This window comes from Haliotis cracherodii, unplaced genomic scaffold (assembly GCF_022045235.1).
Source record: "Haliotis cracherodii isolate W230 unplaced genomic scaffold, xgHalCrac1.p SCAF_5, whole genome shotgun sequence".
In the NCBI taxonomy this organism is placed as follows: domain Eukaryota; kingdom Metazoa; phylum Mollusca; class Gastropoda; order Lepetellida; family Haliotidae; genus Haliotis; species Haliotis cracherodii.
Window position 1 is genome coordinate 48,815,507 of NW_027266308.1, and position 60,948 is coordinate 48,876,454.

Here is a 60,948-nt window from a genome sequence, read left to right on the forward strand (position 1 = left end):
ATAACAGTTTCACCGCTACTTTGCCATTTACACCCAATGGAATCTGTTTCGCTGGATAATCAAGACTGGATATTCTCTGGTGTTGACATTTCATATTTAAGCTTTTAACCGAGGCAAATGTAATTTGTATTATCAAGACAAAGAAATCGAATACAAACATGAATATTATGTAATTGTCATAATTAATTTTAAAAGTCATTTAATAGTCTTTCATTTAAACTACGTAAACGGCATCCTTTTGTCTAAAAGCATTATTGTCAAAACAAAAGACTATTATTTTTATGATCAGACTACAAGGACACCCAACCTGAGAACTATATCATATCGAACGCGTAAACACCGTTGTCACAGTAGAACAAACCCAGACATATCATTTATACCTTTTCTAGATTACTACACTTGTTAATTTCTCCTTTCTACGGGGCAGTACATCATTAAGACGGCTCATTTAGTTGTCATTACTAAAATAGCATAATCAATGGCCAAGCGTCGATTTCGTCTGTCTCGTTCATTGTAATTACCGTTACCTTCATCAACGTACTGCGATGATCCCACAGTGACTGTTGTGTAACTGTTAATGAACAGTAAATCTAATGTGTTCATGGGTGTCAATATGGAAGGCGACAGATGCGCCCCTGGTTAACGTATATGGATATATGTAATGTGTTTACTATTGATTAAGTGTAATTAATGCTTTGTATGCTTACGTTTAGAGTGCATAAACTATGAGATGCATTTCGGTAATGGCGCGCCGTTGCATATATATTTCACATTATTGAATCTTTTCATTTGTCTCCATCAGGCTGTTTTGGCGAACAATGTCGCCGTATTTGCCTCCGTGCTATTCCTTTGTTATGAACGTGATCAATACTGGGAAGATGTCTTTCAGAGAAGAGATGGATACTTAGCTTGAAAGGAATATGCATTATATAGGTGTCGATGGGTTTAAGTGAAAAGGTATTTATTTCAACGGATTGCAGATATAGATCCAATTATAAACATTTTGTTACATAATCCATTTCAGTGTTACGGTGATATAGAAAGTGTACTTTCTTAAATTGATCCTTTAAGTGCTCAGAGACTAAGGGCTCATCTCGATCTGATTATTGATGTCGGGACGTTGCAAGTAACATTAATGTTCCGACATGCACGGGTTAACTTGAACTCTGATCGTTTAATAACAGGACAAGGTTCGATGGCAGTTGGTCATGAAATGAATCCCGTTTGTGTTTAGTATCAAAGAATTGGGTCATGACGACCGCGTTTGACATGACTCAAAACTGACCATTCGTCTTGTTATTCGTCCATCATGACGAAATAAATTTTCAGTTATAGATTCTGTAAACCGACACACAGCTGCTTTGGTCACGTTGTAATCGCGTGGCACAGTGGTCTAAAGTGACGAAATTTTGCTGTACCGAGTTGCGTCCCTTTGGCGTGCGAAAACCCGCTGATCACAGGTTCGTATTCATAATGTGCTACGATTTCGATATTTGAACCACACACGTGCGTGTGGGTTTACAAAGTGGTACACGTCCACGATCTGCATAGGGTTTTCCTCCTATATCAAGCAGAAACTCACTCATTCATACACCGTGTAATATGTTGCTCTTTCCGAGTGTTCTTGTTCTTCAGTATTCTTCTGGTGCTATGAAAATATTACTGTGGGTTTTCGTTCTATGCCGTTGTGTGCAATATTACAGTCATGCCATGCTTTAGACGCCGTAACCGTATGGGGAATCGAACCTGGTGTTCCGCGTAAGGCGACAACGCTTTAACCTCTTGGCTATCCCGTCGCCCGATGACACGTGGGTGGCTGTGAGAGTTGGGGTATTAAATTTAGACAGGAAGGGTGTCCCAATTTAACACAGCGTTAGTGATGCTGATGGTGTGTGAGTCGGTGATTCCTGTTGTGTTTCAGTCATACCAGACGTCTCGTTTAAAAGGGAGATGATCAACTTAGATGTGGTGCTGACAAACGAAGATATATGAAGCTGAGGTTCGAACCCACAACCAAGGAATCCTGCAGCTGAGGATCAACACATGTAAACCTTGTCCACCTTGATTTATAAGCCGTTTTATCCTTCTTCGCGCGATCATTTTATCAACATTGAAGAGGAACTTAAAAGTGGTTTAACGTCGCCTTCAAGACTATTGCACTTGTGTAGCGAAGTGCATGCACGTGTGTGTGGTTGCTTGATTTATGCCGGTTTTATAATACTAGACCACTGAAACATCATGCCTCACTTCAACATGGATACCCAACTCAGACATATTACTGACTCCGAGCCGAGACATTGTTTGTTACCCTCAATGCCGAGCGCCAAGCAGAGTAATAGTAAGAACCATCCTTCAGCATATTTTGATATGATGTGGACAGTGGATCGAACCAACGACCTTCTGCTCTCTGGGTGGACGCCTTATCCATTAGAGCGGTCCAAAAATATACTGTAAAATATACACGATAGTTTATAAACCATTCACCTTATCAATAAACTACATAGGGTTCATTATGTGTCATGTTCAAACGGAACGCTAATAAGCTGTTCATCGATTCAATGTTGTGTTGTAAAATATAATTAAAAACACATAAAAAGTTGAAATGTTCATGAGAGGTCAATAGCGTAAATTGAAATTGAAATCAACAAGTTGCACATAAAAACAACAATGTAGAAACAGCTGGCATTGTTTTCTACAGAAACGTTTTGACTATTTGAACCAGGCGGCCAAGCTGTTTTAAGTAGTGAGTGAGTGAGTCTGGTTTAACGCCACTTTTAACAGTATTCCAGTCATATCGCGGCGTGTCAGCTTAGTGTGGGAGAAAAGCCCGAAGTGATGCAGGTCGCAGACGTTTAACCACTACGGTGAAACCCACGAGCACGGGTATGGTGCTGACAAACCTAGAAACATAATCGGGGCGAACCGGGATTCGAACCCACAATCATAGGTTTCTGGCGTGCCCAAGACGACTGGGCCACCCGTGCCCCCCTGTTTTAAGTACACTTACCACATATACATCTAGAAAAGGTCGTGCACCATCTATACTTTTCATGTTTCCCGAACTTGGGAATGTCCACATGTGATATTGATCTCGTTTTTTAAATGTTTACTATACCACCAATACAGGTTGAGAACTTGGTACAAGATCAATGTAGGTTTCTCAGGATGGTCGCAAGTTCTGAACCAGAGTTTATGAAGAAGAGCTGTAAAATAAGTGTTGCCACGGAGACTGTTACAAAACCGTTGATGTTATCAAATAATGGATTCCGGTTTCTCTATTTCAAAATGTGTATGTCAAACACAAATGTGTCTGGTCAGGATGCAAGTTCCAATAATTGGTATTTTATGAGATATATACTCCTCAAAAGAAACACCCAATTCGTTCAGTATACTGCCATGACAGGTAAACTATAGCAAAATGAAACAATTGGGTGTGTATTAACTTCTTTTGAGTAGCATATATAGTAAGTAGTGCTTAACCTTTTCCCCAGTATATAAGTATGCACATATATGGGCACCTTTACAACATCCCTTACGCGCGTGTAGTTTTACATTGACAATTCAAGTCATGTAAAAGATTTCTGATAAAGGCGACTATATTTGTTTTCTTTACACACATATCCAGCCCACCCTTACTTACCTATCAGCTCAAATATTTTGAAATGTACTTTTACAGACACCCCTTCTCCAGATCGAGTCTATATCAGCCCGCCACGGAGAAATATAACGAGCATAGCTTTTAGTTAGAAATATACGGGCTATATGTAATCCCTTGGGTATTCGGAAAAGAGTAAGTTTTAAATAAATAACTTAACTGTTACACCAGATTTTAACTCTAGAGGCCAAGGTTTCACTTTATGAAATAAGCTTGAACATTATTTATGTATTTATTTATTTATTTATCTAGAAAATATAATTAAAATAAAAAACTTTAAATTTATAAGTCTTTTGTGTCATGTTACACCAGATTTTAACTCTGGAAGCCATGGTTTCACTTTATGGAATAAGCTTGAACATTTATTATTAATTAATTAATTTATTTATTTATTTATTTATTTATTTATTTATTTATTTATTTATTTATTTATTTATTTATTTATTTATTTATTTATTAAATATAATTAAAAACTTTAAAAGTAACTACGAATCTATGTCTTTTGTGTCATTGAAATATGTATTGGTGTCTGTATATATCTGTGTGCAACTACTTCCACTACTAACACCACCACCACAACCACCACTACTCCTACCAAACGGGTTTCGAAGGATGTTTGTTACTCCACAACTTCAACGGCGGAAAGCTCACTTATGAGGGTCGTCTTGTCCACGATCTCCCAGCAACACCTGCACCCCGTGTCTCCAGCCAGGCAATGCATTTGAGTTGTTTATACCTTTCCGCTCAGATAATAAATAATCATTCTTTTCAGCAAAAATAGTAACACGATGCAGGTAATGAATAATTATAATCATGTGTGACATGTTCATGGGATTATCTTTTATTCATTTTAGATAATTATTCTCTCCTCTTGAAACCATTTGTTATTCAATCGTGTCATAACGTGGTTGAAATAATAATTATTAATTCTAAACGTGCTCTTAGGTATCTTGTGTCAGACGAGGGTCGACTGTAAGGGTATTACTTTTGTCTTATGTAGAAAAAAAGCATCAATACTTTCACGCGGCATACTTTCACACGTTCAGGTTATTTCAACGACGAAGTGATACAAAATATAAGCTATCCTTGGAACTTTAAAAGGTACGCTGTGTCAAGCTAAACAAAGTATGCTTGGAGTTCTGTTTTGTTCGGGTTATTGTCAATTTAAAAGTTGCGTCCTATACATTTTTATTCCAACAGAGGTGATCTAAAGAATCAATAGTTTGCAACACTACTTGAACTTAGACTGACGATTTTCATCTAAACTTGCTCAATATGAAATAAGATAAGCAAATACGCCTTGTATGTATGTGAAGTGTTATTGTACACGCGAAACACGCCCTAAGTTTATTACTAAATTCAAAATTAAAATATTGAATCACATGCAAAGGTGAAACTCTTTTCAGATTACAATGTAAATGATTGGATTTCTTAAATTCACAGTTTATCTAAATATACACCTGGGGTCGAGAACTATACAAAGTTTACGACAATTTCTATGTGTGCCTCTGTTAACAATAACATACGAAAGTTTAAGCGCGATATCTTAACTAATATCTTAAGGACACTTTAAACGTGCGGTGCACTTCATATGAAGACTAAGCTAACACGTCATATATAAACTGTCAAAGTTACACAGCGAGATTTAAGTGTATCACCCATTGATGCAAAGCCGGTCTGACACTGAGTATGACCTTCCACGGTTCAATCTAAGTTTCTTCACACGTTTATTGAAACTGTGAAATTGATGTAGATATTCCTTTTGAGCAAATCTCCGTGATCCTTTCAGGTGTCAGTGTAATGCTATATTTATATTAGTGGAGTCGGTTCCTCGTTATTTACGCGATAAAATGAAAAGAAAACAAGCTCACAATGATACGGCCACAGAACTGGTGAAATGTATAGGAGCGTAATTTGGAAGCGTTTAGCAACTCGTGTATGGTCGATGTTCGCCGAATCACACCTGGTCGAGATTCCATTGTCATCTGGTTAAGGGCAAGCCCACTTACCATACTCTCCTTAATTTCTCTTTATCCTCCTTCTATACATCGTTTGAAAACATCGCATAAAATAGTTTGTTTTGTGAAAGGGAAGCCAAATATTTGTGCGATGGCATACAGCACTGTCGGGTTATCGGTGTTCAACAAGGGTGCTCTCTCTACCCCTTCCTTTTATGCGTTTTTCTAAATAGTGTTGGAAATCTCTCAATGCATTTGTGTAGAACATTTGCAAGGAACCGGAGAATCTATTTGTTTGAGATCTAGCTCCGAGCTTACCTCCAGGCGAAATCTGCCTGTGTTCTCTCATAACGGGGAAACATTTATCGCTTTCTAAGCTTGCGAAATGCACCGATGGATATTTGTACCGCACACGGAGAAATGTATATAGGGTGCTGTTTAGATTAAATCCTGCCAGAGGCCTTATAAACGTCTGTATCGAAACATACCGAAACCAGAAAACAGGGATGACTGAAGTGGCTCTGGAAACCCCATTGTTCAGAAGAGATGACACTAACCACAACAAGGTCAACTGTTATTCAGCAGTATCACAATTCCATCATATAAACGTCGCCTGACTCCTGCGGAACTGGTCGCTGGTCACCCGACCCCTCTACACCCCTCAGGGCCTGAGACAGTTGTGGTGGTCTAGACAGTCTGTTATATTCCTTAGAAGCATATGTCTCTCGGCAGTTGTAAAGGCACTGAACAATGTTTATCCTTAATCACAATAGTGAGTCTGGTTTTACGCCGTTTTAGCAACATTCCATCAATATCACGTTGGGGGACACCAGAAAATGGGTCGGATCGAATCCGGGTCTTCTGCGTGATGACTGATGAACGCTTTAGCCACACTGCCACCCCACCGCCGCTTAATCTGAGAATCTAATAATTTGGATCATCTTTAGAAACATTTTTAGAGGCGACTTTATCAAACCAATATCACAAACTGTACCACGTATGCGATGACCAAACCTATTCTCAATTACACTAAAGTCGAACTGTTTGATTGCAGCTCGCGAAAGTTGACATATTTTATATCTCGGGGCCGGTGAGATAAGCGACAGGTTAAAACGTTGACACGGGTCCAGGTTTGATGCCCCGCATGGGTATGAAGCATGTATGAAGCTCATCTCCCGCTGTGATAATGTTGACATAGTGCTAAAAGTGGCGTAAAACCAATCTCACCCATTGTTACAATTTCACAGCCTATATTTCAAGGAGATACATTTTGAATATCTTTATTAATCATTCAGACGGGAAACAATTTTTAGAATTCAAGTTCAAAGAGTACATTATCAGTCAAATAAAATATATAGTATGATACACGATTAAAGAGGAAATAACGTCTAATGTTATCACGCATAATGATCATATTGTTTGCTTGGTCACCTGGTTCAAATATTACGGAAAGACACTAGCATAAGCCGCAACAAAGAACTTATTGATAAGAAAAGGCTATCCTGATTGTAGTCATTTATTTTGATCAAGATAGTGTCATGCCCTTAAGGATAGATATATTAAATGTCAATAATAATAATCCTTAAAACTAACATAAAAAAATAACGACAACTTGATGCAAACAAGAAACACTATCACCTGAGGAAAATCAACTAATTAGCCTTTGCATAGTGTACAGTGAAGGCCAAAATCGTCATTAATGCCACGACTTCTGTATACATTGTTCAGGGGGAGATAAAAGGAGACCAAAACAATGGTGCCACAGGGACAATGCCATTCGAGATTCTCAGTTTCCGGGCAGAAGGGATAATGTTAGCGCAAGACGAAATAATTTTCCATGCATTCCTAAGCAAACAACACATTGTACTATTTGTAACAAGCACATAATGAATAATTGAAGCCCTTGGTAAACCATCTTCTGTCATATTATGTTAGTCGTATTATTGGGACTGCAAGTGCCTTTAATATTGCATCAGGAAGAAAGATTGCACGGTAGGAAATGGCATTTAGCTCCATGCGCAATGATATGGTTCTGAAGGTGGATCTCTTATCAACTTTTATTTAATCATTTTTCTTATAAAAACACGATCGAAAAAACGTGTGATTGTTATGATTGATTCTAATGAGCAAATGTTGTGGTAGGAACTTATTGAGTTTTGGTGACACGAGACGCATTGCATGAATTGCACCAGGAAATCTCGTAGTGACGTAAGTCGTGAACATTCACCCTACTTGATGAAACTCAAGAGTTTGGCGATTCGAACCCATGATGAGCGGATCCTTACGTGACTAAGGGACGCAAATGTGCATAGTGTGGACGACTGAGCCAACCGTACCCATCCTAGTAGTGGTGGAAGTACGGAAGTAAGAGCAAGTGCAATTAGTAACAGCAGCAGAGGTAGTAGTAGTAGTAGTGGTAGTGGTAGTTGTAGTTGTAGTTGTAGTTGTAGTAGTAGTAGTAGTAGTAGTAGTAGTAGAAGAAGTAGTAGTAATAGAAGTAGTATTAGTAGAAGTAGTAGTAGTAGAAGTAGTAGTAGTAGTTAGAGGAGGAGGAGGAGGAAGAGGAGAAGTCGAAGTGGGAGTAGTGGTAGTTGGAACGGGTGTAATAGAAGTAGTAGTATCAGTAGGACTAGGAGTAGGGATAATATGATCTGTTAGGAGTTGTCTGAGTTGGAGAAGTTTGAGTGGAAGTAGTAGGAGTAGAAGTAATAGGAGTAGAAGAGGTAGAAGTAGTAGAAATAAGAGTAGGAGGATGCGAATGAGTAGTAGTAGATGTTGTGGTGGTAGGTTTAGGAACGGCAGTCGGAATAGGAGTGGTGGAAGTAGTAGTAGTAGTAGCAGCAATAACAGTAGTAGTTGGAGCAGAAGCAGACGGTAAGATGAGGTGAAATGGGGTTTAATAGTCGCGTACAGGGTACACATATATTTCGACGTGCATGCACGTGTGTGTGTGGCTACTTGTGCTAATGTCGGTTTTATGGTCCTGGCCCACTGAGATATAATGCGCAGTTTAACATGGATACCTATTCAGACACATTATACTGACTTAGGGCAGACCAGTCCTGGCTGGACGCTGGGTTAGAAGAGAGGTGCCAAGTTCTTGGAAACCATGTCCACGTACACCAACCGAGCATTGGCCGACTCTGACACGTTATCGGCAAACAGGTAGCGTCCGTGACAGGCAACGTCACGTAACAGCGCCCAGTCAAAGACGCTTCGGCTAGCAATAAGAACAGCAGAAAATAAATCCTGTTTAGTTTTGTCATCAGTATGGCCGTACATAGATAGATAAATAGTAGATAAATGCAATTTCTTTCGAATTACTGTCTTTTGTGATGAGACCGGCTTCTGAGTAACCTCTGTTGATTGAATGACCCTTAGTTTCCCTGATATGAACCCGATTGATCCCATGTGGGATGAACTCGGTGGACATATGGGCTGACGTCACCCACCACCCAATGACGTCCCGTCCTTGACCCTTAGCCTTGCAGGAGCAATGGAGGAACATCCGCATACCCCATCTTTGTGACTCGATGCCACGCTATTTACACGCATGCCTTTGCGCAAATGATGTCTACATCATACATTGACCTCTTTATCTTGGGGCGGTGCTGTGACACCGCATCCCCCCCCCCCCCCCCCCCCCCCCCTCTGGCACCAGGATCTCCTGTGTACACATGTTGTCATACAGTAATCATTCTTTCTCATGAGTAAATATTTACTGCTAAAAGCGTTTTCTTGTTGAGTTTACTGTTTAATACGTGTTTTCATTGTGTCAATGTATCAGGGGTATTCTGGGTAGGGGAGTAGGAGTAGTAGGCGTAGTTAGATTAGGAGTAGAAGACGTAGTAAGATTAGGAGTAGTAGTAGTAGTAGTAGCAGCAGCAGCAGCAGTAGTAGTAGTAGAAGTAGTAGTAGTAGTAGTAGTAGTAGTAGTAGTAGTGGCAGACGTAGTAAGATAAGGGGAAAAGCAGCAGTAGTAGTTGTGAGAGCAGGGCCAACTTGCACAAAGCGATCTTAGCATTAAGATGATCTTAACTCCCATACTTTAACATAGGCTTACAATAGTCTTAGCGCTAAGATCGTTTTGTGCAAGTGGGCCCAGGAGTAGTAGTAGGAGTAGTAGTAATAGTGAGAGCAGGAGTGTTAGTAGGAGGAGTAGAGCAGTAAGATAAGGATAGTAGTAGAAGGAGGAGTAGCAGTAGCAGCAGCAGCAGTAGGAGGAGGAGGAGTGGTGGTAGTGGTGGTTGTGGTATTGGGAGTGAGGGTAGGAGAAGGATAGTAGGAGAGGGAGAAGTAACGGGTGGATCTGTCACACTTCTTATCTCTGAAAGAAGGAGTAGAACCAAAAATATTGTCCACGTCACATTCAGAACATCTAGCAACTCCAGCTGACAAGTCTTTCTTTTCTTCGCAAAACCTTGTTTCCAGCATTTAAAGAGTGGGAGACGGGAGAGTTTCAGGGGACAAGGAGAAGGCGTGGAGAAAGTACGGTTCGGGACCGAAGAAGAAATAGCGGGAGTCGTGGAGCCGTAACAGTTCGGGACCGGAGAAGAAATAGCAGGGGAGTCGTGGAGCCGTAACAGTTCGGGAAAAGGTGAAGAAATAGCAGGGGAGTCGTGGAGCCGTAACAGTTCGGGAAAAGGTGAAGAAATGGAAAGGGAACGGTTCGGGAGAAGGAGAATGGTGTAGGTAGCAACTGTTTCGAAGTAAAAGGAATGGAAAGGGCGCGGTTTGGGAGAAAGAGCAAATTGATTGCCCAATGCTCATTCACAGCTGTTAACAAAAGATAGAAGTAACTCTAATATTTCAATTATTATAACAGTGATCAATAATAAATTAGCAATAACAAATTACATCTTTGACCTTGTCCTTTATCAATAAATAAAAAAACAAAGATATTTTAAAACTAACAAGCATCAATATTTTAGCATAATTTTTATGTCAATTACCAATGTTAAGATATTATTTTAAATCACTGTACTGTGTTCGTCACGCATGTGTTGATGTCGCGACAAATATTGACAGTCATGGGTTTGTTTATGTCCTTGAAAACCACTGTTATATTGAAACACACATACAAGTCGTTAATATTGGGGACATGTGTCCCACATTGTTATCAGCATTATATGCAATATTGAATATTTATTGAATCGTTTCCTATTATTTCTATGCATGACGTAATGTATAGAATACGGTTGCCGAGACTTTCCGTCGATTCGACCAGTTCGTGTAATCAGCTGAATTTAAAAAAAACACATGATAATACGAGGCAGAGTCATGGATTTTAGAATGTTGAAACATGAATAATATTATTTGTTTTGTTCTTTTTCTTGGTTTAACCCTGCGATAAGGAAAGGTCATCCATATCAAGGTAGTCGGTAAGTCATCGATTTTGGGGGTCGAACACATATGATATTTGGGAGAAGGGGTATGGGTCGGAAGGAGATTGCGTGTATGTGCGCTCAGATACTAGTAGTTCTTTCAAAACTCAGACCCCCCAAACACACACACACACACACACACACACACACACACACACACACACACACACACACACACACACACAAACACACACACACACACAAACACACACACACACACACACACACACACACACACACACCAAAGAAAATAGAAAAATAGAAACATGGGTTTTCACTCTTTAAATCGCTCTTTCACTCTTTAATTTCACTCAGATATTTCAACACAAGTCGATGAAAGTTCACAACACCAAAATCATTCTTCCAATTTTTTCAGTTTGTAAACAGTAATAACCAGTGTCCTTGGTGTAAACCGTACCGCTAACCAGCTTCAGCAGCAGGTTTCAGTGATATCATTTGATTGTGAAGTCATGGTAATTGATGACATCACAATGGTCTGCAAAGCATTGTGATGTAATCTCTTTGCTGCGATATCTCCCGTGGAGACCAGTTCGAGATAATAAATGTCATATCATGTCTTCTCATTTACATTACAATGTCCTTGCGGGTAAGTGATGGGTGTGATGAAGTGAGTGAGTGGTTCATTCGTTTTTCGTACTAGATCCCAAAGCTCCATAAAAATATGTACAAAGAGAGAGATATTGCTGGGTCCCGCAAATGTACCACCCAATCGTTTAACCAATTTCCTTCATACAGCCACATAAAGACTTTCTTTACATTCACAGAAAGCATTTGAGACAATTAGACTTAATAATGAGTAGATTCCTCAGAACTCAAAGGATTTGCTTGCCTTTTTACAATCCCAGAGTAGTACCAGTTTCAATTCTTTCAAAACATTTGATTTTTCAACTTTGTACACCACTATCCTACATGACAAACTTAAGGGAAAATTTAATTCCTTAATATATGGGGCTTTGTTACAAAAGGTGGTGACCATTGATAACGTTACATACGAGCATCAGGTCAATTTGTCAAAAATGAAAGCAAATGCTATCTGAAGTACACTGAGAAACGATATGTGAAATGCTGGACTTCCTCATTGATAATATCTATGTAACATTGGACGTAAGACATTTATGCAAGAAGTAGGCATCCTCATGGGCACCAATTGTGCTCCCCTTCTTGCTGATCTGTTTCTTTATGCCGCATATGAATCAAAATTTCTGCTCGTATTGCAAAGTCAAAACAAGGTAATTTGGCCAAGAAGTGTAACTAAAACTTCAAGTATATCGATGACCTGATATCGTTCAAATAGCCATCACATAGCCAATTCCCTTCCACTGATTTACTCATCTCAACTAAAAATAAAGACCAGTGAGACGGCCTCATCTCTTTCATATTTGGATATAGGCATAAGGATTCATAGTGACAATAAAGCGACAAAAAAACTTTCCAAATCAAATAGAAATCTCTGTATGAAGCAGAGTCGATTGTACGATTCCGACTATATCATGTGCATGTGTTTATGAATCACTATCAAATAGTAATAATTACCATTTGACGCATCAATGACAAGAATGAATTTCCTATTTTGACTTCTTCCATTGTTCCCGTATTTTTTCAGGTGAACATTTGACTTGCCTTTGCGTGTGTTTGTGACGGGTGCCATCGGTCGGGCAGGATACGCTCACCTTTTCGCGAACAACTGCTTTCATCTTTGATAACTATTAATCAACATGACATACGTTCTTTATAATCATACTTATAAAAAAGTTGCATGTGTATCATATTAGTAGCGTATTTTAGAACTGATGACGTATGTAAGAGTTGTACACAAACTATATGCAACAGTGAAAGCAATACGACATGAAGTAAAGTGCACAATTAATGTGTCAAGAACAATATTGACCATAGTCTTCAAGTTTACCAAGAGGGTAGATAACCGTCGCTTGTTTCATGAACAAACTCATTATGTAAATTAATGTTTTCTTACCTAAAGGAAATTGACAAATATAGTTGATTATTTGACACCATATGTGTTGATGAAACTTGGGTGAACAAGAACCATGCGACAGATTACATGTGGCTTCCAAATGATCAATCTGATGCTCCAAAGATACCGTCAGGCAAAGGCAAACATCTCATAATTGTACATGCTGGCACTTCTGACAAGGGTTTAATAAACCAATGTGATTTAGCTTTTGAGGCATAGTCTAATGATGGTGACTATCGTCGTCAAATGAATGGAACAACTTGTATACAGTGGTTCGAACATCAACTACTGCCACATCTAGATGACTCAAGTCTGATTCTTCTGGACAATGCTTGTTACCATAATCTGAAGATTCCTGAAAGTATTGTTCCCAATATGAGAGAAGAAAAGCTGTCTAGCAAAACTGGCAGGATGTGCGAGCTATCGTCTATGCACCCAAGGATACAAAACCAGTTGCCTATGAGAAGATCAAACGCCACCTGTTTATCAGACAGACAAGATGTCGGCTTGTCACGGGCACGCTATACTTAGAAACACCAGTGTGACATTGCGACCTCAGTCCAATAGAACCTGGGTAAACTGTAAAAACCTTTTGTCATAAACAATACCTTATTAAAATGTCTGACGTTAAATTGTCGGTACCAGTTTCATTTGGACTGAGTGAGTTGGGTTTAACGCCGCTTTTAATATTATTCCAGTCCTATCACGGCGTGTCAGCTTAATGTGGGAGGAAAGCTCGAAGTGATGCAGGTTTACCACTTCGGTGAAACCCACGAGCAGGGGTATGGTGCTGACAAACCTAGAAACCTAGTTTGGGCGAATCGGGATTCGAACCCACAATCACAGGTTTCTGGCGTGCCCAAGGGACGCAACTCTGCACAGCGAATCGCAGAGCCTTAAACGACTGGGCCACCCGTCCCCCCCCCCCCCCCCCCCCCCCCCCCCCCGTTTCATTTGGACGAATAGGTCATCATGTATGGCAAAATGCTGAAAGACATGTAATTGAGATTAAGCAACAGCATCGCTGATCAGAGGGTTTAAACATTAACAAAATCGATCCTGTAATTGTGAATCTTTCTGACAGTTCAGTCTGATTCAGAAAATGCTGCATAAAGTGTCATAGGAAATTTAAGACAATCCCCGCGCGACATGCACTGGTCACACATGATGTTCTTGTGCTGACCACGTGCACGTGCTATGAGTGTCGTGAAATCTATAATCCATGTAGGTATGTTCCTCGTTACTTACACTTTGTCAACAAACATCACTAAATGTGTCGTTTTGCTCCTGTACAAATTCATTTTGGTAAATGTTAAGAATCTATTTTGGTTAACTTATATAAAGTTTGTTTGTTATTCTACCATGTATTTGGAATTTACTCGATTATGATTGGTCAACCAGAGGCTATTAAATCACAATTAACCCCCTCTGATTGAAACAGCTGGAGTGACGGCCGCATCACCGCGGAAGCTGATATTCATAGAATAGTACTATTTTCAGTCATTGTCGGTAGGCATATTTAAATAATTATATCTACAATTACTGGTTACATAATTCACAGATGCGGTTACTACAATATTCAAAGGATGTGTGGCAATACATTTCGTGCAGAAAACACGATAGAAATCTACAAAGGGAATGTATTTACGTTTTGGAGACAACAGAGAGCTTAGAATTTTGGCGTTTTCTATATACGAATGTGACGTCATATCTTTTGCGTCACAATAAGCAATATGGCGTCATAATGGTGACGTGCGATGTAGAGCGAAAGCCTTGCAAAGTTTGTTTTCTCTAGGGATGCCCACCTCATGTTAGCTTACTAAGTTGCCGTGCTTATATGCTTTCAATGCCTGTCATATGTTCGAGTGAAGTATTACGGTGTAAACAAACTGCTTGAGAAAATACAGCGCCATATTTTGTTCGGTGATTCCTTAATTCAGATCAATAACCCACTCAAAACACTGGACCCATGCGCTTCACTCAGTATATTTGCTAACACCAAAGAGTTTGCGTTTTATTTAGTCATGGTAGAATGGGGATAAACATACTGTGTTTTCAATGTAGAGCTAGGTTACCTGTAGATTTAACCGCGCTAAATTTAACATTTGAAACCTCACGCTACGCGTCAGGTTCCAAATTCAATTCGCGCGGTTAAATCTTCAGGTAACCTTGCTCTACACTGAAAACACAGTACGTTTATCTCCTAATTACTTGCTATTTATATTTGTTGGACATGATTTATATGATATCTTAGTGATATCTCGAAGAAGCTAATTTATGACGTTTCAAGTTATACATTAATAGTTATGACATTTATATTTGTCGTATACCAACATATGAAATGAAATTTGAAAACAAACATGAACCTACATATGTTTTTGTCAATGCAAATGAAATCATATTTCATCATGATATTTTGTTCAATAATTATTAAATAACACATATGTCGCGAGTGCTTAGTTTTTAAGTAACAACATCCATGAAATTGATCATAATCAGAATAACGGGTAATTAAACTGCGCTCAAGGTTAGTTATATATTTCATGCCAATTTAGTTCTTCATACATATACATGGAGAAAACCAAAAAAGGCACAATACATAAATGATTATAAAACTACATTACTATGTTTTTCAGTTCTGTATTAAAGTCTCACTTTTATAAGTACGTAGCTAACACTAACAGGATCCACGGGAGGTTATGAGGGACTATTAAAATGAATGAAAACCGTTTGGTATAATCATCCTTAAAATGCAGACAACGACACAATACATTACGATACAAAAACATACACATGCATTCATATGCACAAATGCACTCATACTACACACACGCACACACACTGGGCACATACGCCGCATAAACTCACATTCACCAACATACAATTTTAGATATCAACATGATATTACCGGTTCATGATAAACGTGATGGTGTGTCAGATGTCATTTGTTTTTGTTTGATCACAATTCACTCTCCTCCCTTTGTTATGTGATGAGTACAATAATTCATCAACAAACAATAAGGAATACCACACGTGTTACCACAATAAGTGACCTGCAAATACGATCCATTGATGTGAATATGTGACCGACTTTCTACCTGATTACGCAATACCTGACAAAACAATTGTGACGAAACGGATGTGACAAAACCATTAATAAGATTATTGATATTCGTTTACATATAGAAATATAACACACGGTTCAACCAAGCTAAATTTCCGTCACAATGTTAAATGTACCTAAACACTCAATGAAAATGAATGATATTTGTCAGGAACACGCTTTCTAGACCATAGCTAACTTGTCCATGCGTTGCCTCTTGACTTATTATTCTTGGTTCTTCCGACTGAAAGGTACAATAATAATTCTTGGCTCGACCCACTAACAGGTACAATGTGTAGATCTTGCGTATGCAAAATCTTATGTGATAAATCGTACCTATAAAAATCTCGTTTAATCGATTCTTAATCATATAAGTATTTGTATGCTACCATTTTAAGTTTATTCTACTTTCCGGGTATTGGTTTATAAAAATCCACCGCACCGTACAACCGACTAATCCATTTTTTTCTTACTCTTAATTTTCAACCGTAGAAACAAGCCACGCCCAAAACAGCTGTTGTTCCATACTGATAACGAGTTATGTAAAACACAACCGCTTAATGCGTATGTGCTTTTCAAATGCTAGATATACAAAGGACTTAACTAAATGAGGAGGTTCATATACGTAACAGATGTTTGTCATGAAAAGTTGCTGCAATATTAAACATAGATTATAAATATAATTTGACACTGCTATTTTAACTTGAGGCGAAAGCCATAGACCAATCTGTGACGGCTGTTTGTCAAATCACGGACATATATAGGTCCGTTAAGGTCTTGTAAAGTGTGGTCTTATGATGTAGTCAAATACAGATTGAAGTATAAGAAAATGGTCCGGGTTTAAAACCTAAAGACAAAATCTACCTAAACTGCCGAGCAAAATAACGTATTCACTTGAAAATTGGATTTCACCATGGATTTACAAACATTATCAAAACGTTTCTTGCCTTACACCAGTCGCGAAATAACTGCAAACTTATTATCCCGAACATAACTGTGATACCCGCATCAAGACATCACTATCGAATAACTATTTCTTGTATCATGTACCCACCAATCATGGGTATATACTTTCTTATATGAGAAAGTACGTGACCCAAAATGATTTTTTGACCTCATGCCAGTTTGTCATTACTAGTTATACCTTCTTAAAATATCGGATTGGATCAAAAATTTCTCGTGCTCAAATATTCCTATTCACAAAATGTCCAAAAAGAAGCAAGTGGCTGAAAACTTTCATAACAATTTCTGAAGTTTTTTCTCAATTCTTTAATTATTCTTATGGTCCTTAATTATCAAATGTTACCCCTTTGTCTGATAGTTCCCAGTGAGTGTGCAAGGTACTTAAATGATGTTTAACTCTAAAAAAATGCTCCTCTTCGTTCGTGTTCGAATATACTTTATAAAAACATGTTTCTGCATATTTCAGATCTCGTTTAAAAGAAAACACTTTTTAAAATGAAACATTCTTTCAAATGTGGTTCTTCGTTTACTACATGTGCAACACGTTATCTCTATATCATTAAAACAAGATTTATTATTCTTAATTTGTCATGTGTTTAAGCAAGATAGCGCAAGCACTGAAACCATACCATTAATGTATGTTTTATTTTGTATGTTTCCAAAGAAAAGAATAATAGAATTATGATAACCACTTCTTGTCTTTATATAAAATGAAAAAAAATATTTAATCGAGATATTTGATGAGAAACAATAAGTCCCGAGATTCTGGGGTCCTGACAGATTTCATTTCAAATTTCAAATTTAGAATATTCCAATACTGTTTCACATACATGTATTTACAAATAATAACCGACAATGAAGTGTAAATATTTCAAATTAACTGGTGTATCATTTGCAGTAACAAACGTTCAAATATGGACGTTCGTGTTACGATATTTAAATTTTATCACAAATTTGATTCATTTATTTTCAGAAACAGAATAAAACATTTTGGGGGTAAACGGGCACTTATTATTAAATTTCTAGACCTTGGCGCTATGTAATTAAACAAAATACAAAATTCAGATGATTTATTTGTACAAAGTATGTTAATAAAAGCGGGACATTTTTAGAATTAAATCTGAAATTCTCGCTGAGATTATTCATACTTGAAATCATTCATCGGAGTTCAAAGAGTATGTTGTATTGAAAAGAATTAATGGACTCCGAAATGGCGCGATGTGGTATGAATACAACGCAAAAGCAAAGGATTCGTGGAAAGAAAAAGAAAAACGAGTTCTAGTCGAAATGTGTATAAATCTTGTCTCAGAAGTTGAAAAGGTTCTTTAATCACTGAATGTTATTGGCGTTATTGATGGAAAATAGGGAATTGTATTTGACAGGAAATAGCATAGAACTGAAAACACTCCAAGATGGATCTATGCTGCTGGTTAAAAATCAAAATGTTGTTGGTCCCATAGGCAGCTTATGATTTCTAAACGACCACGGCAGAGATTAGACATTGAATGGCATCGAAACACAATGGTCACCTCACTGTCGGTAACCACTACAAAATATATTAATAAGCCTAATTGGTAGGGGGTAGATTATTGTAAAATTATCAAAAATAATGAGACAGCGGAAGGACAAGAATAACCCTTGGGTGGTCACAATAGAGCAACATGGGGTCGAAGAGAAAAAACGTACGAATCCTGAGATTCGAACCTCGTGACTCGTGAGGCGAAGCGCTCGGGAGGCGTCCTCTTTGTTCTGATGACAGCTTTGGAACTCTCGAGTCTCGGAGGCGAATCAACACGTTAAAGATGGCTGCCGGATTCATGGCGATCGTTCATGGCATGAAAGATTTGCACTGGTTTAACCGTGGTCTGAGTGGGCAGTATCCGAAGGAGTCCATGGCTAGCGCTGTGTCTAAGTTCGATATCCCCGGGAATCAATCAACCCTATTGATCTCTCAATCTCACCCAAATATGTCACTCTGAAATGTGACTTGGCACCATAATGATTTCCAGTGCTCTCCCCTTGTTATCGGATGTGATGTATCACGTGACACTCCCGTGACAATGATTGACGTTAATTGACGGGGTTTTCCTTTATATACCTAATTCTTCCTCTAAAAATGATTTTATGCCCAACTTCCACCCTTCAGTTTCAAGTAGGAAGTAAATTAAGACAACTTTGGGTTGTATTTCTGTGGGACTTTGGAAAATGTGTTACAATATTTCCAGGATTTTATTTTAAACAGGTTGCTGGCGTTATTCAGATTGAGTTGATACTTGATATATTCCATTGAGTGTAACGTAGTTTTAATAATCGGTATAATTTCATCGTTTTGTGTAATTTCCAATAATCCCAACCGCCATAGATTAGACAAACCTTTTTAGTTGAGGGTTCATTGACAGATAGAATTCGAATCAGCACAATAGGTAAAAAAGTGATAACGATTTGTTTGAATAGAGCTCTATGCATGTAAATCAACTCTCGAAATATGTTTACAACCAAAGAGATCACAACAGAGAAATACGTTCTTTCCAATATATTCAGTTTCATCTATCTGGTGCTTTTAGTAAACATATCTGTTAACATGATTTTTCAATAATATAACAAAATTACATTTGGCAAATAATTTCAACATGAACGTGGTTTCAATCTTGTTCACAAAGTGGCAGGTTTTGTAGTTGCCCTCCAATTATAGATAGTCCCCAAACGAAATGATTATAAAATACATTGAATCTGTGAATACATTGAAAACTGTGTTTTGTGCCGAAAAAAATGTTGTTATCGAACCGAAATCCTGTCATTTCACCTTAGTGCGTTTTCCAAACATTTTGATTTACATAGTCGAAACAGTCGTCGCCAGGATTTGACGAAAGAAATGTTTAATGATTATTTGAGTAACACTGAGGTTCAGACTATTAAACTCCTTTTAACAATTATTAAATACCGATTTCTTCTTCAAAATAAGCAAGTCATAGAATTGGCGCACATTACCATTCTTTAAACCTTTATCATAAAATTCATTCCTTAATTACCTCGAACTGGTAGCCTTCACACTTAATAAGCTACAACTCCTAACACGTCTTTGTCTAATATTTTCAGTGCATCTTATACCAACGGCTCCATACAGGCGTCCGTGCAAGGAGTTTAACATAGACACGAGTGTTTATTCATAAGTGTTTGCTCAAAGTCACGCCGGCATTGACTTCACTTAGCCATGTCAACGTTGTAAGGACTTCTTACATATAGGCCCCAGTACCTGGCATTGAGCCGCAGAAAATAAAGTGTTGTTTGGAGCTTTGGATTAGATTGAAGAGCCTACACACAATCCCCCGTGCGATATTTCGATATCTTTTCTGCAGGTGGCGTTTGAAAAGAATGAATGCCATCTTCGAGCGCATCTTCGAGAGTATAATCGTTATAAACTTGAAAACTGTTTCCAACCTTCAAGAGTCTCTTGTCATGTGTCTGAAGAATATTTCTTTATTGGTGGAGATTTGATTTGAATTTCGTCACGGTCATCTCATAGTACGTCAGAAAACGTGAATTTAACATTTTTAGTTTGTAAAAAACATTTTGTAACTTTGTATTGAGTTTTCGTTAATATCCGAATTTTACCTTCATGGTAAGTAAGAAATGCTTCCACGTTGATTTTACTTGAAACGGTTTTAGCATTGTATACATTCGCGTAGGCAAAGGTCCATTTTCCAAATTCTTTCGCGGTAGAGAACGCAATAAATTGGCGTATAGATATGATAAGACGATGAGTCCCAGCTTGAACAAAACAAAATCAGTATTTTTCAGTCATGTCACGGTGCGTGGGAGGAAAGCCCGAAGTGATGCTGGTCTTTGAAACTTACACTTTGGTGTATCAATGGCTCATCTGTGAACGTCGAATTATAAAAATTATCTTATTAACGAAAATGTTTGCTTTAGATAAATCCAAGACAAAATGATAGAATCTCATAAAATACCTAACGTATAAATAATCTATGTTCGAAACAACTTGTGTTTGATGAGTCATGTGAATCGATATTTAGTTTTCATCCATACAGATCAATAATCTTTGAGTCAGAAATCATGTTCAATAACCCTTTGTATATTACCAGTGGTTGTATCGGTACCATGCCGTTCTATCAGTAGAGGCTACGTTCCATTTACATTCACAATTTAAACTCCTTCATAAAAGTCATTTCCTTCGACTTGGTTATTTAAATACAAAAATGATTAAAAGAGTCCACGCACGCGGACCAGGTACATTGTTGGTCGGCTTCTTTGTGTTGGTTCTTTTAAGCGAGTTGAAACCATTGACAGATGCATATGACCAGTCAGTCGCTGGCTTGTGTTGTGGCTTGCCTTTGCATGGTCAGTCGCACGTGGACAAGCCTTTGTTTTGTCCAAAGCGCGACAAAGAACAAAATGTTGTAATTTCGCTTTCAGGAAACAAATCGGAGTACTTCCGCTTCAAAATGGCCGCCATTTAGCAACCGCCACTCAATCTCGAAGGGAAACCGTGACTTATTACAAGTGACCCTGACGTCATATTAATCATGTAATGGTTGGTCTGCAGACCACTCAAGTCGCCATTAACAACAGTTTCCCATAATTCCCGACACACGTGACTGCATGGAAGAGATCTCTGAATAGTGAAGATTCTATCAACTATCCTCTCAGTGTAGAAAAAAGACTGCTATTAGAGACGGAAGTGCCTCCAAGCTTAGTGTATATCACTCTCAGAACGAGGCTCCAGTGTCATTCATACTGAAAAATATTAGTAAGCGTTGTAAGGGAGATCCTTCTAGAACATTAATGATACTTTTAAGTGGCTTGAAGCCGCTTAGGTCTCTGAACGACGTCTTTCAAGAAAATACCGACAAAGTCATCAAGAAAACGTTTATATCTTCCATTGTTGTGAATTGTCCATTGATTGCATCCTTCCATGTAACTCCGCTCTGCTGATTAGCACAGTACTTCCTGGTTAGGCGTCAGTAACCTTGATTGACATAGGCAGGCGTTGCGAAACTATTGCCAAGGTTATTGAAGCACTGTTTTCTGAAAATGTTTCTCAATTTCAATAAACTGACTATAAAAAAGTAAACTGAAAATTGTGTTTAGAAATATAAATAGTTTACGTTTATGAAGGTCAGGTAGGGGGTAATATTGTTCGACAGAACGTAAGAAATAAAGTTGAAACTCCTTCACAAACGTCACAGTAAAATGTTCTTTTTTAATTTGAAGTTCACACGATATACGGACTGGACGTGAGGTCGGTCACCTGACCACGAAACTGACTTTCATTAGTGTATGAACGATGCAATTTGACGTTCATACAGTTTGGCCTTCACTCTATGAAGGTTCATACTCCAATGAACTCACACAAAATGTAAGTCAATTCTTAAATAACCGCGAACATGGCAAGGCTATCTGCTGAACAACATGAGAGTGAGTGAGTTTGGTTTTACGGCGGGGTACACCAGAAATGGGCTTCACACATTGTACCCATGTCGGGAATCGAACCCGGGTCTTCGGCGTGACGAGCGAACGCTTTAACCACTAGGCTACCCGACCGCCCAACAACATGAGAGGTGACGCCAAGTAGATGCAGGATAAGTGGTAGAAATGTAGACAGGCCGCGGAGTGGAAGACCTCGCGTCACAATCTCCCACAATCTCCGAACCTTGCACCAACGTAACAGATTCCTCGCTGCTACGTCATCAGCAATGACTGCGTCAGGTCGTGTCGTCAGTCGTCACACTATACGTCGCCGACTTCCAGGGCATGGTGTCAGAGCACATCAACCATTAAGAAGAATGACGTTGACGAGGCAAACATCGTCTTCGGCGAGTTCAACGTTCGCTATCACGTAATCGGCAACGTGTGTTGTTTTGTGACGAGATTAGGTTCCACCTGTTCAGGGCCGGTTGGAGAACACGAGTCTATCGACGTATGGTGGTAAGAACAGCTCATTGTTGTATACAGGAGACTGTGCCATGGGGTGGCTATGTGATGGTTTGAGGTGGTATATGTAGCCGACAGAGGACAGAACTGGTTGTCATAGATGGACATTTTAATGCCAAACGTTACATTTGCCATGTATTACGTCCTGTTGTGTTACCGTTCTTGCACACCCGACGCCATCCCAATACCACAAGGAATGAGATGGTACAAGCACTGAGAGAAGAATAGAGGGAATTCCTGAAGATTTCATTAGACTCCAAACGACATTTGTCCGACGTCGTGTGCACGCCTGCATGTTTGCACATTTTGACGCATTGACGTTCATTTAGTGACAGTAATGGTCACTTTAACTCACACGTCGGCCTGGGTGTAATCTGGGAGACCACCCATTTAACCCCTTATGCTGAGTGGGATCTGTGATTAATGATCAATAGTTTATTTGTCAGAGTTTACATCTCGCCAAATGATTAATTTATTATTCTTTCAAAATATAACATTTGCATCAACATGTGTTAGTGTTGTTTTATCATTACATATTTTTATAAAATGATCGTCAATTTAGATCCAATATGCTGAAATACCTGTGTATCAATACTAGAATTATGCAACCAACATTGTCATATAACTTTCTGTTGTCAGAACATTGACTCATCAGAATGATTATCATACTGCTTATATGTACATGTGCATAAGAAAGCGTACATCGACTGTTTATTATATGGATTTGAGGTGATATGGTGTGACGGAAAATCACATCACTAATCGGAGCGGGGAGTAGGGACGCCTGAAATGGCCTTCACACAATGTACAAATGTGGGAGAATAGAACCCGGGCCTTCAGCGTGGTGAGCGAACAATTTAATCACTGGCAACCCTATCGTCCCAGAAATACAGGAAGTCCACATACAAATAGTTACACAGTGTACATTAACTAATCATCATCGTATGTGCATATAAACACATACAAATATGTGATACGAGATATATAACAGCGCATTACTACGTAAAGAATGCTTGCTGCGTAGCAAGTGCTTGCTTGCTTGCTTGCTTGCTTGAATGTACTAGTCCGGACTAATGCCGGTTTTGTAGTGCCCCTCCACTGTGAAACCATGCCGAGGTTTTACATGGATATCCCACGCAGACACAGTATACATATTCCGGTCCTTGTTGTATCCCCTTTTATGGTATGACTCGGTCGGGAATCGAGCACTAACGTTCCGCGCAGCGGACAGACGCTTTATCCACTAGACCATGAAGACGGTCCTAGTCAAGGGACATGCGAGATTACACGAACATGTCTTTAGTGTGAGAGTATGATTTGGGTTTAACACCGCCCTGGACACTTGTTTAGTGTTTTGTGAAGGAAAGTCAAAAGTGACGAAGGGTCATAATCGGGACCATTCTAAAACTCAGCGGATCCTGTCACAACTCAGGGACGTAATTCTGCACAGCGATTACATTAGATCCCTTGCGAAACCCTGCCCACCACAGACATTGTAAAAATAGATTTACCATTAGTCATGATATCAGCATGTGATCTCGCAAAGGTGACCACCATACAAAAGATATAGATAAGAGATAAATACTTATTTTTAAACCTCGTGCAATAATGCTAAAAACATTTTGTTAAGATCACAGGGAATTTCACCATTCATGACACCCGGTAGCACCCTGCGGAAAATAGTTCACTTAATGGGCATACCAGTGACTAACGTTAATCTATCAAGGGGGATAACTGCGTCTCAAGGAGTCAAATTATGGCCCTTGGCTTTACTAATGGGTGACTTAAAATGGCGGACGGGCGAGTAATTTACGTCGGTTTGTCTGATGATAGGGCAGCACTTAACAAAGCCAGAATTCCTGGGGCCAATTTGACACACAGACAGATGGTTATATGACTCAAGCCTGACCTTTTTAAGGGTCAGATGTATTGGACGGAGAGGTCAGTTTTGACACTGTGAGAGAGAATGGCATATAAGTCTGAAAATAATTTGTATAGACGATGGATTTTTGGGCCGTGTGATCCCACTTGTGATATGTTACTTACCCAAAATACACAAACAAATCTACAAATAATAACAATACCTGGAGAAAAATGACGGTAACTAAGTTTATAATATTTGTCTTTTGTTCATTAAACATGTGATAACGTTGATTCTGTCACGACAATGAATTGTATATAATATGCATTAACAACACAAGATATTTAAAGTATTTTCATCAGTTTATTACACATGCGAGTCGTTCGGTTTTACCTCAGCTTTGATCAATATTTCAGCTATGTCACGGAAGTGTGCTTAGTTTGGGTGGGGCTCGATGCGATGGGGGTCTTGGAAGTAACCCACGAGCATGGTATAGTGTTGACAGGTCAAGAATCATAATGGAGGTGATCACAGTACATTTATATGTGTTGCAGTTAGTCTGCTAATGACTGCTTGTTTCAATGTTTAAACGTGTGGACGATTTCATGTTGGGTCAAACGGTCATGATAACCCTACTATCTTAATAAAAAGGTTTCATTTCATCATGACTTTGATATCAACGGATATTATATATAATTAGTTTACCAACAGAAAGTAAAACGCTGCAGCTGCCATCTGCCATAATATACAGCTTCATGTTCGGGACTTACTTCGTTATACCCAACTGACAACAGACTAATGTTGAAAACATATTTTGTTGAATATAGAAAAGTTTTGTACTTGATTAAACGTACGTCCTGCTCTCAGCTTTATAACATATTTGTGTAGTAATTTCGAAACAATAATTATTTTAATATCATGTACTTTACCCCTTTCATTTATTTAATCTATGTCTTACACTTCTATAACAATAAATCTATTTTCTAAAGCATCGTGTCCAAATTCTTTCATTTACAAACATTTAATCAACATCTGTAAAAAACAAATCTACATCCTTCCAAAAGAAGCTGAAACGCCAAGACAATGAGGATTATGATGCCGACGCATATGTCCCTATTTGCTGCTATAGCCTTTTTTAACTTTCAGTCTTCTGTACCTAGACGTAATTGCACCAAGTATTAAGTAGGGATTGTCCTAATCCAATTGTCCCTAAACCAGTTTCATTGTAAGAATTAGGACATTAGTCTACCCAGACAGCAACAATTTCCATGATCACCTCTATCTTGCACAGACGGTGTCGAGCTCTGCGCAGTAACACCAGCCACAATAGGGCATCATTTGTCAATCCCACCTAACAGGCTACAGAGGCCGGGATGAGCGCTAATTCCCCCAGCCAATCAGGGGGCTTTGTGTACTAATAAAGGACCGGAAAATACTTTAACAATACAAATTGCCAACAGTCCCTAGATGTGCCAACAGACAATCAAGAAATATTCAATTTTTGAAATGTGATAGACGGGAGATACGATGCTTGACCAGGGGAAGCGTTGTATGAGCGGTTTGGGGGTGGAAATTATCATATGTAGTTGTAGGAGATTGATGGTGTTATACAGCGAAACCCCCTTAATCCGGACGATGCTTTTCCATGCGAAATCGTCAAGATTCAAAGCTCATGGGAACGGCCAATTTGTAGCGGGCGCTTACCGGTAGGGAGTCACCCCTTTTAGTGATCCTTTCATTTTCATATTCCTATACAGTGAAGTCTCGTTAATCCGACATCTTTCAGTACTTTCAGTATAGAACTTCCATCACTATTTGGCCTTTTACGCCCAAAAGAATCTGTTTCGGTAGATAATTGAGACTGAATATTATCTGATGTTTTGAATTAAATAAAGGTTTCTTACATAATTGCCTGGAAAGTGTGGTTTGGGGGCGAAAGAGGTCTTTCAAAATTCGTCACCATTTACATTGGATGGTGGCATATATGGCTGTGTAAAAATAATGACATACTGTCTCATTAACTTGGACCATGCACTGCTTCATTTATACCAATAATAGGTATAAAGACACTACTCGAGCTCCGAATGAAGAAGATTGTACAGGATAGTTATTGCAAAATTCTTAACACATGATAACATTGAATTTTAAAAAATGAGTGCTCTGTATGTAAGAGTTATCAATTGTCTGATTATCTTATAGATTTCATTTAGTAATAATGTATACATTTTATACATATATACTATATATATGTGAGAGCTATTTGGGGTCTGAGTATATTAGTGAATAAGACTTTTGTTTGTTTGCTGTTTAAGCAATATTACAGCTATATAACGGCGTCCTAGACAGACCAGTGATCGATATTACACGCAAATCAACTACGACCACCCGATCAATTCAGTCTTCTTGTACTATTTTGCTAACCTGGAATCCCTACCGGACTTACAAGCTTGTAGTCAAGTTATTGTCTCTGATGAAGAAACATAGATAAATAATGTATTCATAATCGATGCATGTGAGTTTTATTTAACGTTCGAGCACATCAATGAAAACATCTTACTGTCTTTCATACCCAAATACAGAATGTTTGGAGCATATACTACAGTTCTGTTGCAACAGTAATGTTGTCTATGTTATATCATGAGTTGACTTTTCCACTTTATCTTTGGTGACTAAATCTATGTAAACATGACCGTCATTCTTATACAGTGAACCATTAAATATCACTAGGATGAACTTGCATGCGGTGTTACGGGAGCTTTTATCATTAATGGGAGGCACTTTGTCCGATTTCAGTGATAACTATCGGCAATAAATCTCCAGTTGAACATATGTTCTTACAACCATGAAATTGACAAGTGATACCGCTCGTTTTATGCCGATTACGCCCGAGGCGGCCGTAAGCGTGGTACAAATTGTACGTTGCGCCACATCACGTGACTTGCGCGCGCACCACGTTGTACGGCAGTTGTGCGGTCAGGATGCGCAAAGGATCGGAAAGTCAGATGTTAATTGATACATCGGCCCTTAGGCTGTTTAACACAATATAGATAGGACACTTTATGGAACTTGATCGCGGGGTGCTTGTCGCCTTTCGGCAACGTTGAAAGGGTTAAATAGGGAAGTAATCCCGAACGCATTGCAATTGATATCTATTTTGCCGCCATGCTGAAATTGCTTCGCGGGGTGGGATTTTACTCGCGGCTACGGCTCACTGAAAGCGTAGATAAGGAAATGGGTACGATAAAGACAATTTTATTTAGTGGAGTACATTAATAATGCCATACCCCGCTGGGGCGATCAAAAGAGCAATTCCGGCTGTTAATACACAACTGATAGAACCTCACACCGTATATTTTGTCACCTATGAAATAAAAGGAAAATTATATTGAACGTGTTGTATATTTGTGTGATGGTTGTTTGAACTGTTTGTTTGACAGATGCATCGCCAATTAGAAGGTCCCAATCTGATCATAACGGCGAGGGTAGTAAACAGTATAAACGATTTAGATTGCAACAAACCAATACGGCTTTGGTTTTATATTTGGTAGGTGGTAGCTTGCGATGTTAAGTAAGTATTAAAATGGAAACATATTTTCACTTTATTTCTTTACCACAGCACATATTTTTATCTTTGGAATATTAAGTTTGTTTGATATGTGCAAACCTGGTGCCACAATGTTTAGTCAATTTGTAGTTAATAACATTAACATACTGTTTACGCTACATCAAAGAAACTTATGCTGGTTTTGCAAACAATAAGATGCAAACATGAAATGATAAATTGGCCATCGCAACATGATCTTGCCCGGGGCCGCCATCTTTGATTTATGAAACCCTTTGATTAAAACAGCATTTACACGAAAAAACAACACCTGGCCCGGTCGACACTAAGCCTGCTTCTCTAAACCTGCTTCTAAAATCCCGATTTTGAAGTTTTATGTTAAGCACGCTAAAATTTTATTATGCTGGTGGAAAAAAAAACACCGCGAAATCACGAGATCAAGAAATGTAGATCAATCAGGCTTTTGATTTAAAACTTTAATTTCCGCTATCAATGCGCACATCGGAATGGAGGGTGTCGCCAGTTCAGTGCAACATAGGGCTTGGCACTGCATACATGGAGGGTGTCTGACGTGGAGTGGTGTGTAATTCGTCGTAAAAGATCAAAGGGGATTTATATCGCCGTATTGCTCATTGCAATATGGAGATGAGGAGTATGTACTTATATGTAATCCGTACCATCCCGAGAACACTTTGATGATAAGTCAGTTCATATGAAAATACGACTTCGTGGATTTATGGTGTAGAACGGATACCAACTTGTGTGCAAACATCAAAACATTAAAAAAAGGTGAAAGTTTTCGTCATATCTAAAGGACAGTGGACAATAATTATATATATTAGTGAGTGGGTGTTTAACGCCGCTTCGGACGCATGAAGATCCGGGGTAGAATAGGTCTTCAGCAACCCATGCTTGCCGTAAAAGGCGACTATGCTTGTCGTAAGAGGTGACGAACGGTATCGGTGGTCAGGCTCGCTGACTTGGTTGATGCATGTCATCGTATCCCAATTGCGTTGATCGATGCTCATGATGTCAATCTCTTGATTGTCTGGTCCTGACTCAATTTTTACAGACCGCGGTCATATAGCTGGAATACTGCTGAGTGCAGCGTAAAACAACAAAGAAACAAACAAATAACGCCGCTTCGAAGAATACTTCAGTTATATCACGGTGTGTCAGCTTGGTGGTGACCAAGGGTCATATCGGAACGACTGAAATCAATATCATCGGATCCTGTTACGTCTAAGGGAGGCAGCATTGTACACAGATTCATATATGAGCATTTTGAATAGCTATTCTTTCGCGATAGACAAGAATCCTTCTGTGTATAGTTGAATGAGTAAATAAATGGCGCAGTCAAAAAAAACTACAGTGCAGCGGTCTGGTCACTAACTGACCTTGGTTGAGGAAGAGTATCTTACTGGATCTTATGAAACAGTATGAGACACGAGTCTCTTATGAGACATGCTTGGTGTACAAGATTGCACCACTTTAAAAACACCTCCCTAATTTAAGCGTACAAAGTAGAGAAATGATTTTACAAATTCAGGCGAAGAGAGAATTCATATTATCTTTTGAAAATTTCTGTGAGATAGCCAACTTGACTATCATGGTATCTTTGTTCACAGTCGGTGTACAGTTTAGGACAGTCGGGAGAACATTCGTGTATAGTTACTATACATTTGTTGACAGTCTGTGACATCTGTGACAGTTGTACAATAGAGAGTGCCTTTGTGTTGAAGGAGTGTTGAGGTTGTCGGCGCAACAGTGGTGTGCAGTCGGAATATATATATACATACATACACCTCGGAGAATCATTGCGTTCAGCTTGGAGAAACAGGAGAACGACACCGTATATACTACTCCAAAGACCATAAAGAACAATCGATTCTTTCATATTACTATAGTTAATCTGGTTTACATGGCGAGACAGATACGCTATAATATAAAATAATCGGGTTTTCTTTAACTTCTCTTGAGTAGTATATATATATATATATATATATATATATATATATATATATATATATATATATGTATGGTCAGATTCACAAGTGACGCTTTCACTGACGAAAACAAAGAAACCTAGTTTCCAGAACGTGGTACTTGGATGTTTGTTGTTTAAGGCACACTCAGACATATTCCAGTTATATGGCGACGATCTTTAAATCGAGTCAGGACTAGACAAACAAGTGATTGATATCATTAGCACCGATCCATGCAGTGGAGTTACGATGACAAGCAGCCAACCGAGTCTGCCCACTCGATCCATTACGTCGCTCCTTCAGTCGGCATGAGCTGCTGGAGCCCTAACCGGAAGCCCTGGAGTGAGACCCAGGGGAAGATAGATGGAAACTATGGGCGCAAGACTGACAGGCTGTTACCGTGTTCGTGATACGACCCCGTTAACTATGAAAGTGAGTGAGCTAGGTTTAACGCCGCTTTTAACAATAAAAAGCCCGAAGGTCTTTCGGTGAAACCCCTCACTACGGGTATGGTGCTGACAAACCTAGAAACATTATCGGAGAAACAAATCATGGGTTTCTGGCTTCCCCAAGTGACAACTAATCGCGGCGATTTGAGTGAGTATGGTTTTATGCCGCTTTTAGCAATATTTCAGAACGGGGGACACCAGAAAATGGGCTTCACACATTGTACCCATGTCGGGAATCGAACCCGGGTCTTTGGCAGGACGAGCGAACGCTTTACCCGAGAGCCCCCGCGGCGATTTGAGGCGCCTCAGACGACTGGGCCATCTGTGCCCCCAAATACGCAAGTGACCGGGGTACGTTGATGTAATGCCCTAATATATACTACTCAATATTTCATATGGATGCTGATATATTGCATACCGTTACGAAACCAGAAGCCCGCTTCTTATTGAATTATGAATTTTCAATGAAACCGAACAGTCCTTGGCCCCGTTCCACAAAGCGATCTTAGCTATACGAGGATCTTAAGCCTAGTTTACAGTATGGGACGCCAAGACCGCTTTGTCAAGATTGAATAAGCAATCAGACACATTTGGTCCCCACATAGACACTCAGAATATCCCTATCAAAAGTTGTGTAGCATACAAATACATTTTACTTGGGATAATCGTATTCACTGAACCATGAATGTGATTTGTTTCATGTAGTATGAAATTATCGATAATAAATACGGTCGAGTTGTATATATTGGGCACAACGTAAATGGCTTTTTTAAAGCAAAAATGCATCAACCACTTTTCATTTCCGATATCACTTTCTAGCACCGTAATCAGGGGAGACTTCTAGGGACGAGAGGACTATACGTTCCTGGATTTCAAGACTAAATCTACATCACGATCAAACAAATACGTACATCCAACAGACACTGGACATTTACCAAAAAGAAATTAGTAATGAAAGCAATGCTAGTTTTGGGTAGGACTGTACCGGTACCGCTATAGCAAGCTAAGTGCATTTAAAGCCCTAGGTCTCCAGCTTCGGGCGAGGCGTCTATCGGAATATCTCGGGTTCGTTCTATCGGAATATCTCGGTTTGTTTTCTCTCATCTCAAGATACCTACTTTGATAATATGGGAGTAAAAACAACACGAGTTGACATGGTACTGCGTCCTGCGATAGGCTATCACTTGTGATGTGCAAATGGTCGTTTAATGTCTTTTGATTCTGCACGAATAATCCACTTCGTCTTCCATTGTTAAAGGAATTCATATTAATATAAAAGAAAAGCGATGGAATTTTATCGTGATTAATTCAAAGGGAATGTTTTTTGTCAAAGTGCCAGTTAGCATTGTATATTGAATGTACAAAACAGTTTAAGCATCAAAGACAAGATTTTGTTTGTCACGTATAGATATAAAAAATACTTCAGGATCTATGGTTTGCACGTGTGCATCTTTTAGTGTGAATGAGTATGCTTTGAAAACTATTCCAGTTATACCCCGGCGTGTCTCTTTAATGTGGGAGAAAATCACGAAGCGACGCGGGCCGCGGGCGTCATATTTTTGGGATTTTGTATAATAATTTGTTCCAGAAAATACTGTGAAAAAATCATTTGGCCTCAAAAGTATTTTTTTGTTTCTTTTGGGGGAATTGTTTGCCTTGGAGCACTGTCTGAACGAATTATGTTGCCTCCAACAAAACTCGATTTCTACAGTAAAGACAGCAGTACCGGTGTTACCTCCCTGGCCTCATAACGCTTCAAATTGTTGTTCGCTTGTTTGTTGTCTTAGGCCGCATTCAGCAATATTACAGCTATATAACGGCGGTCAGGTAAATCAGTGGCATAAGGAAAGAGCAAGGATCTACGACACCGGGGAACGATGACACCCAATCCACACGGGTAAGAAAAGACCTACCCCAAGGGCCTGTGTAGACTGAAGAGGTCGATGTCGTCACAGACATGTACCCCAGATACCCTTTGATGTGATCAGTTCATCTTCAGGCAAGTTGCCTGTTTTGGACCGACCATGTGATATTCTATTTTACACACACACAGAATTGCTTTGAACAAATGTTGAGTATTGAAGCTGTTGCAGCGATAACCCGGCCCAACCCATCGGATATAACGAATTAGCGTCAGGGACCCATGAGCCAGGTACATCAGTCATTGCTTGCAATGGTACTGTTCAACAGCTCGGTCCTGCCCGATCAACGGTGAGCCCGCTTTCCCTGTCAAACATGGTGTACTTCGAAAGCAATGTGCAGGAATATCCGCTTGACACGCGCTTTCTGGAATTGCTTGCCACACTATTGCTGCGACGAAACGGTGTATTTCCAGTGAGGGTCCTATGATACGATACGTATCAGGTTATCCTGCTAATGACCAACGAAACGCTACATATGCCACGTGGCCAGCAGTACACTACATTTAACAGCATGTGACCAATGATGAGCTGCAAATCAAAACGTGACCAACGATAAGCTAGCTATATATCCCATGTGACCAACGATATTACGTGATTAACGATACACTACGTGTGATCAGAGATATGCTTCAAATTAAAACATGTTACCAACGATACGCTACATATTCCATGTGACCAACGATACGCTACATATCCCATGTGACCAACGATACGATACATATCCCATGTGACCAACGATACGCTACACATCCCATGTGACCAACGATACGCTACACATCCAATGTGACCAACGATACGCTACATATCCCATGTGACCGACGATATGCTACATATCCCATGTGACCGACGATACGCTACATATCCAATGTGACCAACGATACGCTACATATCCAATGTGACCAACGATACGCTACATATCCCATGTGACCAACGATACGTTACATATCCAATGTGACCAACGATACGCTACATATCCCATGTGACCAACGATATGCTACATATCCCATGTGACCAACGATACGTTACATATCCAATGTGACCAACGATATGCTACATATCCCATGTGACCAACGATATGCTACATATTCCATGTCATCAACGATACGCTACATATCACAGTATCAACGATACGCTACATATCACGACATAATAAGTGCGCGATTGCGTGCGTTTGTGATTTCGTGCATTTTGGGGAAGGGGGTATCTATAATTCGTTGATTTTGATAATTCCACATATCACATGGGACAAGCGATACGCCACATATAACGACATGTGATCAGCGATACATTACATATCCCATGTGACCAACGACACGTTATTTATCCCATGTGACCAACGATACGCTACATAAAACGACATGCTTGATGTCTGCTTCCCAAAGTACGAAGTATCCTGACGATTTGAACGAAAAAAGACACGGAAAATAGTGCGATCTTTTATTGGCTGTGATTTTTTACAGGTGGTCGTCGACTATGTGTTTCTGTCACTGTCGGTATTAATATCATGTTTCCCATCATTTGCAATCTGGAAATCTTCCTCGGCAAGCACGGTCAGACCCGGGTATGCGTTCTCCACTGAAACAAGCAACATGAAGGTTCAGTAAATACAAAGAATACTCTATAACCGTGTATGGTTGATATTCGAAGTTTGTCATATCGGCCTGTAAAATAATCGAGGTGAAATGGGGTTTGACCTCACCTTCAAGATTATTGCGCTTATATAGGGACGTATCAATGTACTACTAATGCCAGTTACAGCCCACCGAGATACCATGCAGCAGTTTCACAAGGACACCAAACTTAGATACAATGTACAGAATCCGAGCCGACCAGTATTTGTTTTATTTCCCTTATGACGAGTATCAGGCAGGGTAACAACAATACCATCTTTTAACGTCTTTTGGATCAAAGCACCGACCTTCCGTTCTCCTGTTGACACTTTCAACTAGACAACGGAGGCTGCTGGCTCGAGTTATAGTGAGTGTGAATGTTGTGTTATGCCGCAGTCAGCAATATTACAGCCATATCACGGCTGTAAATCGAGTTACGACCTGACAAGTGACAGCATGATCACGTCCAACACCGTCGGCAAGAAGCTATGCTATTAGCCCGACCATCCGACCACCCGATACCCTTTTCGATACAAGCAAGTCATGATTCTGACCTATGATGCCCTGGATCACTAAACGGGGCAATCGAGCCTGTACCAGACAAACCAGTGATTGATATCACGAACGACGTCACATGCCACTGGGGCTGGATAACATGCAATCAACTAAGTCACCGATCCTGAACAACCAACCAACCAACCCACTCTTACACATGGGGTATTTATTTCAATGTTAAACTTTTCAAAGCGGGCGGGATCACCTGAGCTTCCGAACGCTGGTGCTGAATGTTTTGCAATCAACGCAAATAGCGGATGAAGATACCGCGGTCTAAGGGAGATAATTCTGCAATCCTTTTTCGTTTTGGTTCGCCTTTAATCCATACGATTTTAGTTTATTTGTGTGTGATCACCCCAAATCAAATTCCTACTATGTGTAAGTCTTAGAGGAAAGTATTTGACTTCTAAGTAAAGCTTAAATGTGAGTTATATAATATAAATCGGTCGTTTGTCTGGTCCGATCTCTTTACAGACCGCCGTCATACAGCAGGAAGAAGTCCTCGGTGGCCCACCCCGTGTAAGTATGATGAAAAGGAATCAGTGAGCCTGACCAACCGATCTATTTAATCGACACCTACAAGCACAGGAACAATTCCACTAACCCGGAATGTAAGCACTGTATCTTATTCAGTCATGTGCATGACAACGATAGTTGACAGTTTTGTGGAGGATGATATATCCTACTTCGTAATTACCTGATAATTGTAACAGTTTCACGAAGAGGTGAGTGAGTTGGGTTTAACTCCGCTTTGAACAGTATTCCAGTTATATCACGGCGTGTCAACTTAATGTGGGAGGAAAACCCAAAGTAATGCAGGTCTCAGACGTTTACCAGTTTGGTGAAACCCACCAACACAGGTATGGTGCTGACGAACCTAGAAACAATCATGCTGAACCGGGATTCGAACCCACAATCATAGGTTTTTGGCGTGTTCAAGAGACGCAAATCTTTACATGGAATTGCGGCCCCTTGTTATTAATGTTTACATGAAACAGTTTTCGCACATTCATGTGTGAAAGAAGCCCGATAAGCAATAAGTCCCTGGCTTAAAGAATCTCAAATTAAATAATTTTCCGTGATGTCCAGCCATGTCCATGATATGTTCATGATATGTCCAGTCATATTAGGTCAGTAGAAAAATACCCCCGTCTTTCGTTGAGTAATATATGTGTTGAACATCCGTATAGGATATAGGATTTTCAATTAAAAACAAACAGCTAAATCAACGAAATGGGCCACAAGACAAATATTTATAACAGGAAACGCGGGAAAAAAATGCATACAGTGTTGGGGCGACTGCTGATGTGAAAAGCTCGCGGACGCTTACTTGAAATCTGTGGTCGAAAGAGGATATTTTACGTGCGTTTCAGAACGATATCACTGTCAACAATATATAGATGACAGTTTTATCATTGCGACAAAACGTTTAAAAATAAAACACCTTACACCAAGTCGCAATTCGTTACTAATTGGGCAAACATTCGCACAATATTCTGCACCACTATGTCTCCAAACCTCGGAGATGGACAATTTCCTTTCGGACCGTCCGGTGGAAACTGATGTTAATTCTTCAAAGCTCAGTAAGTATACTATTTAAGACTTTACGGTGCAATATGAATTTCATATTAGATTAAATCGTTCGCTCATCACGCTGAAGTAAGTTTGTTTGTTGTTTAACGCCGCACTCAGCAATATTCCAGCTATATGACGGCGGTCTGGAAATAATCGAATCTGGACCAGACAATCCAGTGATTGACATCATGAGCATCGATCCACGCTATCGGGATACGATGACATGCATCAACCAAGTCAGCGAGCCTGACTACCCAATCCCGTTAGTCGCCTTTTAGGACAAGCATAGTCGTCTTTTAGGGCACGCATGGGTTGCTAAAGACCTATTCTACCCCGGATCTTCACGGGTCTACATCCTAGGGACTCAACTCTACACGTGGATTTGCGAACATGTCTGCTGGTAGGACTCTACACGCCTGGACAAGGGACTACGGATATAACAAACTGCAGGGTGTTCGTTACAAGGGTAGCCGAGTGTGTGGAGACGTACCGGGAGCTTCCCTTCTCATTCTATTGCCAGCTTCAATCCACTTCCCAAACAGCTTGAATATGCTTCTCGGTTTGGCTGCTGTGCCACTGCAAGAGTTCTGGAATATAGTAAGCGTATAAATATCACCCATAGGGATAGAATCAACGAATGTGGAAACTTTTGGATTAACCCGGATCTTCACTGTTTTGTGGGCTAAAAGTTACATATCCCACCTAAAACTGGCAAGACCAATTTGTCTATTATTCTTGACACGTTAAGATACGTACCTTTCCTACGCAGTTTGAGCACAGAGTAAAGTTGCACATTATACGGAAACTGCTGTCATTCTCTAACGCGAAGAACTTAAAGTATGGGCTGAGTGCAACCCGGGGCATCATAGAAAAACCCTTCGTCTTCTCGATGATGATGCCGTCTCCACATCTGCAACATAGGTAGTAGAATGTGATATTTCAAATGTGTGAATGTCACGACAGTAATCCAGTGATCATACAGAATATAGTTCAAACTATACATCTCTGTACACTGTACATCTTGGTCGGGGGTCGGCGGTCGTGGGGATGGGTCGGCGGTCGTCGGTCGCGGGGATGGGTCGAAGGTCGGGGGTCGGGGCCGGCGGTCGTGGGGATGGGTCGGCGGTCGTGGGGATGGGTCGGGGTACGTTGGGATGGGTCGGCGGTCGTGAGAATGGGTCGGCGGTCGTGGGGATGGGTCTGCGGTCGTGGGGATGGGTCGGCGGTCGCGGGGATGGTTCGGGGGTCGCGGAGATGGGTCGGCGGTCGTAGGGATGGGTCGGCGGTCGTGGAGATGGGTCGGCGCTAGTGGAGATGGGTCGGCGCTAGTGGAGATGGGTCGGGGGTAGGCGGTTCTGGGAATGGGTAGGCGGTTCTGGGAATGGGTCGGCGGTCGTGGGGATGGGTCGGCGGTCGTGGAGATGGGTCGGCGGTTGTGGAGATGGGTCGGCGCTAGTGGAGATGGGTCGGCGCTAGTGGAGATGGGTCGGCGCTAGTGGAGATGGGTCGGGGGTAGGCGGTTCTGGGAATGGGTCGGCGGTCGTGGGGATGGGTCGGCGGTCGTGGGGAAGGGTCGGCGGTCGGGCGTCGTGGGGATGGGTCGGGGTACGTGGGGATGGGTCGGCGGTCGTGAGAATGGGTCGGCGGTCGTGGGGATGGGTCGGCGGTCGTGGGGATGGGTCGGCGATCGTGGGGATGGGTCGGCGGTCGTGGAGATGGGTCGGCGCTAGTGGAGATGGGTCGGCGCTAGTGGAGATGGGTCGGGGGTAGGCGGTTCTGGGAATGGGTAGGCGGTTCTGGGAATGGGTCGGCGGTCGCGGGGATGGGTCGGGGGTCGGCGGGATGGTTCGGGGGTCGGCGGGATGGTTCGGGGGTCGGCGGTCGGGTTGGATGGAGAGGGTGGATGGAGAGGGAGGAAGTGGACAAGGAGTTTTTGAGAGATAGACATACACTGTGTTCTCAAACTATTTATATCTATAAAAAAATTAAGTTTCCTCCTTGGACCAGCCGAGTCTTTCGTGGCACTATGGTGATATGAAAGAGAGGGCCATGACAGATGAAATGTGGTGATGTGAAAGACTCGGTTGGTCCACTCGTCCTTAACTTTTGAATAGTACACATTTTGCAAAACACTCCTACATGCAGCGTCCTTTAACTCACCCAGATCGGACAATGGCGTGCCTGTGCCCTGTGGTAGTCCCTATAGCTTCACACGACACGGGAAACAGGCTGATGGGCTTGGAGTCCAACAGTAATCCTGGATTTCAGATAGGATTCGGTAAAAATGTTGAAGTCCAATGGCTTGTCATAACTAGAATTGTACCGGGACATTGCATTCAGTAAAATCAATGTAATGAAAAATAGCGACGTGCGTTCGTGCGTGCCTGCCAGTCTGGACTAATGCCGATTTCATAGTGCTAGCCCACTGAGATATCGGGCCACAGTTTAACACGAACACCCCATGCACACTCAGAGTATACTCAGAGAGTACTAATCCTTGTTTAGCCCCTAAATGCCGAGCGCAAGGCAAGGCGACAACTAATACTAGCTTTTAATGGAACCCCCGACCTTCCCCTCTCCGGGCAGGCATATTTCACTGATATTACACTGATAACACTATTAAAGAGAAACAGCTGAGGTTAGTTACAGTTGTGCACTGCTGAACACCTCAAGTGTACTTTTGATAATTGATTTTCGCCAAAATTTGTCACTAAAGGACATTCAGAAAAAAACTGACAAAAGACTGCAAATGCATGCATGTGCATTCAAGTGAAGATATATTATTTCTTTGTTACAAGAATAATTGTAAGAAGAAAAATGACAGTCTACTTATAACGCATATATCCATGCGCACAAAAATGTCAGGAGAGTGAGAATGAGATTGAAAGTGAATGAGTGATCGCTTTACGTTGCACTCTGCAATGTTCCAGTTGAATGTATCACGAGAGCCAGAGACATCAGTGACAAAGCGTGAACAACGACCCACGCCTTCGGGTACGTTGACACGCAAAGTCACCCAGCCTGACCCCCTGCTGCTCTTTAGTGCGGTTCTAGAAGCACAGGACATCTTCCAACGTGTTCCCGTTGAAAGTATCCGAGGAGCAGGTATATCTTACCAGTGCTGTTGTCCAGCAAGACCTTCAGACACACAGTTTTGTCTATGGGAATCCCGCTTTTGAGGGGGACACCGCGGATGTCAGTGAGCAGAACAGTCACCCCCTTCGCCGTCTCCTTGCCCGCGTGCCCGTTGACAGCGTTCGGTGCATGGTACCTGACATATGAAGAATTCATATACATAAGGAGTGAGTGAATGAGTTTGGTTTAACGCCGCTTTTAACAGTATTCCAGTTATATCACGGCGTGTCAGCTTAATGTGGGAGGAAAGCCCGAAGTGATGCAGGTCTCAGACGTTTACCACTTCGGTGAAACCCACGAACACGGGTATGGTGCTGACAAACCTAGAAACATAATCGGGGCGAATCGGGATTCAAACCCACAATCATAGGTTTCTGGCGTGCCGAAGGGACGCAACTCTGCACAGCAAATCGCGGCGCCTTAGACGACTGGGCCACCGGTGCCCCCCATATACATAAGGAAGAGAATATATGGATTACTGTAATGTGTTGGCTTCCATTGTCTATTGCTAATCACCTATCAGCGCCAATCATCTGTTGGCTTCCGTTTAGTTTCTACCCTTTGTTATTTTCCACCTTTTGTTATCTTACTGTTGTCCTTACATGTACATATATATATGCTCTCTGCCTCATGGCATTCATTCACCTGATGAAGGAGTAAGCATATACCACGAAACGCTGTGTTCCTCATAATAAAGAAGTTGACATCCATATATTCTCTTATGTGTATCACTTCTAAACTTTTTTCAAAGACCTCATTCATATACAGTGAGGCGATATGGAATGGGGTGTTACGTTTTGTTTGTTGTTTAACACTGCACTCAGCAATATTCCAGTCATTTGACGGCGGTCTGTAAACAATCGAGTCTCGATCGTGATTGATAGCATGAGCATAGACCTACACTATTGACATGCGATGACTAAGTCAGCGAGCCTGACCACCCGACACCGTCAGTTGCCTCTTACGAGAAGCATAGTCGCCTTTTATGGCAAGCATGGGTTGTTGAAGACGTATTCTACCCCGGATCTCCACGGGTCTGGAGTGTTACGTCGCTTTCGAGACTATTGCACTAATATAGTGACGAACATACACGAGTGTGTGACTGCTTGATTTATGGCGGTTTTATAATACTCGACCACTGAGACATCATGCCATAGTTTAACATGGATAAACCAGTAAGACACAGAATACTCCGAGCCGACCAGTCTTTGTTTTAATACCGATATGTTGGATGCCAGGCATGGTAACAACAAGTACCATCTTTTAACGTCTTAGTCCAGAAATCTAATTCCGGATGTTGGAGTGAGTGAATACGCCGCTTTTAGCAATATTCCAGCAATATCACGGCGGGAGACACCCGAAATGGGCTTCACAGATTGTATCCATGTCGGGAATCGAACCCGGGTCTTCGGAGTGACGAGCGAACGCTTTAACCACTAGGCTACCCGACCGGCTACGACTGATGTAATCCGGATTAATAAGGTTTTTGTACAGGAAACGTAATAGGAAAGTATTGAGTATAGAGAAGAGTGAGTAAGTCGGTTAGTTTGTTGTTTAACGCCGCACTCAGCAATATTCCAGCTATATGACGGCGGTCTGTAAATAATCTAGTCTGGACCAGACAATCCAGTGATTGATATCATGATCATCGATCCACGCAATTGGGATCGATGACATGCATCAACTAAGTCAGAAAGCCTGACTACCCGATCCCGTTAGTCGCCTTTTACGACAAGCATAGTCACCTTTTATGGCAAGCAAAGGTTGTTGAAGACCTATTCTACCCCGGAATCTTCACGGGTCAGTGAGTAAGTGAGTTGGGTTTAACGCCGCTTTGAACAGTATTCCAGTTATATCACGGCGTGTCAACTTGTTGTGGGTGGAAAGTCCGAAGTGATGCTGGTCTTAGACGTTTATCACTTTGGTGAAACCAACGAGCACATGTATGGTGCTAACAAACCTAGAAAAACAATTGGGGCCAATAGGGATTCGAACCCATAATCATAGATTTCAGGCATGCGCAACCCGTCAAGATCTCGCTACCATTAATGACCACTGTCAAACCTTCCTCACTTGGTAAGGGGACGTTGTCGTGCATGAGATGTTCACTAAAAGCTCTCGTACATGGATTCTATAGAACACTGTAGTTTTGAACCACAGTTCTGTATTCTGCTGAAGATACCAACCCTGTTCTCTGCTGGTATTGGTTCTCTTACCCAGTTCTCCTACCTCACGAGGCTTCAGGTGCCCCAAGACCTCCTCTCAGACCTCAGCAAACGTGTCTACATATGACAATTAGCATACCATTCATTGTCAATACCATCATGGTACACACTTTCCCACCTAGCGGTATCTATGTCATTCTTCCATACACATTTGTTTTATATACGCCAGCCACCATTGTCAAACCAAGTTGGTGAGGAAAAATCGCCTTATTCCTCCGCAATTTGAAATAAATCTTTCCATTTAAATACTTGCCACCACATGATACTGAAGATGTAGTTATTGCATTTACTGCGTTTAATAAACATCATCTGGCTAATAACTTGCGTACGCATAGTAAATATACACGTGCAATTTTGCATACGTGAGTAAACGTCGTGCATGCGAACAGGGCTTTAGTATTCTGAAACAACACGTCATCCTAATGTAAGAATATAGGATTCTTTTGTCGTGAAAACGTTGCTTCGCAGTCAGCGTAATAAAGATAGGGCTGATGTTTTTTAATTTCCTCTTTAAGATTGGCGGAATCGGTAAAGCAACTCATATCCAGATAACAGTGTCTGTACTCACTGCTCTACTATGGAACTGTTACCGGATACTTGTTCTCCGTTCTCGTCATAGGTGCAGGTCATGGTGTACCGGATCATCCGGTTGATGCCGACCGAGGAGCCTTCCTTGTCAACAACGTCGACCAGAACTTTTACACAGTACAGCCTCAAGTCGTGACGTTTCTGTGGGCAGTAGTATTTGAGTTTGAATGAATTGTCGGCAATATTCCAGCTCGACTGTGGTATGAAAATAATATAGTGTCCGTGTCAGCGTGTGTATAAGAACGCCGGACTCCCGGTCTGGAGATAATCGAATCTGGCCCAGACAATCCGGTGATTGATATTATGAGCATCGATCCACGCCGGTATGGCACCTAGATATGTTTGTCATTTGAAAAATTGCATCTGTTGAATAATGAAATGTTTCTGCAATAAATACAGTTAAATTACTATCTTATCTTAAAGATAATTATAGGTATGATACCTCGAAATACACTACTATAAAAATGTTAAGGGCGATCCGATTATTTCATATTAGTGTAGTTAATCTGTTATGCTATGTGTGATCCTTGAAATATATTTATGTAGTATATGTATAATAGATTGATACATCTATTATAATAGATTGACGAGAGAGACACGTATGGCACACAATTGTATTCAGAATCCGTTCAAGTAAAAGTTCATTGGACTGCAGTATTCCCCTGACTTTGGATCTCTCACTCAAATCTCATTCTCAGCACCCTGGGGAGTATATAAACCAAGCTACGGTATGAGGCACTGGAAAGTTTACCATCACACTGCCATCTCATGCTACCGGAAACCCATTCACTGCTGGGTGCTCAGGGGTAAAGTTCGAACAGTTCTTAATGAGATGACACGTGTGCTTCAGTAGGCGGCAGCAGCAACAAAGTCCGAGAATACTCAGGAGTAAAACTGCCGAGTAGGTCAAATCAAAATGGTGCTTCCCAAAACAGAAAGTGTTCCGTATCTGGTGGTTGATATCAGAAGACAGTTTAGTGTTTCAAGATACCCATATGATTACTCATATGATTCATATGCCCCGCATATGGTTTTGTCAGTGCGATAGTTAGGGCTGGTCCCAGGGAAAGGTGAGGTGAAACGCGTCGCGTCGCGTCCAAGAATATTGCACATATATAGCGACGTGCATGCACGTGTATGTGTGTGTGGCTGCTTGTACTAGTCCGGAATGATGCCGATTTATAGTGCTAGTCCACTGAGATACCATGTCGCAGTGTAATATGAATACCCCACTCAGACACAGTATACTGACTCCGAACCGACCAGTCCTTGTTTTAGCCCCTTAATGCCGACAGGGTAACAACAAGTACCATATTTTAACGTCTTTTGGTATGACGAGGCCGGGGATCGAACCCCGGACCTTCCGCTCGTCGGGCGGACGCTCTACCACTTGACCACGGAGGCGGTCGGTGGAACAGGATAAGGTACATCAGCGCTCTTACCGGATAAACACATGTCTTGGTCTCGTCGCCGGTGAAGTGCGCGACAGCACAGTATTTGACGCGGTCGACCGCTGTGAAGTTATACAGGCGGCCTCCCTTGCACTCCAGTTGAATAAACACGTTGAGGTCGGTCATCACACAGACTTCGGTCTGGGTGCCCTCTTCACCACATTTCTGTTTAACTAAATCAAAGATGTCTCTAAGGGGCGACCATTTGATATTGTGAACTTTTATTGGAATTGTTTTTAAAAAAAAAAATTGATGATGGAAATTGTTTCCTTAAGCTTAATACAAATAAAACCGTTCTCTCGGCATGTTAAGATCTGAATAACTTGTCGTGGGAAAAAACAAAATTCATTAAATGATCGGCCCCTTAATATACTCCTCCCAAAAGGGAAACTCATGAGCTGATTAAGAATGGAGAAAAATAAACATTTACTAAACATATGAACAGTGTCCAATTAGAAGACGTGACACAGGTCAAGGTCAAGGCCATGTCCACCGTTAGCGGCTGCCTGTCACCTCCCACCCAGGACGGAAGGAGTAGGGGTCACACGCAGGGTGTGTGCACAGTTTGCCTCAATGTATTACTAGTGCAAACTGTTCAGTGGTTAGGTGCAGGGTGACGTACCCTGCAATCTGAGTTTTGCTGCATCTTGCTTAACACCGCTCTCTGTAGTATTCCAGCTTCGGTCGGTCAATAATCGAGTCTGAGCCTGACCATCAAATCCCGATCTGATGTTAGTTATATAGGCACATATAGCAATGATTTGCAAGATTCAGATTATACTTACCATCGATGATGTAATCCTTTGGCACCTGTGCACCTGGGGGACGTTGTGATAAAGCCGTGGTCTACACAGGAATATAGGAAAGTCCATATCAGAAAGAATTGTTCACGATCGACAGACTCAACCCTATGCTACATGCGGTTTCCGCGTGTTTAATGACCTCCACACATTGAATGAGTGAGTATGGGTTAACGCCGCTTTAAGCAATGTTCCAGCAATATCACGGCGGGGGACACCAGAAATGGGCTTCACACATTGTACCCATGTCGGGAATAGAACCCGGGTCGTCGGCGTGACGAGCGAACGCTTTAACCACTAGGCTACCCGACCGCCCCCCTCCACACATTGAACCAGTGCACCTGGAGTGCCGTGCATCGCTTCATTTTAAAACAAACAAATAAAACGCACTGTCTTAATGTGGGCTGGACAAATACGTTTAAATATGATTTGTTTGTTAATAAACGCCGCACTCTGCAATATTCCATCTATATGACAGCGGTCTGTACATAATCGAGTCTGAACCAGACAATCCGGTGATTGACATGAGCATCGTGAGTGAATGAGTGAGTGAGTTGGGTTTAACGCCGCTTTTAACAGTATTCCAGTTATATCGCGGAGTGTCAGCTCAATGTTGGAGGATAGCCCGGAGTGATGCAGGTCTCAGACGTTTACCACTTCGGTGAAACCCACTGGCATGACCATGGTGATGATAACCCTAGAAACAATCAAAGCGAACCTGGGACTGGAACCCACGAGGAGAGGTTTCAGGTACGTCTGATGCTGGGCCATCCGTTCCTCATCCTTGATACGTAATACAGTACATGTACACCATGTAATGGTTATCATACCAAAACAATTAAAGTCGTATAAATACGTTCAACCAAGGATTCAAGGTACGCTATCAGGATGTGTGTTTACAATAATTTAAAGCTTTAAGACGAAGACTCATTTGAATATATTTCATCTGCCTTGTTAAACAGGCATGATGCATTCACATCATTCAAAGATGTCCAGTTATTGTAGTACCGCATAAGAAAGTGTCTACTTACCAGAAAAACCAGGAGCGCCAAAGCCTCAGAAAAACCAGCCATTTCTGTAGCAAAAAACAATTACCATTCGGATATGACCATCTTCCCGTGGCAAGTGAGTTAACTGACTATAAAAGTCCAGTTTCCGTTTGGAGTTACATTTTGGCTACACCAACGAGTCTATGCATAGTCCAATCAAAATCGCGCAACGAAATCGAAATCCAGTTCGTAAAGTGTCATTCAGATTTCGGTCGACTGCAGCTTTTGCAAAACATGTGCACCGCTAACTCGTTGTCAACAGATATTTTCTAAATCTATTCATGTTTTTGATCAAGGTGCTCACGTGATTTGATGCACTTCGCGATGTAAGACTCGTTTTATCACAATATAGATCTTGATTATCGATCAGATCGCCTTGACTGGGCGCCACCGTTTTGTTTGAAGCAAATGCAAGTGATACGAGAGGTTGAATCTGATTGGTCAGTAGGAGAGGCATAGAAATGACATGGTAACAAATAAAACCGTTATAGCTGCAATGAGGAGTTGCATTAGATATAGTTTGTGACAGAACTTTTAGTTGGAAAGGAATCAATAGATAAAAGACATTTCATATTTATCATTGGATTGGTTCCAGGTTATCGTCCATTAGTTAATGAAACAAGCAGAGAATTTCAAGATATATTTCATTTGGAGCATCCGGGGCAAGTCACAAAATCAATAGATAGATGAGCAATCTGGCACGTAGGCTTCTGTATTTTTCCAATTACAACACAAGTGAGTTCATGGTCAGATCTAACTTTTAACGAATGAAAATGAGGTATTGTGACATGTGACAAAGACAGGCCAGGCCAGGCCCGAACACTATAAATGTCTTCAACATTAGGAGAGGATAGCGCGGTTTCCCCATATAGTGACGAGTCTGGCCAGTCTGATCCCGTCCTATATTGATAGATGGGCTGAGAGTAAGTAAAACTATGTGAGTATAAAGCTGGTGTTGCATTTCTTTATTATGCGAGTATGAATGCCGATAAAGACAACTTGGAGTAAGCGTCGTTAGACCAATCATTCCTTGACTGAGCCGAGCCACTGCGGACAAGGTGAGTTGCAAAGTCATGGCGTAATTGACCATGATGACCACGAACGGCAATACTTTTAGTAACTGAAGTAGGGTCGTACTTGACGCCCGAAAGCAGTTACGACAATACCCCACAAATAACCATCCTGGTAGATTCTACTCGAAAGTGATGTTGGGAGAAAACTTTCTCCTATGAATGACAAGTGAGTGACATTTTATAAAGGGGTTAATATAATGAGACGAACATGTTTCCTTGTTGAAATATGCTGTTACAAATTTCTCATTTAGATATAATCTGAACGTCCATCAATTACATTGTGGTGTTATCGGCGTTTCCTCTAAGAAACACTCGTAAAATCCTTCCAGCGCCAAATACGATAAACGTGACAATCCTGTTCATATGGTACAAGCTATGCTAAAAAGTCAACATTGGTACTATGAGATTAACCACCACCAGATCGGGAATAACTACAAATAATACGTATAATACGTCAATCGTAGTATCACATTCCATTCGACGTATTGAGTATACACCGGTCGGCGGATAAAATCAAAATCACATTGATAGCTTCGGTAGCACTTATTTCAGGGTTGTGAAAGTAGCCTTTCATCACTGTACATGTTGCACACCCATTCATTTGCGAATTATTTATATTTTGGGGGTAGGCATTTTCTCGAAACTCGCTGGTTCAGGGTGCGGAATAAGATGCTATATCCCCTCACCCAATCCTCGTTTTATACAAGATGGCTGTTTTGTCTCCACCTGGGGGCTACGGGACATCCCGTAAGAAAAGTATGTCAGCGTGTGCTGATAGATTTACAGCACACCGCTACATCGACTGGCTACAAGTCATAATAAATATGTCTTACATCTTTAAACCAATCCCTTCCTAAAACACTTACCTCCAAAAACTATTACTTTATTTCATCGAAAAAGAATTTTGAATAAGGGTTCCAGATCGAAAACTAAAACTGGTACGGTTTGGGGAAACATAATGGCGGCCCCTCGAAAACAACACCAGTTTGTGATTGTTTGTTAAAATCCTATAATCTTATATATTGAAATAAATAAGATATTAATAAACAATTTAGTTGTATTTTGTAGGTATTCGGGTCAGTAACACACATCATAAGAACCGGAAAGTTTTAATTCATATGTTGGCTAAATCATTACGACAAATACGAGCTAGACCTCACCTGCCACCTCTGGAGTTGCACGGGGTGCACGTGTTTTGACGTGAGAATATCACGTGAGATATTAAAGTATTGTCTGCACAACATTTTACAATAATTGTAAAAAGAATATATGTAATTGTCATAGTCTTACTATTATTCATGTCGTATATCATGACGTTTAAAGCCATACAGGTTTTGAAAAATAGCAAAAAGGGACAGAACGGCATTTCAATTTATTGACTGGCATAACTTAATAACGAATTTAGTACATTAATATGTTTTCATGGAAATATTATCGCCTCACTTTCACAATCTGATTCAAATCTATTGAGAAATATATGACTACATCACACTGATTAATTATTGTGGTTTGTAATCGAAAAATCGAACATGAAATTAAAAAAAGGTGAGGTGAACTAGGGTTTGGCGTCGGGTCTATTGCACTTACATAACGACTGTACTAGTCCGGACTGATGCCAATTTAATAGTGCAAGCCCACTGAGATATTATGCTGCTGTTTAACTTGAATACTTCCTCAGACACAGTGTACTGACTCCGAGGCGACCAGTCCTTGTTTTAGCCCCTTAATGCCGAGCGCCAGACAAGCATGTACACACACGCAAGATGGCGGCTTGTAAATATTCGTGACAACCCAGTGACTGATATTTTGAACGCCGATCCACACCGTCGACCGAGCCTGACCACCCCATCGATTATGATTTCTGGGGACCAGTTCTAACATTGAAACTTTGTGAATAAAAAAAATAAACAATATATTATACTTTATATTATTACATTGTTCATGCATTGCGGGGCGGCCGGGTAGCCTAGTGGTTAAATCGTTCGCTCGTCACGCCGAAGTTTGTTGTTTAACGCAGCACTCAGCAATATTCCAGTTATATGACGGCGGACCAGACAATCCAGTGATTGACATCATGAGCATCGATCCACGCAATTGGTATGCGACGACCAAATCAGCGAGCCTGACAACCCGATCCCGTTAGTCGCCTCTTACGACAAGCATAGTCGCCTTTTACGGCAAGCATGGGTTTACGCCGAAGACCCGGGTTCGTTTCCCGACATGGTTACAATGTGTGAAGCCAGGCAGTTTAGTAACTATCGGTGTACAGTCTTCTGTTTCCGTATACAAATTGCAACTTAACAAAGACGCAATAACCATGTACAGTTAGAATAAACACATTGCTATGTCAGACTCCCGATCTGAAGTAATCAGGACCGCCTCCGTGGTCTAGTGGTAGAGCATCCGCCCGGAGAGCGGAAGTTCCGGGGTTCGATCCAAGGTCGTGTCATACCAAAAGATGTTAAAAGATGGTACTTATTGTTACCCTGTCTGGAGCTCGACGTTAAGGGTTTACAGAAGGACTGGCCGGCTCGGAGTCAGTATACTGTGTCTGAGTGGGGTATTCATGTTAAACTGCGGCATGTATCTCAGTTGGCTAGCACTATAAATCGGCATCAGTCCGGACTAGTACAAGCAGCCACACAAACACACACACGTACATGCACGTCGCTATATACGTGCAATAATCTTGGACGCGACGTTAAACCCCATTTCACCTCACTTCACCGTTAAACCCCATTTCACCCCACCTCACCTAAGGTAATCAGGAAACTAACAGTTTGGGCATATAACCTTTTAAAGGCGCTTCATTAACTGCCGACTTCTGACTATTGAAGGACAACTTAAACACCATAAGAATATGCACTGGGATTGCCATTTTCATTCTTTTTCATTCTTGTCAAATAAAACTCGCTGAGTCGCGGCAATACGCTGTGCAGAGTTGAGTCCCATGGAAACGCCAGGAACCTATGATCGTGGGGTTGCCCCGATTAAGCTTTTAGGTTTGTGGGGATCATACATGAGCTAGTGGGTTTCACCGAAGTGGTAAACGTCTGAGAAATGCATCACTTCAGGATTTCCTCCCACATAAAGCTGACACGCCGTGATATAACTGTTAAAAAACTGTTAAAAACTACGTTGAACACAACCACTCACTCACTCGTATTTCACTGAGCTGTATTTCAGAGGTTACGTTATTTCTCATTGTTTCTGAGTCAATTTGGATTTGTAGGAGTCCGCAGTAAAGATGTGTGTCAGTTGAATTAACCCATGTCGCCAAGGCTAACTGAAACACGCCCTCAAGAATCAGGCGAGAAGTAGTCATCCATTTCGACCTTGGTCCACTTGCACAAAGCGATCTTAGCGCTACGACTATTGTAAGCCTATGTTAAAGCATGTGAGTTACGATCATCTTCTCGCTAAGATCGCTTTGTGCAAGTGGGTCCTGAATCTATATCCATAATCGCCTCATTACACGACATAGCTTGAATGTTTTCCACATCATGAATAACCACGTCGAATGTATTTCTTCCATATTGTATGTTTTCTAATAGCCCGAAATGCTTAAATCTAAAACTCTTTTAAAAACTCTATACTGTTCCTGAAAGTTGACATGAATCATGTTTGTCACTTTGATATAAGTCCGACAGGCGTTAAGTTGCGGATTCTGTATCACTTTCCGATTGGTCAGTTGACAACAGGAAAAAGCTAACCAAGAGGAGACTAATATGACTGGTAGTTTCGTTTAGTTCCCGCCTTTCATGACATAGAAATACAATGTTACAACGTCAGGGATGATGATGGGGCAGATCATGACCAGCACCAGTCCTACACCAACGCTCCCTATATATGTGGATTTTACTTGTTTGTTCGACACGCTTATCTTCGTGAGAAGGTACCTTGAGACGTTTTTCCTCTCTAGAAGCAGTTCCTGCTGCAACTCTTGACTCGCAGAACGAGCCATGATCAAATCTCTCGGGATGGACACTCTACATCGACAGATACACTTATGAGTTGTGGTTGCATCGTTAAACGTTTTCGCGAGAGGTGGGACTTTGTATTCGGTTGAGGCATGTACTAGCGATGAAACTGGAGAAGTCATGACGGATTTCAAAACATCATATGTTAAATCTGTTCCCTGAGACACAGGAGACAAAAATGACGGTTGATGGTCAGGAGGAAGTGTAGTTAGTACATGACCAGGAGTAGACGAAGGAGACAATTTAGAAGGGGTGAGTGACGGTTGGTATCCAGAAGGAGGTGTTACTAGGACATCACCAGTAGTAGACGATGGCGACACCCTAGAAGGGGTGAGTGACGGTGGGTATCCAGAAGGAAGTGTTACTAGGACATCACCAGGAGTAGACGATGGCGGCACACTAGACGGGGTGAGTGACGGTGGGTATCCAGAAGGAGGTGTTACGAGGACATCACCAGGAGTAGACGATGGCGGCACTCTAGACGGGGTGAGTGACGGTGGGTATCCAGAAGGAGGTGTTACGAGGACATCACCAGGAGTAGACGATGGCGGCACTCTAGAAGGAGTGAGGGACGGTGGGTATCCAGAAGGAGGTGTTACTAGGACATCACTAGTAGTAGATGATGGCGACACACTAGAAGGGCCGAGTGACGGTGGGTATCCAGAAGGAGGTGTTACTAGGACATCACTAGTAGTAGACGATGGCGGCACACTTGAAGGAGTGAGTGACGGTGGGTATCCAGAAGGAGGTGTTACTAGGACATCACCAGGAGTAGACGATGGCGGCACACTAGAAGGGGTGAGTGACGGTGGGTATCCAGAAGGAGGTGTTACTAGGACATCACCAGGAGTAGACGATGGCGGCACACTAGACGGGGTGAGTGACGGTGGGTATCCAGAAGGAGGTGTTACGAGGACATCACCAGGAGTAGACGATGGCGGCACACTAGACGGGGTGAGTGACGGTGGGTATCCAGAAGGAGGTGTTACTTGGACATCACCAGGAGTAGACGATGGCGGCACTCTAGAAGGAGTGAGGGACGGTGGGTATCCAGAAGGAGGTGTTACGAGGACATCACCAGGAGTAGACGATGGCGGCACTCTAGAAGGAGTGAGTGACGGTGGGTATCCAGAAGGAGGTGTTACGAGGACATCACCAGGAGTAGACGATGGCGGCACACTTGAAGGAGTGAGTGACGGTGGGTATCCAGAAGGAGGTGTTACTAGGACATCAGCGGTAGTAGACGATGGCAACACAGTAGAAGGGGTGAGTGACGGTGGGTATCCAGAAGGAGGTGTTACTAGGACATCACTAGTAGTAGACGATGGCGGCACACTTGAAGGAGTGAGTGACAGTGGGTATCCAGAAGGAGGTGTTACTAGGACATCACCAGGAGTAGACGATGGCGGCACACTAGAAGGGGTGAGTGACGGGGGGTATCCAGAAGGAGGTGTTACTAGGACATCACCAGGAGTAGACGATGGCGACACAGTAGAAGGAGTGTGTGACGGTAGGTATCCAGAAGGAGGTGTTACGAGGACATCACCAGGAGTAGACGACGGCGGCACTCTAGAAGGAGTGAGGGACGGTGGGTATCCAGAAGGAGGTGTTACTTGGACATCACCAGGAGTAGACGATGGCGGCACAGTAGAAGGAGTGAGTGACGGTGGGTATCCAGAAGGAGGTGTTACGAGGACATCACCAGGAGTAGACGATGGCGGCACACTAGAAGGAGTGAGTGGCGATGGGTATCCAGAAGGAGGTGTTACTTGGACATCACCAGGAGTAGACGATGGCGGCACTCTAGAAGGAGTGAGTGACGGTGGGTATCCAGAAGGAGGTGTTACTAGGACATCACCGGTAGTAGACGAAGGCGGCACACTTGAAGGAGTGAGTGACGGTGGGTATCCAGAAGGAGGTGTTACTAGGACATCACCAGGAGTAGACAATGGCAACACAGTAGAAGGGGTGAGTGACGGGGGGTATCCAGAAGGAGGTGTTACTTGGACATCACTAGGAGTAGACGATGGCGACAAAGTAGAATGAGTAAGTGACGGTGGGTATCCAGAAGGAGGTGTTACTAGGACATCACCAGGAGTAGACGATGGCGACATACTAGAAGGGGTGAGTGACGGTGGGTATCCAGAAGGAGGCGTTACTAGGACATGACCGGTAGTAGACGATGGCGACACACTAGAAGGGGTGAGTGACGGTGGGTATCCAGAAGGAGGTGTTACGAGGACATCACCAGGAGTAGACGATGGCGGCACACTAGAATGAGTGAGTGACGGTGGGTATCCAGAAGGAGGTGTTACGAGGACATCACCAGGAGTAGATGATGGCGACACACTAGAAGGGGTGAGTGACGGTGGGTATCCAGAAGAAGGTGTTACTAGGACATCACCAGGAGTAGACGATGGCGACACACTAAAAGGGCCGAGTGACGGTGGGTATCCAGAAGGAGGTGTTACTAGGACATCACCAGGAGTAGACGATGGCGACACACTAGAAGGGGTGAGTGACGGTGGGTATCCAGAAGGAGGTGTTACTAGGACATCACTAGTAGTAGACGATGGCAACACAGTAGAATGAGTGAGTGACGGTGGGTATCCAGAAGGAGGTGTTACTTGGACATCACTAGTAGTAGACGATGGCAACACAGTAGAATGAGTAAGTGACGGTGGGTATCCAGAAGGAGGTGTTACGAGGACATCACCAGGAGTAGACGATGGGGACATACTAGAAGGGGTGAGTGACGGTGGGTATCCAGAAGGAGGCGTTACTAGGACATGACCGGTAGTAGACGATGGCGACACACTAGAAGGGGTGAGTGACGGTGGGTATCCAGAAGGAGGTGTTACTAGGACATCACCAGGAGTAGACGATGGCGACAAAGTAGAATGAGTAAGTGACGGTGGGTATCCAGAAGGAGGTGTTACGAGGACATCACCAGGAGTAGACGATGGGGACATACTAGAAGGGGTGAGTGACGGTGGGTATCCAGAAGGAGGCGTTACTAGGACATGACCGGTAGTAGACGATGGCGACACACTAGAAGGGGTGAGTGACGGTGGGTATCCAGAAGGAGGTGTTACTAGGACATCACCAGGAGTAGACGATGGCGACAAAGTAGAATGAGTAAGTGACGGTGGGTATCCAGAAGGAGGTGTTACGAGGACATCACCAGGAGTAGACGATGGCGGCACACTAGAATGAGTGAGTGACGGTGGGTATCCAGAAGGAGGTGTTACTAGGACATCACCAGGAGTAGACGATGGCGACACACTAGAAGGGGTGAGTGACGGTGGGTATCCAGAAGGTGTTACTAGGACATCACCAGGAGTAGACGATGGCGACACACTAGAAGGGGTGAGTGACGGTGGGTATCCAGAAGGAGGTGTTACTAGGACATCACTAGTAGTAGACGATGGCAACACAGTAGAATGAGTGAGTGGCGGTGGGTATCCAGAGGGAGGTGTTACTAGGACATCACTAGTAGTAGATGATGGCGGCACACTAGAAGGGGTGAGTGACGGTGGGTATCCAGAAGAAGGTGTTACTAGGACATCACCAGATGTTGACGATAATAACACCCCAGAAGCATCAGGTAATGATAGATCTTCAAAACTGACAGATGATGACAGAACGTCATGGCCCGTTGATGAAGGAGCGTCAGATGATGGAACACTTGATGGAACATCAGAGGATGGAAACGTTGATAGTTGCAGTTCATGATCAGCAGCAGACGGTGCACCAGTAGGTAACCACGAACTTGCCACAGAGGATGCGGTTGTTGGTTGAAAAACAGATGGGGCAGATAATGTGCTGGTTCCACCAGTGACTGCTGCAGTACTGCTAGAAGCTCCTGGCGAAGTTGGGGCCACTGAAAGAAACATTCAAGCCAGTATGTGAGAGTTCATTCCAAGCATACTATACTCTTTAAAAGATGGGGATCATCAAATATAAATTTTGATACTAAGTATTAGAACAAAGATAAGAACTATGCAAGAACATTTATGTCTGTAAAACTTAACACCACAACACATCCTCTAGTTTGCATGTGCTACACGCAAGAGCGCCACCCACTCGTAGGCTGTCATTCCTGATTTTGACACTTCCAAGAGAGGGCGATTAATCTCTCTGAAACATTATTTCTGTCAATCTTATTGATTCTGCTTGTTGTGAAAGATGTGATTTATTTATTTATTTCCTTCATTGTTTGTGTATGAACTTGCGATGCGGCGTCTGCTGGATACTGGCACGCTGGAAACTGGCAGAAGTCAATGTTTCACAGCCTGTGATTCGCAGACTGTGGAACAAGGACCATCAAATCCAAAATGTTGTCCAGGTCAACGACAAGAGTACAGGATCGATTGATCCGAAATCAAGCTCTACGAATAATAATATTCTCACCATTTTTATTTTTTTTATTTTTTTTCCCGAAGAGTTTATATTGTGGAGTAAACATAGAACCACACGTGTGTCACTTAACGAAAATATACAAACTAAAGTGAGTAGTTTGGTGAAACGCCGCTTTGAACAGCATCTCAGTCTGCAGTGAAGTCCGCATTCCAGATTATTCAATTCTTTTCTATGATAGGGGGAGCCACACATAGCTTTTCAGGACATCCAGGTGTCCAATGAACGATTTATTTTTTGTTTTAAAATGATCACGTTCTGTGATGTTTTCCGCGTCACAATGCTGAGACGTCCTGTCTTTAATGACATGTACAACTTAGAGTTGCAAGAGTCGTCGCTTCATTGTGTACAGTGTGGTCCTTCGAAGCAGCGTTTCCAAAGTATTTTGTTGAAAGGACTTAATCATTCAGTTTATGATGAACATCATTGTTTGAGACAAGCCGATTAAAGCTCATTATCATTGTGAATATTCAGTAAAATCAAAATATGATATCACTTTACCAAAAAGGCTTGCGATATGTTGGTTCACTGTTTGTTAGGCTGTGTGATTGTTCCATACGGCGATTTCGAACTCAAAATTATATTATAATATCATCAAAATAATAATACACACAATTATATCGTTTCGTTTTTAGATGGATAACTTCAGGAAAGTGGATGAGCATCATGACTGTGTTAAGTTTGATATAATCATAGTCGAGATACAGTCTAGCTATGATAAGGAGGACCTACCTTGACTTTCGCTGAAGATGAACATCATTATAACGACCGCGAACATGCTGATACGTCATATGTTCAGTTGAATGTACATCGACACTGTTCCTTCTGACTGTAAATGTTTGTGTGTTTTGTCAGTTTGTGATTTAGTGCTACAAGGATCTACATGACAATGGCTTGGAAATGCACCAATATATTAGCTTCTAAAAAAATGGCAAAATCAATGTACCCAAATGGACTCTCATGTTTCTCACACATCAGTACCTAGTGACTCCTGTTTTTATGTCTTTGTGGTATGTATCCATAGAATCAGCGTATACATCACTGGTTCTGTGAATAAAGTAAAATTGATATTTTAAGTGTACAATAAACTCGTGTACATGGATAAAACCATTTGATGAGTACTTGAGGAGGGCATCAGAAAATCAATTCGAACAACCTCTGAGAGTAGTGCCGCGGTAGTTCACCTGGATAAACAGTCAGAGACTGAACAGATCACTTACTAAACGATTCATAATCTAGAATAATGATTTTGAAGAACATGTCTTTCACACAACTCGGTATACACATGCCTCCTTAGAAGATGCTAAAATAAACACACAAGTTCCATCTTTGATGCCTTTTCACAGGTCTTTAGCAACCCATGCTAGTCGTAAAAGGCGACTGTGCTTGTCATAAGAGGCGAGGCGGATGGTCAGGCTCGCTGACTTTGTTGATGCATAGCATCGATCTCAATTGCTTGGATCGATGCTCATAATGTCAATCACTGGACTGTCTGGTCCAGACTCGATTATTTACAGACCGCCGTCATATAGCTGGAATATTGCTGAGTGCGACGTTAAATAACAAACAAACAAAAAAAAACACATATGTTGATCCGCTCAGCTTTTCGAGTAAACCTGGGGCGGTATTCACAATGCTTCTTAGAATTTTCTTAAGCCTTAAGAATTCGTAAATCCACAAAGAAATCTTAGTTTCCCTAACAACCAACTTAAGTTTTAAGTAATTCCAGTCATATTCACAGAGCTTCTCAGTGCGTAGTTCTTTGCTTAAGTTTAAAATACCTCATGAGCTTACTTAAGTCCTTAAGAATTTTCTAAGACATCCAATATGGCTGCCATAGGAATTGTACAAACCGCCGCTTGAAGAGATGTACTGCAAATATATTCTGACAAAGAACTAATCAGAAGATACAGGTTAAACTTAAGTCAATTTCTTAGAAAATTCTAAGAAGCTTTGTGAATACCGCCCCTGGTATCGTAACTATCGCTAGTGCTCGTGATGCATCAGCATCGTACAATCGAGTCTTCTTATAAGTAGGAATATTCATGAATATGGAAAGGATTTTGTAGTATTTGTTTATCTGAGCAATGGTAATTCCAATCAGCATCTAGTCTCAGCACATATGGGCCTGCAAGTTCAAGACTGAGGTAGTGCAGGTGCGAACTTGAAATCAACAGATGCTGATTGGAATTACCATTGTTCAGATAAACAAATACTATAGCGAAATGCCTCTTCTGAACGCGTGTCCGGCATAGATCTATTTTCCAAAGCGTCCTTGTCCTAGCGAGTTCTCGATCTATATAATCGAATCAGGTGACTGTTGTAAATGAACTATTAGATGGGACTTGGAAAAGATTTCAATCCTGAGTATGGAGGGAATGTGTGTGAGTGAGTGAGTTGGGTTTAATGCCGCTTTTAACAGTACCCCAGGTATATCACGGCGTGTCAGTTTAATGTGGGAGGAAAGCCCGAAGTGATGCAGGTTTCTGACGTTTACTACTTCGTTGAAACCCACGAGCATGGGTATGGTGCTGACAAACCTAGAAACATAATCGTGGCGAACCGGGATTCCAACCCACGATCATATCTTGACGCCTGGGCCTTAGACGCGTGATTCAAGCGTATAATATTGTTGGACGTAGTTGTTTGCCTGATGTCATGAGAACTGCACACAAAACAAGGGTTTGGTGGCGGAAACGTACAGGGCTTTTATCATATTAATAAAATGGAGATATAATACACCTGATAAACGAGGATGGGTATTGTGCTTACATGAATCATTATCAGGGCCATAGAATTCTGACGCCCCTAAAGGACACAGGACGTCACACGCAATTTATGCAGCATACACTCCGTCAAAGAGACGCTGGTCATGTGACAGTCGGTTCCTCAAGCCTATCCGTTTACCAAAAGTCTTACAGACCCTGCCTATTGTACTGATTTGTCACAGCTAAACAATTGCGCAGGTTTTTGTTGGGTATACCTCAAGGACATCACGTAATGTCCACGAAAAACTCATTATTACGCAATTCCTTTAACCCTTGTAGGTGTAAGTGATGTTAGATACAACAGTCCAGTAGCATACAGTATCGACATCTCGAGAAAGAAATAACATTTATCATCTCGAATTAGTTTTACAAAACGGATATGTCCCACACAAGGAGTTTGCACGTAATGGTCGTGCTTTCAGATCTCAGAGTTTATCAAAAGCATCATGCTCGCAAACATTGTTTATTTACTTTTAGTTAGGAGATATGTACTTGTAATTCAAAACATGTCACATGACGGTTCCTCCACTTATGCATCAAACATCGCCATTGTGCCTGCCAACCAACATCAGGTAGATCAAACGATTTCCTATAAAGGGTTTGAGAGGACGATCGCTTGAAGTGAACGATCGCCTGATGGTAAAATCGAAAATCCGGATAGATTACTCTCAGCTCTTAAGTGCAACTGTTACCAGACCGCGGGGCATACGGCTCCAGGTTCCATGAAGTGCCGGCAGTTGGCGTTGTAGTGTGGCAAACGATCCGGGATGAGAGATAGTCTTGGTTTTAGATACCAGATCTCCTATCATGGGTGGGACATAGTCCACCCAGTGCGATGACCCTCGCCCATGTACTAAAACAGACAGAAAAGATTCCTTTGGTAAAATATATTAGCTGACAACGTAATAACTGTATAATGTAATACCTAAATTTAAATTCTCTAGCCATGGTGGATGTTCCTACAAAATAGTGCGTTCGGGCTCCTTCCTTCGGGGAATACATGATATGTTTTGAAGAGCAGGCAATACTATAATCGAAGTCCAATATGTTTAAGGCATTATCTGTTATCTAAATGGTGTAGTAGTATCACCAGGGCTAACGGCAATTTTATTTCTTAAACGAAAAAACAACAAACATTCAAACAAGCAAAGGTTCCACAAGTACCAAATCGACTTATGCATGTATATGATAGCCGAAAGAGCGCTTGAAATATAGACAGCATCAATATATCAGATATGGGTTGGTTACCCGTTGCATCAGTCCACAGATTGGCACCTGCTGAGAAAATATATATCACTGTAAATATTTCCATTGAGTGTCGGTCAATTTACTTCGAGAAATGCCGAATGATGCTTAGACAGAGGATTGAATACGCCAAGAGAAGCAAGCATACCGTTATGATGTACATGTCTCCCAATAACTTGAAGTTCCGCTGATCACGAAGGTCTCCTCCTGATCAGCAAAAGTAGTTGACCATAGATCCGCATATGCCATTTGAAAATGTGTAATCAGAAAATAAAGCTCCTTTTCAAATGTAGCGAGTGAATATGGTTTTACGCCGCTTTTAGCAATATTCCAGCAATATCACGGCGGGGGACACCAGAAATGGGCTTCACACATTGTACCCATGTCGGGAATCGAACCCAGGTCTTCGTCGTGAAGAGCAAACGCTTTAACCACTAGGCTACCCGACCACCAGTCTTTTTCAAATGTAACATAATGTGTTTACGAAACACGCCATTTATGATTGCCAGGTCCACTAGTATATCAATTACGGTGGCATTTAGTCATCGCGTGTGTAAACAGAATAATGTGTTGTCCTCACAATTCAGTTCTCGATATCACTAATTGACTTTGGTCACCGATACTCTGCATTACAGTTTATCAACACACAGACGTAGAAGCAATTTCCTTCTTTAGAAGTGGCAGCGGTAAATGTCACGGTGCTTAGTACAAAGAACATTCTAGACTAGCTCTTTGACTGAACCATGATAAACATTTTTTCAACCTTGATATTACACGTATCGATTTATATATCGATTGTCACACATGTGGATTGAGCCTGTTGACGTAGAGAGGTAAATCGAGCGATATAACGAGCGATATATGTCGTGTTTAGATACGAAGAAGTTTAACACCCGAGTCACACCGATGAACACACTGAGGCCAAACTCTGAACCAGTCAAGCTATTGTAGTTACAACCATCGTTAGCGGAGTTTTGTTCTTGGTATATTGACAGGTTACGTCAGAACCACCTTTTTCAAATTTGATAGACAGTTTCCTGTAACGTGTTTGGTCGTTTCATTAGAGTGTCAGTCTCAAACAGCGGGATATAGACTCAATTCGGAATACAGTCGACAAGTCAACCTCGGGGATCATCATCGAATCCCTTTGCAAATCTGTGCAAAATGTGTTCCGTGAAAGTCCTGGCATTTGTTTGTATGATGATTGGATCAGTTGGATATAGTACAGGGAGGAAGGCGTGTGCAATACATCCTCAAAAGTTGAAGTTATTTAGAAAAGCACGCCGGATGGTATCTCCGGAGCCAATCCAAATTCTTCGAGAAACAGAAGGACCTTTGTCGTGTGTTCTGAAGTGTCTTAACCATCTGGCTTGTCACTCTGTGTCTTACAATCATAGCAACTCGGTGTGTGAGCTGAATGACTCTGTTTTCAATTCATTGACGTCTGGCTATGCAATAGTGGAACCAGTGGAAAGCGTGTGGTATACTGAGATGGCTGCTTGGCCAGATAGGATGGCTGGACCCTGCGCCAGACACAACTGCTTGTTGGATCAGGTGTGTAGTAAAAAGGCAAACACATTTAACTGTGAAAATATCTTGTACTGGAATCGCAAACCTTAACGGTTTCAAGGAATACAGATGGCGGATGATAAGATGGTTTATGCAAGTTCAAAGATTTTTTATCAAGG

General features: G+C 41.5%; 2 protein-coding genes across 2 annotated transcripts; both read right to left on the reverse strand.

The window, feature by feature from the left end:
- Positions 1 to 34,258: 34,258 nt before the first annotated feature.
- Positions 34,259 to 45,799, reverse strand: LOC139444364 (vitelline envelope sperm lysin receptor-like). Its single transcript, XM_071225318.1, has 9 exons — positions 45,758 to 45,799; positions 44,712 to 44,772; positions 43,918 to 44,099; positions 42,456 to 42,616; positions 39,644 to 39,798; positions 38,688 to 38,784; positions 37,284 to 37,437; positions 37,018 to 37,114; positions 34,259 to 34,362 (listed from the first exon to the last, which is right to left on the reverse strand). Exons 1-9 carry the CDS (start codon positions 45,797 to 45,799, stop codon positions 34,259 to 34,261), a joined length of 1,053 nt encoding a protein of 350 aa, XP_071081419.1.
- A 4,794-nt stretch (positions 45,800 to 50,593) lies between these two features.
- Positions 50,594 to 56,007, reverse strand: LOC139443724 (mucin-2-like). Its single transcript, XM_071224655.1, has 2 exons — positions 55,980 to 56,007; positions 50,594 to 54,711 (listed from the first exon to the last, which is right to left on the reverse strand). Exons 1-2 carry the CDS (start codon positions 56,005 to 56,007, stop codon positions 50,594 to 50,596), a joined length of 4,146 nt encoding a protein of 1,381 aa, XP_071080756.1.
- Between the last annotated feature and the right edge of the window lie 4,941 nt (positions 56,008 to 60,948).

Coding starts and splice junctions, on each gene's coding strand:
- LOC139443724 (XM_071224655.1), bottom strand. CDS start 56,007: ATGATGTTCATCTTCAGCGAAAGTCAAG. Junction 54,712..55,979: donor CATCTTCAGCGAAAGTCAAG/GTAGGTCCTCCT, acceptor TGTTTCTTTCAG/TGGCCCCAACTTCGCCAGGA.
- LOC139444364 (XM_071225318.1), bottom strand. CDS start 45,799: ATGGCTGGTTTTTCTGAGGCTTTGGCGCTCCTGGTTTTTCTG. Junction 44,100..44,711: donor AAAGGATTACATCATCGATG/GTAAGTATAATC, acceptor TCTTTGATTTAG/TTAAACAGAAATGTGGTGAA. Junction 42,617..43,917: donor CCAAGACATGTGTTTATCCG/GTAAGAGCGCTG, acceptor TACTGCCCACAG/AAACGTCACGACTTGAGGCT.